The sequence below is a fragment of the Tasmannia lanceolata genome, unplaced genomic scaffold (assembly GCF_043159265.1).
Source record: "Tasmannia lanceolata isolate RefF3 unplaced genomic scaffold, GAP_Taslan_0.1 ptg000002l, whole genome shotgun sequence".
In the NCBI taxonomy this organism is placed as follows: Eukaryota; Viridiplantae; Streptophyta; class Magnoliopsida; order Canellales; family Winteraceae; genus Tasmannia; species Tasmannia lanceolata.
Window position 1 is genome coordinate 35181042 of NW_027518679.1, and position 64027 is coordinate 35245068.

The window sequence follows — 64027 nt, forward strand, 5'->3', positions numbered from 1 at the left end:
AGATGGTCCGATCATGTGTGAGGGATGCACCATAAATGTCAAATGGGTTGGGTTCATATATAGTTGAATTTAGAAAGATTTTATTGAATTTTTACGGAAAAATCTGAAACCCGTGTGAAATGGCCCATTGGGCTAAAGCCCGCAAAGATGGAACTCATGTGGGTTCACCCATATGGGTCGACCACTATGGTGGGCGCCCCACATGGCTGACCCACATGAGTTGAGCACCCAACCTTGATGATGTCACAATGGTGACATCATATTTGTTAAAAGAAAAAAAAAAGAATAAAAAAAAAAAGAAGGAAAGCAGGAAAAGATGAATGATTGCTTAAAAAAAGTTTTCTTCCAAAGAAGTAATGTGAAATGAAGAATAGCATGTCTTGATTGACAAGAAATTAAGATTGGAATCAAATCCAATTTGGAAACAAGAAAGAAAGAAAGCAAGAGGGGAAAATTGGAAACAAGCCAAAAAAGGGAGCTCTCACATTGGAAACTACTATTTCTCTTTTAACCCTAGCTTTTTTGGATAAAAATCAAAGTAAACAATCCTAGGAAGGATCCCAAAAAATTCAAATTCATCTTTTTTCTCTCTCCTCCCAAAAAAAAGAGAAAAAACCTCTTCTTTCTTGAAGTGTGTTAATCTCTCTCAAGAGTTCTTCACAAAAGGGATTCTTGAATTCCATTTTCTTCTTCACCAAATCACACATCAAGGATCTCTGGGGTGTTCTTTGGGTCTTCTTCATCATATAAAAGGATGCGACAAAGCGTATACCTCGGATCTACACACCCTAGAGACAAGGAGCGCAATCAACGGTAGGATCTTTATCTTTGTAATATCAAAAGTAGAAAAGCATGCTAGGGTTTTACTTTTAATAGATCAAATCAATGAATTTTTCCTTGAAATTCCAAAACTTATAATATAGATTATAAGTTTTCAAAATCCAAAATTTCACCAAAAAATTAATTTTTCTCCATTTAATAATGATTTTCTTTCGTTTTTTATTCAATACGGATTTAAATCGGATTATCGAAGCAAGTGTTTGAAAACGTGGGTTTCTTTAAAAACTGATATTTTTTGGGATTTCTATAAAATAAAATACTACTGGAAACTTAATTTCCAATCGCGGTTTGGCCGTTTTAATTTTCATTCTATTTTAAAAAAAAATAACCCCAAAAGGGGTTATTTCTTGATGAACGAAGGCAAAAGTATATCAAACCATGTCCAAAATTTGTGAAAAACTTGTTTCCAAACCAATGTTTTGATTTCCAGACCATCCAAAAAGTTTTGGATTTTTTAGAATTTTTTTAATCCTGTTTTAAATTATTTTAAATTTCAGCAATTTTTAATAAATATCAAAAGGTTTTAAAAATTGATGAAACTCTCCAGAATTAATGTTCAATAATAAATTGAATTTCTCATGAAATATTTTTTTCGAAAAAAGGTTTTTTTTATTTGTTTTCTAATCGCTTCTTCGTTTTAAGTGTCGTAATTCTTTTTTATATTAAATTAATGGAATTTTGAATCTTTTTTCTACAAATCAGTAGTTTGGGTCATTAGAAGGTTAGTGAAAAAATTTTAAAAGATTTTACAAAGGTTTAATATGAATTTCATAATTTTCTTTTTAAAAAAACGGGTTTTAATTCCTAGTTAACGAAACCCTTTTTTATTTAAAAATCAATTTTATGAAGGAGCATTAATTATTAGGGCCTGACATTTTGACAGTAAATCATATAACCTATTTTATATCTACTGGAATTTGTACATGATTTTAGGATACCATTTAATCTACTTGTTAATTGATTCAGTGATTTTATCAGAATTTTGTGTGAATTTTAATTGGCATCAAATCTTGATAAACACCTTTGAAATTTTGACCGTAGTCTAATAGCATGATTCTATCTATACTGTAATATTTTTACTTGATTTGAGATTCGTATGCTATGAGTTGATTTGTTAATTTGCAATCTGACCTAAATTTTGGAAATTCAAAAATTGATAGCAAAACTTATTCCAAATTCATTAAACTCTTCCAGTAGTCTAAACTCATTCATATCTTATTACTGAAAAAGTTGCAATAAATTTGGAGTTTGATTACTTAGGGTTACTGTGTAATCCTAGCAATCTGGTCTTAATGTTAATAAATCTCAACTTAATAGCAAATTAACACAAAAGTCAGTGAAAACTTCCAGAAAACCCTAATTTTTCATTATATATTTAACCTTAAAATTTTTTGAAACAGAAACCCTAGAGGTTATAGATTCCCTTTGTAAATTGACTATGCTGTGACGGTTTAACTACGAAGGTCGCATTCATAATCGTATACTAATTGTGATCGTTCTTGCATAATTTGAGCATGTAAATTATTGTATATTGTTGGCTCCGAGGTCCACTGTCCATGGAAATCCTGAGAATCGTGTCAGGCAATAATATACTATAATTTATGTGTTAAATTATACAAGGATTGAGAGCACGATGCCCTTCCATGGATGCAACTCAAGGCTGAAATTTGCCAACCATAGAGCCTTTAGTATTCCTTAGATGTTAGGAATCAAAATTCTTTGAAAAATTAAAAATTATTTACTTAATAAATTAAGATCATTTGATCAGTGCTTTTGGAACCGTTGGATAACGGTATCTCTTCGTAAAGACCTTTAGAACCAATTAGGAACACTTACCTCGCGTTGTGTCCTAGGTTTTAGGGTACCCTAGAGTTAGAGAGTTCAGCCTCATCACAACTGATTGCTATTATTAGCAATTAATTCATAGATCTAGTTACACTAGTAACCCAATTTTTCCATAAGACGGGCCTAGTTACCTAGGATATAGGTTAACCTGCACTAGTCAAAGGGACGTCTTGTACTTAGCTAGAACCATGTAGCATCTTAGATAAAGTCCTAGGATAATAAAATCTTCAACTTGAACTAAATAATTTCTCTTAAAACTGTTGAAACAGTCAATCCAGTTTAGATCGGTGTCCTAGATGAGTTAGGCATAAGTAGCTTAGTTTAGGTGCACCGAACTATGTCGACTCTGATCCCAGTGAGGCTTGGGTACGTAGGCAGCTTGGATGCTTGATGGCATACCAATCACGAGTCGGCTCCACACATAAGTGGTGGGGTTTTGCATATTAATCCTTAAATTAAAAGCAATTAAATCACTGAGGACTTTCCATGAAATTAGAATTTTATGAGAACTTTCAGTTAGATTGAATTCAAATAAATTAAGAAAATCAAGATACACATTTAGGAATTACATTAAAATTAGATTTTATGATGCATGTCACGTAATTCGCATATTAATATAGAGTTAAGTGAGCCATTTAAAAGAAATTCAAAAGAGTTAACTTTTAAAATTGAAGACCGATTATCGGGCAAGAATGGTGCATGTGGTGGTAACTCCCCATATCTTCCATTCTCGTAACCAGGTAACGAGTCTAGATTTCTGGTCAATTATGGGTCCTAGTGTGGTACCCGGATCCCGCGAGAGGGGTGTGGGGCGCGAGCCGCCGCTCTCTCTCTCTTGGTCTCTCGTACCCACGCGATTGGCGTGTGCATTTTAATGTTGATTTGAATTAATCTTTCCTGTGAACTTGGGATCACTAAGGCAATCCGAATTCCACACGAAAGAGACTGACAGAGTCGCCACCTAGATGTGGGATCTAGGACCCGTAATTAACCAGAAATCTAGACTCGCTACCTGGTTACGAGAATGGAAGGTATGGGGAGTTATCCGCCACATGCACCATTCCTGCCCGATAATCGGTCTTCGATTCCAAAAGCTAATTCTTTTAAATTTATTTTAAATGGCTCATTCAACTCTATGTTAATGTGCGAACTAAGTGACATGCATCCTATGATCTAATTTTAATGTGAATCCTAGATGTGTATCTTGATTTATTAATTTGTCTGGATTCATTCTAAGTGAAAGTTCTCCTAGAATTCTAATTCATGGAAAATCCTAAGTGATTTGATTAAGCATTTACAAGAAAATTAATATACAAAACACCACAATTTGTTTGTGGTGCCGACTCGCGGGTGGTATGCCATCAGACATCCAAGCTGCCTACGTACCCAAGCCTTACTGGGATCAGAGTCGACGTAGTTCGGTGCACCTAAGCTAAGCTACTTATGCCTAACTCAACTAGGACACCGACCTAGACGGGATTGACTGTTTCAACAGTTTTAGGAGAAGTTATTTAATTCAAGTTGAGGATTTTATTATCTTAGGATTTCATCTAAGATGCTATATGATTCTCATCTAAATGCAAATGGTCCCTTAGACTAATGCAGGTTTGCCTACATCCTAGTTTACTAGGCTTGTCCTAGGGAAAGATTGGGTGACTAGTGTAACTAGACCTATGGCACGGTTGCTATACATAGCAAACGTCCGTGATGAGGCTGGACTCCTAACTCTAGGACTCCGTAAAACCTAAGACTCCCTAAAACTTAGGACACGACACGACACCGGTGTTCCTAAATTGGGCTCTAAGGGTCCTTACGACGGAAACCATAATCCAATGGTTCCGAGAGACACGAGATGAATCGAGATGATGAATAGTGTGAGGGAATGGGAAAGATAGAGAAAGGTGCGACTGAACTTGGGAGTGCCAAATTGCCTACGTACCCCGTGATGGGGATCAAGCCACACGTAGTTCCACTGGCGAGGTTGCTTGGATTTTGGAAGACAGAATTGGTATTTGTATCTGGAATCGGGTTTGCATTTGAGCATTGGACTTGAGATTCAGAAACATTGATCTAGCAATGGGATTTTGGAATTGGGAATTTGCATCAAAGAATTGAGCATATAGGAATCATCAAGGGTTTGAATTTTCGGAATTCAAAGTGGGCGGGCTTATGAGATTCGGCCAAATGGATTCAGACATGCGACTCGGATTGTGTTGGGATATTACTTGGTTGGATTGGGTTAATGGTTAGGGTCAAGTGAGTCGGGTCTAAGTTAGGAGCAAACCCGAGACTAGCCATGGTCTAACTAGGAGGAAGCAGGGTACAAACCAGGGTGCGGACCAGGGTGCACCAGGGTGCGAACCAGCAGGGAACCAGGGTGCGAACCAGCAGGGGAACCAGGGTGCAACCAGCAGGGAACCTGGGTGCAACCAGCAGCGAACCTGGGTGCAACCAGGGTCTAACCAGAGTGCGAACCAGCAGGGAACCAGGGTGCGAACCAATATCGAACCAGGGTGCGAACCAGTAGGGAACCAGGGTGCAACCAGCAGGGAACCAGGGTGCAACCAGTAGGGAACCAGGGTGCAACCAGCAGGGGAACCAGGGTGCGAATCAGTAGGGAACCAGGGTGCAACCAGCATCGAACCTGGGTGCAACCAGCAGCGAACCTGGGTGCAACCAGGGTCTAACCAGAGGCTAACCAGGGGGAAAACGGACCCTACATGCTTCCTAACATGGTTTTTCTTTTAAAGTAAAAGATATGCATGAAAACAGACCCTACATAGAATTGAAATAAATGCCTACCTCTTTGGAAACCCACTTTGTGTTTGATTTTTCTTTGATGTTAATTCCTTGAAGATGATTCCTTGCTTGATAATGACTGCTTTTGATATATATCACCCAACGTATAAAATTACCCGATCCGGCAAGGATGGCCGAACCCTTGAAGAGATGAGGGAGAGGGATGAATTTTCTAAGAGAGGAGTTCTTTTTTCTTCTCTTCTTTGGATGGTGGGATGAGAGGGTATTTATAGGAGAATGGGATAGGAGGTTAGGTGAGGTTAGGTGAGGTTAGGTAAGGTTAGGTGAGGTTAGGTAAGGTTAGGTGAGGTTAGGTGAGGTTTGGGTGGTTAGGATGAGAGGAGAGGTTAGGTGAGGTTAGGTGAGGTTTGGATGGTTAGGATGAGAGGAGAGGTTAGGTGGTTTTGGATGGTGAGACCCAGGTCAAGATCTGTCATTGATCTAACGATTTACGGAAATCGGGTTCGGAATGGAATCAGGGTCCGGGCTATGAAGTGACCCTAGCTTATTTTGTCCCGATTGATGATCCGTAAAGTCAGATCAAGATATTAATGACCTAAAACATATAAATCAATGATAGAGGGGGTTCTCACATGGATTTAACACACTAATTTATTTGTTGATTAAAACAAAACAAAATGGGGTGTCTACAGATGCCCCTCTTTGGTAGAGATGACGTAGTCATTGAATACCAAAGTTAAAAATGACAGAACCATTTTGCGTAGCTTTAATCGACAAAGGACTCTCTAGACACAACGCACCTTAACATAATGCAAAACCTTAGATGAAACCCTAGAACTTGAATAATAAAAAAAAACTCGATGCGGCGCCGTTCACAAACGGGCAATTAGAGAATGAGATATCATTTTCGAATGGATTCTGAAGGGAAAGGACAAAGATCGCTCTCAAACAGTTTTTAGAAGGAGATGAGACGCCGCTCACAAGCGGGTTCAACGAGGATAAGAAGCATTCCCAAATGGACTTGGATAATGAGGCACCGTTCACAAACGGCCTCAAGGAGGATAGAAAACCATTCACAGATGGACTCGAGAAATGAGGCACCGTTCACAAACGGGCTCAAGGAGAAGACAAGACCATTCACAAATGGACTCGAGAAATGAGGCACCGTTCACAAACGGGCTCAAGGAGAAGACAAGACCATTCACAAATGGACTCGAGAAATGAGGCACCGTTCACAAACGGGCTCAAGGAGGACGATACCATTCACAAATGGATTCGAGAAAAGAGGCACCATTCACAAACGGACTCAAGGATAAGACAAGACCATTCACAAATGGACTCGAGAAATGGGGCACCATTCACAAACGGGCTCAAGGAGAAGACGAGACCATTCACAAATGGACTCGAGAAATGAGGCACCGTTCACAAACGGGCTCAAGGAGAAGACGAGACCATTCACAAATGGATTCGAGAAATGAGGCACCGTTCACAAACGGGTTCAAGGAGAAGACGAGACCATTCACAAATGGACTCGAGAAATGAGGCACCTTTCACAAGAGGGCTCAAAGAGGACATGAGATTTTTCATGAACTTGAATTTGACGTAAGATTGGATTTGTTTGAATCGGGGATTGGATTTGATGAATTTTTGATTTTTTTTGAGAAATGAGGCACCGTCCACAAACGGGCTCAAGGAGGACATGAGACCGTTCATAAATGAACTCAGAAAATGAGGCACCGTTCACAAATGGGCTCAAGGAGAAGACGAAACCATTCACAAATGGACTCGAGAAAAGAGGCACCGTTCACAAACGGGCTCAAAGAAACAAGAGAATTTTTATGAACTTGAATTTGTCGTAGGATTGGATTTTTTTGAATTAAGGATTTGGATTTGATAAATTTTTTATTTTTGGGAAATGAGGTACCGTCCGTAAACGGGCTCAAGGAGAAGACGAGACCATTCACAAATGGACTCGAGAAATGGGGCACCTTTCACAAAAGGGCTCAAAGAGGACATGAGATTTTTCGTAGGATTGGATTTTTTTTTTGAAGTAAGGATTTGGATTTGCTAAATTTTTTATTTTTGGGAAATGAGGTACCGTCCGTAAACGAGCTCAAGGAGAAGACGAGACCATTCTCAAATGGCCTCGAGAAAAGAGGCACCGTTCACAAACGGGCTCAAAGAGGACATGAGATTTTTCGTAGGATTGGATTTTTTTTTTTTAAGTAAGGATTTGGATTTGCTAAATTTTTTATTTTTGGGAAATGAGGTACCGTCCGTAAACAGGCTCAATGAGAAGACGAGACCATTCACAAATGGCCTCGAGAAAAGAGGCACCGTTCACAAACAGGCTCAAAGAGGACATGAGATTTTTCGTAGGATTGGATTTTTTTTTTTTGAATTAAGGATTTGGATTTGATAAATTTTTTATTTTTGGGAAATGAGGTACCGTCCGCAAACGGGCTCAAGGGGAAGACGAGACCATTCACAAATGGCCTCGAGAAAAGAGGCACCGTTCACAAACGGGCTCGAAGAATTTAGAGGTTTTCATGAATTTGAATTTGACGTAGAAATGGATTTGATGAATTTTGGATTTTTTTTTTTTTTTTTTTTTGTTTTTTTTTTTTTTTTTGAACTCAATGAAATCGGGGACATTATAGATCGTGCCCAGTAAAGATATTGGAAACCAAGACTTTGACGAATGATGAGACGACCAACCTTATGAACGAAGAACCATTAGTAACAAGAATGGATTAGGAACACTTTTATGAAACTTCAACAAGATTTTTCTCAATGAGACTGTTGGTCTTGTCTTCTGGGGATTTTGATAACTGAAACCTTGAACAAGACATTTGAGATTGGTAATTTAGAACAATGGCTCTCTTGGATATAATCATGGAAAAGTGGGATTTGCCTCTTGACAGGTGTTTAGATAAACATTTCTTGACCAGGATAGTGTTTAACAAACTGGAAGGAGATTCCGAATTTTAATGGTTCATCTTTCTGAGAAATTGGCTCAACCACCATTGCATCTGGGGCTCTTCCAAGCTTAAGGTGCCTTCCTGAGGTATGATCTTTTTACGGAAGCTGGGCTTTCTGATGTTTCTACTTCTGAACTCTTCTGAGTTGATCTTCTTTGAAATGTAGCTGTTTGACTAGATTCTTGAACCCTTTCAGGTATAATTGCAGGGAGCTGCCTAGGCCGGGCCTCCTTCACCAAGACAGTTACATCATTTGGACATAGGAACGACGATTGACTCTTTCTAAAGAGAAAACTTAGATGAAAGGCACTACTCAAAGGATTGAGCAGCCCTGAAGGAGTGAACTTAGAATGACAAAGATTGACTAACTACACTGACAGACACAGTAATGCTTCTGACTTAGTTAACGTTTTATTTGGTAAGTCTATCCTTTCGAGGAATGCTTTTTTTTTTTTTTGAAATAATAAACACTGGACTTCTTCCTTGAAACAGTAATGCCTCAAGAATTTAATTACGACCCCTAAGATTGCTTAGCTTCAATGCCCCCAGTTTTGAGGATATCACTTGAATTTGCTTGAACTTCAGTTGATCTTCAGTCTTGATACCGGCTGTAGCCTTCTTGTAATGATTCTCTTACCGTGACCAAGTCACCTCTTCGGGGTTTTTAACTTGGCGGACCGCGCTAACCTTAACTTTTGCCTGAACCACCTTTCTAGGTTTTCGATCCAGCAGGCTATCCCCTTAGCTTTTGCCTAAGCCTCCCTTTTGGGTTTTCAACTTAGCAGGGGAATGATCTTAAATTTTGCCTAGACCGCCCTTTCAGGTTTTCAGTCTAGCAGATCTTCAAACTCCGTTCTTTTTCTTATTCATCATTTTTTTTTATTGTGTCTCGGGATCTAGCTCATTAGTTCTGAACACCGGAAGGACTTTATAGGTAGGATAGGGTTTTTCAAAGAATGGCTTAAGGCTCAACAAAGATTTCGACCGAACCTGTGAACAGGTTGCCTACATATCCCAAGGTAGGAATCAGGTCGTGTGTAGGTCAAGGCGAATGCCCCTAGTTTGAAGATAAATTGTTTGAAGGTTAATTGATTTTTCTTTTTTCTTTTCTTTCTGGAATAATTAACTTCTCTTCTTTTGGAACTTGTCCCTCTTTTTTTTTTTTTGGAACGATTGATTTTTCTTTTTCTTTTCTTTTTTTTGAATCGACCGAATTCGGTTTAACCGAGCTGCCTACGTACCCCAGTGTAGGGATCAGGTCTCGCGTAGTTCGGGGGCGAATGCCCCGAGTTTGATGGGTTTTCAAGAAAATTTTACTCAGGCTCGAAGGGTTTGCAATCGGTATTCTTTTGACGTTGGGTTCTGATTTTGGGATTTATTCGGCCAAAGGAGGCCTTCTGATGTTCAAATTGGGAATCGATCCAGGTTACTAGAGTCCCTCTGGTACTGATTATTTATTTATTATTATTTTTCTCTTTTGTTTTTTTTTTTTCACGGAGTTTGACGGCATTTCCAGGTAAGAGATAATGGATCTTCTTCTTTCAAGATTCTAATACGTGCTTTTGACTTTCATAGAGCGAAACTTGTTCTTTGACATCCTCCATCTATGGATTCGTACTCTCGATATCTGATGATCACTTTTCATTGTTTGCTCTTGAACTTTTCATCTTGAATTTGTTGGCTTTATGTTATGAATTTGAGAACCAAGGTCATTGATTAGAAATATGAAAGTTGTTTCCACTCTATGCCCCTTGTATAGCATATATCTTCTCACTTTCTTCATTTTCTTTGAGCTTTCCATCTATGTCTTGCCCCTGGTATCGGTTGGAGCTTTTCTAGACAATCTTCTTATTCTTGAAATAATTTTATCAATTCTTCACACTCTTTAGAGGGTAATGTATTTTCAATCGGCATTCACTGAATCAAAGTTTCAGTGCCAGTGTTTATCATTTCAATTTCATCTTTGAAAGGTTGGGATTGGCGCTCCTCCTCTCGTTCAAGTAATTGCTGTGACTCAAGTGGAGTTTCGTCAATTTTGTCCTCATTTGAGGAGGGAGTCTTATTTTAAGATCAGAAGCACACTTAAGAAACAGACACAAGTGAACTTTTTGGAACTGACTGAAATTTTATTTAAAGAAAAGCTATTACATCAGACGACCTATCCTGAACATGCTCAGGATTCACAACTCTAAATAAGAAAGGGAAACAGAAGATAACTTGCCTGGACTAGGCATTGACCTTTAACTGTAAGACCGGACTCAACAATTATACTGACCATGATGACTGACTCAACATAAAATAGTAAGTGACTAAAACTTTAACTGCTGCAACTGTTTGGCGTTGAAGGCTCGGCGAAGGCTGGTTCGTTCTGAACATCATCATGGCTGATACTTTCAATTTTGGACAATGATGACTGATTCGCATAGGGGAATGCCCCTAGCTCAAGGATTCTGAGAGTGAACTCTGAAGGACTTAGCAAAATAATCTTGAAAAGGTAGCCCCTAGAGGAGGAAGAGACCAGGGGTACAAGCAAGATTGGATTATCTGGACCAGGCATGATCAGATCATGAGAATGCATAATAGAAAGATTGTGAGATTCTGCATCTGCCAGTTAGGGGATGGCATGAAGATACGATCGAATCGTATGACAGAAGAACGAAAGACGCACGATCAAAAGATTAGATGAGATAGCATAAGATTGCTTTCAACGGATAGATCATGAATGACTAATCCTATGAGATTTTTGGAAATGATGGGATTTATATCCTAACCCAAAGGGAAATTTTTTTTTTTTTTTTCACATTTTATCAGTGTTACCTGAAGGCATCAACCCTAATCCTAATCTATCGGAGTGGAGAGAGAATCTCGACTCATGCCTTTGTTCGTGTATCTAAGGACCGATCGTAGCCATTGGAAGATGGACTACGGCCTAATCTAGACACAAATAGGTAGAATATCCTAAACTAGGCTCACACACGTGATGCACATGTGTTCGTATATTACATGCATGTGTGGGTTAATCTAGGGGTAAGGCCAAGAGTTCCCTTAGCGCGAATCCATGTTCGATATACTATACCAGTGTCCGGCGTATCAGTACGTGAACAAGGGATCCGTTTACGTACCATAAAGGTACTAGGCTAAGGGTGGAATGCTTCTCTAGCACAGAGGCACCAGGTGATGAAATCCCAGTCAACCATGCTAGATAACACTCCGGGTTCCTAAAATAGGATGTGTGTGCACGTGAGATGCATGGTTTAGATGCAAGTGATGTAAGTGTGTGCAATATGTTTGCGCAATCTACGATGCCTTCAGGTTTTGTTAGATTAAGTTCAAGTAAAATGTGATGAGAAAATAAAACAAGACAAAGTAATCTATCAAGTATAGACATCTAGGATTCACATTGAAATTAGATTCTAGGATGCATGTCACTTAGTTCGCACATTAACATAGAGTTGAATGAGCCATTTAAAATAAATTTAAAAGAGTTAACTTTTGGAATCGAAGACCGATTATCGGGCAGGAATGGTGCATGTGGCGGATAACTCCCCATACCTTCCATTCTCGTAACCAGGTAGCGAGTCTAGATTTCTGGTTAATTATGGGTCCTAGATCCCACATCTAGGTGGCGACTCTGTCAGTCTCTTTCGTGTGGAATTCGGATTGCCTTAGTGATCCCAAGTCCACAGGAAAGATGAATTCAAATCAATATTAAAATGCACACGCCAATCGCGTGGGTACGAGAGACCACGGATTGCCTAGGCGCGGCGGCTCGCGCCCCACGCCCCTCTCGCGGGATCATGTCCCACAGTTTGGCGACTCTGCTGTGGTACCCTGATCCCGCGAGAGGGGCGTGGGGCGCGATTTATGATGCCTTCAGGTTTTGTTAGATTAAGTTTGAGTAAAATGTGATGAGAAAATAAAACAAGACAAACTAATCTGACAAGTATACAAGAGATAGAGTTCTTATGAGCCAGTTAAATTAAATTCAAATGAATTATCTTTTGAAATTTTAATGAAGTTAGGTGATCCCCAGCAGAGTCGCCAGACTGTGGTACCCTGATCCCGCGAGAGGGGTGTGGGGCGCGAGCCGCCGCTCTCTCTCTCTTGGTCTCTCGTATCCACGCGATTGGCGTGTGCATTTTATTATTGATTTGAATTAATCTTTCCTGTGAACTTGGGATCACTAAGGCAATCCGAATTCCACACGAAAGAGACTGACAGAGTCGCCACCTAGATGTGGGATCTAGGACCCGTAATTAACCAGAAATCTAGACTCGCTACCTGGTTACGAGAATGGAAGGTATGGGGAGTTATCCACCACATGCACCATTCTTGCCCGATAATCGGTCTTCGATTCCAAAAGCTAACTCTTTTAAATTTATTTTAAATGAATTATCTTTTGAAGTTTTAATGAAGTTAGGTGATCCCCAGCAGAGTCGCCAGACTGTGGTACCCTGATCCCGCGAGAGGGGCGTGGGGCGCGATTTATGATGCCTTCAGGTTTTGTTAGATTAAGTTTGAGTAAAATGTGATGAGAAAATAAAACAAGACAAACTAATCTGACAAGTATACAAGAGATAGAGTTCTTATGAGCCAGTTAAATTAAATTCAAATGAATTATCTTTTGAAATTTTAATGAAGTTAGGTGATCCCCAGCAGAGTCGCCAAACTGTGGTACCCGGATCCCGCGAGAGGGGTGTGGGGCGCGAGCCGCCGCTCTCTCTCTCTTGGTCTCTCGTACCCACGCGATTGGCGTGTGCATTTTAATGTTGATTTGAATTAATCTTTCCTGTGAACTTGGGATCACTAAGGCAATCCGAATTCCACACGAAAGAGACTGACAGAGTCGCCACCTAGATGTGGGATCTAGGACCCGTAATTAACCAGAAATCTAGACTCGCTACCTGGTTACGAGAATGGAAGGTATGGGGAGTTATCCGCCACATGCACCATTCCTGCCCGATAATCGGTCTTCGATTCCAAAAGCTAATTCTTTTAAATTTATTTTAAATGGCTCATTCAACTCTATGTTAATGTGCGAACTAAGTGACATGCATCCTATGATCTAATTTTAATGTGAATCCTAGATGTGTATCTTGATTTATTAATTTGTCTGGATTCTTTCTAAGTGAAAGTTCTCCTAGAATTCTAATTCATGGAAAATCCTAAGTGATTTGATTAAGCATTTACAAGAAAATTAATATACAAAACACCACAATTTGTTTGTGGTGCCGACTCGCGGGTGGTATGCCATCAGACATCCAAGCTGCCTACGTACCCAAGCCTTACTGGGATCAGAGTCGACGTAGTTCGGTGCACCTAAGCTAAGCTACTTATGCCTAACTCAACTAGGACACCGACCTAGACGGGATTGACTGTTTCAACAGTTTTAGGAGAAGTTATTTAATTCAAGTTGAGGATTTTATTATCTTAGGATTTCATCTAAGATGCTATATGATTCTCATCTAAATGCAAATGGTCCCTTAGACTAATGCAGGTTTGCCTACATCCTAGTTTACTAGGCTTGTCCTAGGGAAAGATTGGGTGACTAGTGTAACTAGACCTATGGCACGGTTGCTATACATAGCAAACGTCCGTGATGAGGCTGGACTCCTAACTCTAGGACTCCGTAAAACCTAAGACTCCCTAAAACTTAGGACACGACACGACACCGGTGTTCCTAAATTGGGCTCTAAGGGTCCTTACGACGGAAACCATAATCCAATGGTTCCGAGAGACACGAGATGAATCGAGATGATGAATAGTGTGAGGGAATGGGAAAGATAGAGAAAGGTGCGACTGAACTTGGGAGTGCCAAATTGCCTACGTACCCCGTGATGGGGATCAAGCCACACGTAGTTCCACTGGCGAGGTTGCTTGGATTTTGGAAGACAGAATTGGTATTTGTATCTGGAATCGGGTGGCGACTAGGTGGCGACTCTGTCACTCTCTTTTGCGTGGAATTCAGATTACCTCAGTGATCTCAAGTTCATGAAAAAGATGAATTAAATCACACCTTGCTAGGCTCGGCGGCTTACTCCTGGCCTTATGAGTACTAGGTTGCACGTTTGTTTGCACCCTATGGCTTGGTTGTTGTCTTCTTGGTTGGGTAATTAAATTCAATAATAAAAAGCCCATGCCAACTGCATGGCTACAAGAGAGCAAGAGAGAGTGTAGCGCCTCGTGCGCTCGCGACCCTCTCGTGGGATCGGATCCCACAACCATTTTCGTCCCCTTCCTGCCATAACCTTGCGTCATAGAATCAGGGCCTACAAGACCTCATATTCCATCACATATAACATGAGATCAACTACGGTTGGGTGGATCTTCATCGCGAACAATCGCCAAAATTCTGTAAGTTCATATTCTTACCTAGTTACCTTCTAGTTTCAGCTTTGCAAATTCCCTTCCTTGCCAAGAAGAAAAAGGAGGAAAAGAGTTATCTTAATTAATTAATTTGGTTGGGCAGATGGGATTGGAGTTTAGGTGCGATGTGTTAGAAATGAGTTTTTAGAGCTGTCTTGATTTATTTTTCTTTTATTAAGAGGCACAATCAGATATGAAATCTTATTTAATAGGGAATGTTACACATTAGGATAGTTAAATGACCTTGGTTTACTTACTAATATGAAGGGGAAAAAGAGGAGTTTTTGTCGGGTCAATGTCGTCCTAAAGAAAAAAAAATCAGAAATACGTGCAAGAGGTAGGTGATCCTACCCTATGTCAGTGTATTATGTATATTTCATATACTTAGATTTATTGCAAGCGTTTATTACAATTCATTACATGGAACTTGTTTTGAAAATGTTTCTCACTGTTCTCTTTTATTATGTCATTCCAAATGATTGAATTGTCATTATCTATGAAATGCTTCCGTCTTAACATGCTTCCTTATCTATACAAAAAAAAAAAAAAAAAAACAAGAGCTTTGTGACTAACGTGATTTTTGAAAACTCAAGTTCATGAAACACTATTGAAAAGCATTCTATATATGATATGGTTTCAATGGTTTGGAACGGGGGAGCCCCCAATAGTTTGAAACGTCTTCAAAATTTATGGCACGGTATTGAAAACATTAAATTGCTTTTCTCTATATTTGTATACAGTCTTGGTATGGAATGGATTCCGCCAGTAAGGTTGATCTCTGGTGGGGATCTAGTGCCCAACCTGCCAGTGGGTGAGTACACTGGACATGATCACGTAGACCGGTCGAGTTTATTTGCCCGTAAGTTTGATCTCGGGCGGCCAGTAGGGAGTCCTCTGGCTATTGATATTGTGATATTGCGCGCTTTAGGACCTATGAGTCCTGCGAACGAGTGTTTGCTTTGGGTTACGCTATGTGGACCCCGATCCGAGGACGGGTGCCGAGGGGACGCGAGATCCCTCCTACAATCCTCTAAGATCTCCACAATGTGAAGGAGAGCTCTACCAGGGAACTCTCGAAACGGATGCCACCCTCACAGCATAGCATGAGTGGCGACATAAAAAGAAAGATACATCCTGATCCGGAGCCAGAGCTCGAAACCAAGATATATCTGAAAATATAACTCAGAGTCGCCATCCATGGACACGCCATGGAACCAAAACAAATGCTCTGTTTGCAATGGATAACCAGAGATACAGAAGGTCCGTGCCTGATGACGAATGGAGAAGGTCCGAAGAGCGCCCCCAATTCGCCCGAGTGCGAACACTTGGTCTCTTATGCCATTTACTATTAACCTTGAAGAGTTTCAAGAGAAAATCATATGAAATGGGAACACGCATCTCCGAGAAAACGTCTATCTAATCATGCATGTCTCGGAGATGAAAATAAGCACACACAAAAGAATCAAAATAAATGGCACCTAATGATAACTAGGTTCTGAGTGACATACCTAACTGGTGTCTAAGTTCTGATGTGCAAACACATGCAAGCTATAACTAAAGGTATAAGATCAGTACAAGAAAGTAAGAAAACACAACAAAATATACAATATAACAACACCACAAATCCTAAGACTCTAAAACGATTTAGCCCGAGTCCTCAGATGGTCTGATATTCATCCAAAGAAGCCTACGTATCCCCGCCTCCACGAGAATCAAGGCAACGTAGTTCTTCGCACCTATTCTAGACTAGGATGCCTAAGACACCTAGACCTCTATCTTAGACTCGATCTAAAAGACCGGACTAGTTCTTAAAGCTTCTTGCGCGATTATTTAAATTCCAAATGGATTGTATATTTTAGGACACCCTATATGCCCTAACTAAATGCAAGTTAGCCCTAAGCTAATGCAGGTAGTTCCTACAACCTATGAGTAACTAGGCTGTGTGTCCTAAGGAAAACAATGGGATCGACTAACGCATCCTAGACCTAGTCATCAGTCGGCGATGTGAATCGCCAACTGACCAGACGGAGGCGCTCCTATAACTCTAGGACAAACCCCTAACTCTAAAACAAACACAAACAAGCACACAACAAATCCAAGACAAACTCCTAACTCTAAAACTCTCTATCTAGGACAAACTCCTAACTCTAGAGAAAGATCTTTGTTGAAAACAAGGTTTTGAAGAAAAAAGGGTTAAAGCATTTATTTACAAAGTTTGGCTGGACTTGGGATATAAATCCCAAGCTGCACTACGTACCTCGAAAGAGGATCAAGCCAACGTAGTTCGAATAATCGAACTCGCCTAATACGCTTCTAAAAGAAACACTCAACACTTTAGATTTTTAAAGGGTTTTTATGTTTTTCCAATGTTTTTGATATTTTTAAAGTTTTCAAATGTTTTTGAGTTTTAAATTTCTAATGTTTTTTGGATTTTTAAAGCTTTTTCAATGCTCTAAACCTTTAAATGTTTTCAATCTTAAAGGGGACACGCGAGTAATACCATAAACTAAGGCAAAGCCTTAAAGCAAAAAGGGGAAACCCCAAACAAGCAACAAAGGTCTCAAAGAGACGAACCACAACAAGAAACCGGCGTCTCAAAGAGACAAACCACAACAAGAAAGATAGTGCCCCAAGAACAGAGAAAACAATCTAAGATCCTAAGCAGGGAAGGCTCTATATGACTGAGTTAGTCTCTAATGGAAAAACTCCTAACTAATAACACTAGGGAGGAAGTACAAATGAGTCAGAGACTCTAATAACACTACAAAGGATGAATGAGTCAAAGACTCTCTAATCAGGGCTGACTCCTATGCGAATGGACTATCGAATAAGGAGAAGCTCACAAGTAAAAAGGAATAAAAGACCCTGTGCATAGTTGGCAAAGGTGAAACACCCAGCCGGGCCGGACAGCTACCTAGCCCTAGGGTGCAACAAATGTGCAACCCAATACCCATAAGGGTAGGGGTATGCTGCCAAGCCGAGTAGGGTGTTCTCCCAAAACCAAACGACGCACAAAGAGGAGGTTTAGCAAGAGAATGAGACTGGGCAAGTCTCCTATATACAAAGGAAGGGTAGAGAAAAATGCTAGCAAGACTGGGCAAGTCTCCTATATACAAAGGAGGGGTATGCTACTTGGACTGAGCAAGTCCCCTAAAGATGGGCTTGGGCTAGCGCCTTCATCGCCCTCGCAATGAGAGGGGATTCTAGTATCTAAAGAAATTTAACAGAAATCTATAAGACTGTGTTAGTCTATCAAAGAGAGAAGAAAAGGCTACCAGATAATCGTAAATTCCATTCTATTCCTATAAAAATAAATCAAGTGCTAAGCAAAGAAGAATTTTCAATTAAAAAATACACAACCTATAGCAATCATAAAATGATAAACAACATAAATTAGTCCAGACCAGCCGCTGGATAGCCTAATAAAGCAAAAACAATATTAAACACTTCTATGCCCAACCACAAACACCACCCCAATATGGGGATGAAATCAGATGATGCTAAAGTAATCATCTGATATCATAATACACATGATAATATTTCTAATCCCGCCTTGAAATCAGACAGTACTCATGTCGATAATATCGAATAGAGTAGTCATCTGATCTCCTTCTTTCCTAAAACAATTTATCTAAATAAAATTAAACAAATATGATAAGCTTCAAGATAATCTCACCTGAACAGTCCATTCATTATTGTCTTCAGAACCTAACTCAATGCTTAAGATAAGAAGAGTATTAGAAATATCAAAAGATTATGATAATTCCAATTAGTAAAAATTTCAGTGCATACAGGGGACATCAACTTGTGCAGATCCAAGTGCGAAGCGGTGAGCCACAAAACATAAAGACGGGCTCCAAGTAACCTTATCATTGCCCAGAGAAGGGTTCTAACTAGCTAAACACTCTAAGAGGAGAGAATCCCTTAACCTGCGAAAACTCTAAGGCAGGAAGGGAAGAGGCTGGCTCAAGAAACGTTCCATCGTTGCCAGACCCGACAAAGTGTTCTCAAGACATGATGGAACATCGAAACTCGAAGAGGATCCCAAGGAACGTATGAAGAACAATCCCAAAAAGAAAAGAAACCCCTCAAACCCTGCGAAGACCCTAAGATGGGAAAAATGATAAGAAGGGCAAGGGGTTTGATTTGCATTTTCTAAAGATTGAGTTGGTATCTCTGCAAATTCTAAGTAGAATGAGCCCTGATGTCATCAGCAGATCAAGCTATACAATGCTCTTTAATGACAAATTTTCTAAGGTAAGAAATCAGTTTTTACAATAACATCTACCATTAGATGCAATCAGATCATAAAAATGATATATATGATCAAATTCTCAAATTAACAGAAGCCCCAAAATCTTATCTATTAAAAGAAATGAAATCGACCTGTCAGTGCAAAATGATATAAAAACGATGAATCTGCTCTTTGTAGATAACATTTGAATTGGGAAAAATAAGCTAAGGAAATGCAAGATGATGGCAAATGGAGTGGTCCTAAACTGCTATCGTTCCAAAGATATTTACAAAAAAGCCTATCATAACATTTCTATATTAAAAATGAAATAAATGCATCACAATTCATCTGAAAACTGCTACAAACTTCAAGAAAATCATATCTAAGCACAGTCATCTGGGCATTACAAAGGAAAAGATTATGACAGAACCATGAAGAACACTGTAATTCTTGAATAGAATTATAGCCGTACATCATCCAGTAACAATTAGAGTGAGATCATCATGAACCCTGAAACTTGAGCAACTCTAAATAAAACTTCAACTGTAAATCATTTCATCTACTTATAATCTGAATGCCTCCAGGTGTGAAGAGATGAGAATTACCTTGTACAAGGTCAAAATACCCATGATTTGCATTGGTGTACTATGATGGGATTGAACCCATCAAGTAAATAAGAAAAACAAGTATATGAATGGTCATATACCTTTTGATTCATATCTGTGACAATGTGCCACCCTACTGTCATGAGTATTTTGGCCTTTTCATGGTAATTTCTACAAGGGTAACTGCGGTGATAGTTCCCCATGCACGTAGCAAGCAACAACAAGAGATCTTATAACTCATAAAGGATATCACAGTGAACGACTCGACGAAGTGTCATTCTCGAATTGTCAATCAATTCTTTACAATTCCACAATGAATAGAAGAGCTGGACTTGTATAATCATTAAGGTATAATAGTGTCAGCATCATTAACATGGAGTAATGATATAGACGCTACCTTGCCATTTTACACCTCAACTTGATTATCCGAAACAAATAAAACCTGATAATATGAATGTCATTTCACAAAAGGACTTTAAGCGAGCTTACTGTGACAGACCAAAAATAGCAGTGCCAAGTGCATTACCTTGTGCTGAAATTGGAAACCCATTTCACATCTCACAGATAGTTTCACTATCAATCAGTGTTATTTCTCATAACTCTGAAAAATCTAGGCAAAGAGCCTATTCCAGTGCAATTGCCAAATCATGAGAGAACACTAACAACAGGAACTATATTGGGTGAAGAACCACCCGGCATTAACAGAATAAGGGAGGCAATCAAGCAATCACAAAGAGGTAATAGGGAAAAAATGAGTTACCAGATTGAAGGAATTAGGAGCCAAGTGCAAACCGCCTCTTCTCTTTCTCTCTATTGGGAAACCTCAAAATGAAGCCTCCTTCCGAACATAAAATTGTCTTCTCTTCCTCCTTCTCAAACACTAGCTAACCCTCTTCAAAATGGTATTTGTAGACCCCATTTTCTTAACCCAACTGACCCTTTTGCAAGCTCTTTTCTCAGATGAACACTCCCTACCTCTATAACTCTTTAAGATGATTGAGATAGAAATGAAAGGGGGGGTGGGATCTGTTGAGACAAAAGCAAGGAAATGGGGGACATATAGATGAAATGGGGTTTTGATAAAATTAGGAAGGGGTTTGGATTTGGGTTTCAACAACCTTGGGTTTCAACGACCTGAAATTAAAAGGAGAGACGAAGAGGGTTTCAATGGAAGAAAAGTGGGGAGGTGCCTGAGGTGGTTGTAGAGGGGTGGCCGGTATTTGGAGGCAAGGGTGGATGCGGTGGTAGAAGAAGGGTGGCCGGTGGAAAATAGAGGTGATTCAAAGTGGGTTTCCGAGCTGGAAAACAGGGCAAATGGGTTTGGGTTTTAGAGGTGGCGGCTCTAATGGGTTTTGGGGTTTCGGATTTTCGATTGGGGGTGGAGGTAAAGGCTCGAACGGTCGGAGAAGATGGCGGATGTAGTTGCAGAGATGGGTTTGGATAAATGAGAAAAGGGCTTGGTGGGGATGGGTTGAATGGGGTTGATTGGCTTGGAGATGGGGAGATGATTGGCCGGAGTTGGGGTTTGCCGGATTCCAATGAGAGTTATCGGAAGAGATGGGTTTTGGCCGCAGATTTGGTGGGATGGTGGCTGATGTGGGTTTCGATGGGGAAGGAAAAATGAAAAATGAGATGGGTTTTAAGATGATGGTGGAGAGGCCGACCGGTGATGGGAGGTGGCTTGGTGGTTCGGTGGAGATTGGCTCCGGTAATGGAGGAGGCCTCGCCGGATTCCGGCTTGAAGTGGTGGTGGCTGAGGTGGTTGAGCGAAGGTGGAAGACGGACGATCGGAGAGGGGACTCGATCTCCTCTTGCTTTCTCTGCCTCTCTCTCTGCTTTGCTCTTTTTCTCTTCCTCCTCCTCCCTCTGCTACTTTTCTCCTTTCTCTCCTTTTCTTAGAGAAGAAAAAAAAAAAAAAAAAGAGGCGACTCCTCCCCCTTGCCCTAATTCGGTCTTGGCCTTTTATAACATGAGGTGTGCTAATGTTAGCACACCCATGATTTGGTAATTGCACCCCCTTGGGTTAGATGTACATGGGGATCGGTCAAAATGGGGTGTCTACACGCTACTTGCCAATAAGGTTGGAAATTAGCCACAGAGAAGACTGTTAAGTATTTGTTTTCTAAATGCAAAACTGCAAAACCAAGTGGTTGAAAATATATATTATTTGTCATTGATTTCAAAGCGGAAAACTGCATAACCGAGTGGTTGGAACCGTTTTAGTAAAAGAATCTATTTTTCTTATCTAGCTTATGTAGAAAAGATTTTCTTGCTTCCTATCAATTTCTGCATAGGCTAAATTTCTATGGCATGTTACTTGTTTTCCGCACCGAGAATGTTTTTCGTTTTCCTATTAGCTGGCTTGGATTTGGAAAACCGGCTGGGCTGTTAGCTCATTATGTGGTTTAACAATTTTCAGATACAGAGGAGCGGTAGTAGACTTAGTGAGATCAGGCACTTGGATTGGAGCTTAGGAGATTTCTTTCTTTCTTTCATTATTCTAGTTAGAGACTGTTAGGCCTAAAATCGGTAACAGATATGACAGTGACGTAAGAGCCGAGCTAGAGGACCCGAGAAACCGAGGTGAGGAACCTGAGTAGCTGAGCCCTGCGCAAGGAGCAAACGAGGTCAGAATGACCAACCCGGAATGTTACTCCGGACAGGCCCTTCGACACTCAAGTCAGTATGAGCAGGAGTGCAGAGCGAGTTTAAGAGTGGTGGGTCAGAAGTTATTGCCCTTTTTATGAGCTTTGGAAGCCTTTTTATAGAGAGAAAACTGGCGTAGTTGGGGAATTATTACTCCAAGACAGGTGTCGGCCAGCTATAAGTTCGAGCTCACCTACTCTGCTGTAATTACCAAACTACCCCCGCTGACGTGGGATCTGCGGTGGGCCACCCTTGGGCCACGTGTCGACAGCTAATAAGTTGCTGTTTTTATACCCCATCAGTTGCCCCCCAGTTCTCCGAGCCATTGTGATGACTTGGGGAAGTGCGGTGAGTTGCAAATCAGTCCGGAATTTGTCAGTCCGACTGGAGAATCAGTCCGGAATTTGTCAGTCCGGCTGGAGAATCAGTCCGGAATTTGTCAGTCCGGCTGGAGAATCAGTCCGGAATTTGTCAGTCCGGCTGGAGAATCAGTCCGGAATCTGTCAGTCCAGCTGGAGAATCAGTCCGGAATCTGTCAGTCCGGCTCGAGAATCAGTCCGGAATCTGTCAGTCCGGCTCGAGAATCAGTCCAAAATCTATCAGTCCGGCTGGAGAATCAGTCCGGAATCTGTCAGTCCGGCTGGAGAATCAGTCCGGAATCTGTCAGTCCGGCTGGAGAATTAGTCCGGAATTTGTCAATCCGGCTGGAGAATCAGTCCGGAATTTGTCAGTCCGGCTGGAGAATCAGTCCGGAATCTGTAAGTCCGGCTCGAGAATCAGTCCGGAATCTGTCAGTCCGGCTGGAGAATCAATCCGGTGGAACGCGTCGTATCCAGTCCGGCTTGGGCAGGACTGCTTTTTGTAGTTTTGCGGAACGCGTCGTATCCAGTCCGGCTTGGGCCGGACTGCTTTTTGCCGTTTTGCGAAACGCGTCATATCCAGTCCGGCTTGAGCCGGACTGCTTTTTGTCATCTTGCGGAACGCATCATATCCAGTCCGGCTTGAGCCGGACTGCTTTTTGTCGTCTTGCGGAACGCGTCATATCCAGTCCGGCATGGGCCGGACTGCTTTTTGTCGTCTAGCGAGACGCGTCATATCCAGTCCGGCTTATGCCGGACTGCTTTTTGTCGTTTAGCCCAACAAGTCATATCCAGTCCGGCTTGGGCCGGACTGCTTTTTGTCGTTTAGCCAAACGCGTCATATCTTGTCCGGCTTGGGCCGGACTGCTTTTTGTCGTGTAGGCCAACGCGTCATATCTAGTCCGGCTTGGGCCGGACTGCTTTTTGTCGTCTAGCGAGACGCGTCATATCCAGTCCGGCTTGGGCCAGACTGCTTTTTGTCGTTTAGCCAAAAGCGTCATATCCTGTCCGGCTTGGGCCGGACTGCTTTTTGTCGTGTAGCCCAACGCGTCATATCCAGTCCGGCTTGGGCCGGACTGTTTTTTGTCGCCGGACTCAATCGCTTTTAATAACTATCCTCCACACGAGCACTTTCACGGATGCCGTTAGTCTTTTGGAGATACGCCCGATACGCGCATATTTTCACTTACGCCCTTGCCTCGAAGTTTTGTGCCCGCCATTAATGAAAGACATGTTTCGCCGTACAGCTCCCTCGACGCGCGTGCCCTTCATTAAATGCAGGTTCCCATCACCAAGGCTTATAAAAGGAGGGTTTTTTCCTTTCATTTCTTACTTTTCACTTTTTACTCTCCTTCCGCTTTTTGTTCTGCCAGTTCGGGTTGCATAGTTCGTGGTTGTGAACGGCTGAGGATTTGCGAGCTTTCAATTCGAAACCGGGAGATTTCAGTTCTGTCCAGTAATCTTCTTGAGCGCGCCTTTCATTCGTTTCTTTTCCTGTTTTCATCTCAAGTAGTAGCTCTAGTTCTGAGTCTGGTTCGGGGGAGTCGTCTTCTAGTAGCTCAGGGTCTAGGTCGTCGATTAGGACCCAGGATAGGCCGACCTGGACACCAGCCCCCCAAATGGCAAGTCCTGATGTCAGTGTGGGGATCATAGATAGTGATGACGAGGTGGTTGAGGACGAAGTGATTTTGGACTTGAACACCACTCTGCTTCCAACGGATAGTTACCTTCAAGTAGATGGGAGTGTTGGTAGTGACGCCGGCGAGGCGTCCACTACGTTTCTCCCTGGCCTGGCCGTTGAGGTCATGGCGAGGGCCCGGATGGACGCCGATCCTAAGTACAACGTACAGGCTCTTCACGAGGAGAATTACCTTGATGAGTCCGTGATGGCGGACATTAGGGATAGGTACTGTGTTCCCTCTAGGTTTGGGCTGAGGGAGGCGACGGAGGGAGATAGGGCCTGTAATGAAAGCTCTGATGTTTGTATATACGATGAGTCGTTGAGGACTGGACTCAGGTTCCCTCTGCACTCATTCTTCGCCGCGGTGCTTCGCCACTACAGGCTGGCCCTGGCTCAGGTGGCGCCCAACTCATGGAGGATGCTGACGGGGTTCGTATACCTCGTCCATGGCAGGCTTCAGAGGGACTTGTCTGTGCCGCTGTTCCGCGCGTGTGCGCAATTGAAGAGGCACAAGGGCGGGGGTTGGATTTACATTAACCAGCGCCCGGAGGTGAAAATGATCACTGGCATTCCCTTCTCGATACACTTATGGAGAAACATGTTCCTCTATGTCGAGGACAGGGAGTCCAACGAGCCCTGGCCAGTTCCTTTGAAGTGGGGCACCCCGGATACAGTCGCAAACCATTCCTTGAGGGCGGGGATGCGAGGATGTTTGCCTTACTCCGGGAGGAGCTGGACCGTGAGGCACCCATTCATTGTTCAGATTTCCACGGGGAAGAGGTTCTGGTTGGGCTTGGCCTTAGTACTGCAACCCCGGCACGTACGTGGCTAGTCTTGTTCAAAACTTATTTCTCCTCTTTTCCTTGTTTCTGACTGGTTTTGTTTGTTTATGTCGACTTTCAGAGTTGCAGCAGCAGTCCTTGATAGACAAAATGAGGAAAGGGGCATTCGGGAAGGTCCAGCAGGGCCAAAAAAGAAAGGTTGTAGAGATAGCGAGTCCGGCCCAAACCCAGGATATGCCGCAGCCTCCCAAAGCCAAGAGCACAGTGAAGTTGGTGGGCGCCCATGGCCGTGGTGCAGGGTCCTCGAAGTCCGGGGGGACATCTGCTGGAGTCCGTCCTCCCCCGGCGAGGTCTGGAGACAATGTTTTTCGGCCCAATTGGGCCGTTCAGAAAAATGACACCGGCTTTGGTGAGAGCCGGGTAGCTAAGGAGCTCCTCAGCAAAGTTCTCCTTAGCAATGACAAACTTCAGGTTCTCAGCGAACCTCCGGCTGCGGCTGATGAGGCCATCTTTTCGTCCGCTTACCAGGTGAGACGTCCCTCGAGTGCTTGCTTATCTTTATTTCTTGCGTCGCTTCCCTATGTTAACACTCTGGGTGGTCTGCAGATTTTGTTGTACTATAATGACCTCCGAGAGAAGAGCCAGAAGTTTTCGGAGGCTATAACAAAGTCCGAGGAGGAGAACGGGAAATTGATACAGCAGGCAAAAGAGCTGCAGAAGTCCATCGAGAAGGCGGCCGAGGAAAACAAGCGGCTCAAGGAGGATTTTGCCGCTCAGCTGGCCGCACAGAAGAAGAAGGCAGCAGAAGCCCTTAACAATCAGAGAGAGAGAGAGCCCACGAGAGGCAGATGACAGCCGTTCAGGAAAAGGAGGACGAACTCCTTACTCTGTCCAGTGAGGCCTACAAGATCGGATTCTTTGACTGCCTTGGGCAGGTTAAGGAAGCCAATCCGGCCGTGGTTTTGACCGGAATGGTTCTCCCTGACCCACCGACGATTGAAGGTGACGGGCTGGCCACAATGGCCGCACCCGTGGCCCCGGAGACGGATCCAGCACGGGATTGTAGCCAGGGGGTGCCTTGAGTTCCCTCATTTCCTTCTCTTTTGGCGATTTCTTTCTGTAATGGCCCCTTTGGAGGCCCAACTTTTGTAACAGCCTTTTGAGGCATTATTTTTGTAATGGTCCTTCGAGGCCCTACTTCATGAATGGAAAGTAAACTTTTATTGTCCACCTCTTCTCCACTTGTCTACTTCAGGTTAATACTGTTTTGTTCTATGCTGGGTAGATAACATCCCAAACATGTGTTTCGAGCTTAGGTTGAAACAGTCTTGGCGAGGGCAAACCGTGGTGTTCCAACCGTCTGGAACCCTTGCTCTGGCGACTGGGCTTCCTGGGAGCTTTGGTCTTTTGCATCCGGACTGGTCCCGGACCAGGAGTGCGCTCCCGGTCTTTGCGGAGACGAGCCGTGGCGAACCAAGCGTCGAGTACCCTAGTTTTAGTGAACTGGGTTTCCAATTTGATGAGTACCCAAGTTTTAGCGAACTGGGTTTCTGAGGAGCTTTGGTTTTTGAATCCAGACTGGTCCCGGACCAGGAGTGCGCTCACGGTCTTTGCGGAGACGAGCCGTGGCGAACCAAGCGTCGAGTACCCTAGTTTTAGTGAACTGGGTTTCCAATTTGATGAGTACCCAAGTTTTAGCGAACTGGGTTTCTGAGGAGCTTTGGTTTTTGCATCCGGACTGGTCCCGGACCAGGAGTGCGCTCCCGGTCTTTGCGGAGACGAGCCGTAGCGAACCAAGCGTTGAGTACTCTAGTTTTAGTGAACTGGGTTTCCAAAAGTACGCGGAGATCTGCAAAAGAGTCTTTATCATTTATTTTCAACAATATTTACATTTACAAAGTCACCTTTTACGACTGGCAATTTGCTATCGATAGTATTTCCGGAGATTCTTGGAGTTTCATGCATGGGGTAATAGGTGCTCCTCCAGCGTTTCCAGCCTGTAACTGCCCGGGCGAATCACCTCTTTCACTCGATACGGTCCCTCCCAGGTCGGAGAAAGTTTCCCGACCTTTTTTGGCTGGGAGATAGCGGCTTCCCTCAGGACCAGATCCCTTGCTCGGAATTCTCTGGGGCGTATCCTCGAATTGTGATAGTTGGACACTTTCTGCTTGTAAGCCGCGACCCTGATTCGAGACTCCTCCCGGGCTTCTTCCAGCAAGTCGAGGTTCGCTCCGGGTCCTGCGAGGCAGCACGGCTCGAGTAGTCCGTGCAGTTGGTAGCCGAGCATTCCTCCGTCCTACCATTTTGTAAGGGGATCTGAACAGCTTTTTGTTCGTGGTCCCACGGATGGCGCCAATCTGTTAGGCCTAAAATCGGTAACAGATATGACAGTGACGTAAGAGTCGAGCTGGAGGACCTGAGAAACCGAGGTGAGGGAGCTCAGTAGCTGAGCCCTGCGCAAGGAGCAAACGAGGTCAGAATGACCAACCCGGAGTGTTACTCCGGACAGGCCCTTCGACACTCAAGTCAGTATGAGTAGGAGTGCAGAGCGAGTTTAAGAGTGGTGGGTCAGAAGTTATTGCCCTTTTTATGAGCTTTGGAAGCCTTTTTATAGAGAGAAAAATGAGGTAGTTGGGGAGTTATTACTCCAAGACAGGTATCGGCCAGCTATAAGTTCGAGCTCACCTACTCTGCTATAATTACCAAACTACCCCTGCCAATTACCAAACTACCCCCGCTAATGTGGAATCTGCGGTGGGCCACCCTTGGGCCACGTGTCGACAGCTAATAAGTTTTTGTTTTTATACCCCATCAGAGACTTTTGTTACTATATTAAGGGGATTGTCGTCGAATAAGAATTGTTTGGATTTAGACTTATGGATTTAGACTTATGGACTTATATTTGTATTTCATTTGAGCTTTAATTGAGACTAAAATTTCCGCATTTATTCGTCGCTCTGAATTTTGAGAAGAGTTGAGTGTAAAGGAGCCTTGCATGCTTGTGGGGGCGACCCTATGGGCGTGCGGCGGCTGTCACATGCGCCATACCTAAAATTCTGGGTTCGGGGCGTGACAGAAGTAATATTGATTGTAAGTACAACTTGAAATTTCTCTTGCCTCCATTGAATTCCGTATTTGACATACATTGGCTTTCAAACCAAAGATGAAATCCAACTTTGCCTTGTTGGATAGCATGTATTCATGCATATTCCATCTAGACTTTGTTTTGGACATTTGATCTACTTTCTTTTTAAAGAAAACCAGAGGTGTCTTGAATCCTATATTCTTTTCTTGAGAGTTGAAGATTTTCTAGCTTGCATTTCTAACCTTCCAAAGTCCATATCCAACCGATAGGTTCACTCTCGTCTTACCAAATGTAGAAACAATAGCACTTTGTATGTCTTAATCCCATCAATGCGGTTAGCTTTTAAACGCGTATGTGAGCTATCAATTTATCTTTCACAGATTATGAATAAGAACAATCCGACCGGTGAAAATAAAGGAGTGTAGATATCATCTTCTTTTGCAAAAATAATGTTGATATTTGCAAGAATTATTTATTGTCGGTATATGATCTTGGTTTGGAGTCTAATGGCTATTGTTCTATGGTTTTGCTGGCCCACGATATTGATCCTAAAAAAGGGAAATGATATATTCATCCCTTTTTCTTCCCCGGGCCACCCCCTTCTCACCTGATAAATTATGAAGATTTTCACAAATCTTAGATTAATTTTCAATTAATGAGTGTTTATATAGAACCTCAAATGAATAAACATAAAAATTTAAAGATAAAGATAGAAAGAATTCATCCTAATTTAATTCGGTTACGTAATATAACTTACCCAATAATAATCCAAAGAATCGAATAATCAGATCTGATATATTCTAACATTACCTAAACCCAATGAAAGGTAGTGATTATGAGGGTGTATTGGGCATTGGTGCACCTTAGACATGGGATATTACGCACCCACAAAATACAGATGATTAGTATAGGTATGAATGATTGCCACCCTCTCTCGCCCATGCCATTCTCTCTCTCTTTCCCATAATTTTGCATTCTAAAATGAGTTCAAACCCAACCCATGCGTTCTTTCAAAACCCTGCATCAAAAAGACAAAATGACCCCCTCTTGAAGTTAGAGGGAAAATGAAATTAATAAAATGAGTATCAAAGAAGTAAAAAACATAGAAACCAAAAACTTCTTTCATGAATTTCGGATAGAAGAATGCAGACTAAGAAATATGTATTCTAAGTATTCCTACCATCAAAAATAATTTTTTTGTGCGAAAATTTAGTTGCCACACATTCAGTCATTTGTCAGAATTCACTATTTTTTTATTTTTGGAAAGCATACAGTCTATCTTTTAAAAAAATTCTCTTTTCATTTTGATGAGTATTTTTTTCTTCGTTGAGATTAGAATGTATTTATTATTGAAGCACCTTTTTTAATAGGATGCCCATATTTCCTTCCATGTAATTTTAGCTCTATGTATATACTTTCAACACTGATCACTTTCAATATCACAGCAAAGTACACTTCACATCCTGATGGGGTATAAAAAAGCAACTTATTAGCTGTCGACACGTGGCCCAAGGGTGGCCCACCGCAGATCCCACGTCAGCGGGGGTAGTTTGGTAATTGGCAGGGATAGTTTGGTAATTACAGCAGAGTAGGTGAGCTCGAACTTATAGGTGGCCGACACCTGTCTTGGAGTAATAACTCCCCAACTACCCCAGTTTTCCCTCTATAAAAAGGCTTCCAAAGCTCATAAAAAGGGGAATAACTTCTGACCCACCACTCTTAAACTCGCTCTGCACTCCTGCTCATACTGACTTGAGTGTCGAAGGGCCTGTCCGAAGTAACACTCCGAGTTGGTCATTCTGACCTCGTTTGCTCCTTGCGCAGGGCTCAGCTACTCAGCTCCCTCACCTCGGTTTCTCGGGTCCTCCAGCTCGGCTCTTACTTCACTGTCATATCTGTTACCGATTTTAGGCCTAACATATTGGCGCCATCCGTGGGACCACGAACTAAAAGCTGTTCAGATCCCCTTACAAAATGGCAGGACGGAGGAATGCTCGGGTACCAACTGCACGGACTACTCGAGCCGTGCTGCCTCGCAGGACCCGGAGTGAATGAATCGCCTCACAGGTGGTTGTTCCCTCTGCCAGAGCCGAGCAGAGCCCCGCTCGCTCGGACCACCTCAATCCAACTCCTACTCCGGATCAAGTTCAAGCTCTTTTTCAGCAGATGACCGCTCTCGTCGGTCAGTACCAGCAGCTGATCCAAGCGCCTCCCCAACCCCCTCCAGAAGCTTCACGACCTACCCAGGAAAGGTCAAATATCCACAGGGGAGAGTCAGCGCGCCATGGTGAGGACCGAACTCACCACTCCACGAGACAAGTCCAGCACTCCAAAGCCCAGCTTGCCCACACAGAACCTCACCGCCGCCGGAGATCACGGTCCCGCTCTGCACGAAAGCATCGTGCCCAAGAAGACCGCGTGCCACAGGAAAAACTCCGACCTCATCGTAGGAGTCCGGAAAGCCAGTCCGGCTCCGCAGCGAGCAAATCCGTGGAGAGAAACAGGTCACTGGACCGACCAGACCGTAGAGCTGATCCGATCCTACGGAGGATGGAAGAGATGGACCACCGAATTGAAGAGCTGGCAAAGGATTAGAGCCGGCCCGCTTCCAGGGCGTTTTCAAGCAGAACGCCATTCACCGACGACGTCATGGGTGCCCCAGCACCCAGAGGATTTAAATGCCAACAATCCCGCAGTATGACGGGACCTCTGACCCTGTGGACCACTTGGAGATGTTCAGGACAATGATGCTCCTCCACGGCGCGTCAGACGGCTTCCTCTGCAGAGCATTCCCGACCACACTGACTGGTGCGGCCAGGGACTGGTACTCAAGGATCAGACCTAACTCCATCAGCAACTTCGATGACTTCGGGGAAGATCTGGTCCGCCACTTCATGAGCAGCCGTAGGCCAAGAAAAACAACAGCATCCTTGATGACCTTACGGCAGGAGGATAATGAACCTCTGAAAGCCTTCGTCAGCCGCTTCAACAGGGAGGCACTCCAAGTGCCGAATTTAGATCCCTCAGCCGCTACAAACGCACTTCTCGCGAGTGCTAGATCTAATGATTTTCGCCGAGCAGTGGCCCGCCGGAATCCGCACTCTCTAGCAGATCTAATGGCCGGGGCAGAGGAATATATAACAGTGGAAGAAACACTGGCTGCCCTGGACTCAAATCGGAGGAGAACCTCTGAGGACAAGAACCCGACTAAACAGCGTAGGGATGACAAGGCCGTCAGAAGAAAAAAGTCTCCCCAGAGGAGGGAGGAGAACTTCACCCCTCTCAACACCTCCTGGAGACACATACTGGCCACTATCAGAGAAGAGTTCGTGAGGTGGCCGACTAAAATGCTCTCCAAGGGAAACAGGAAAGACAGGTCGAAGTACTATCGGTTCCACAGGGACCACGGTCACTACACGGACGAATGCTGGCAGCTCAAGGAAGAAATCGAGCAGTTGATTGGCCGGGGCTATCTGAAAAAATACATCCGGAGTGACGGCCGCAGAAGTGAGCGCAAGGAGAAAAGTTTCGAAGGCCGGAGCCCTCGGCAGTCGCAGCCACCCCCTGCCCGGGGTCAGTCTCCTCCGCCATCCAGTCCACAACCAGATACACACCGCCCCCAGCTAAGGGGGGTTATTGGCACAATTATGGGCGGACTCGCCGCGGGGGGCACATCATCAGCTGCCAGAAAAGCATATGCACGCCAAGTCAATGTCGTGCACACATGCAGCAAGAAGGCAAGGACGGAGAATGAGATCTCCTTTTCATATGCGGATCTCGACAATCTGATACTGCCACTCGACGACGCACTGGTCTTAACCGTGCTCATCGCAAACTGGGAATTGAAGAAAATCATGGTCGACAATGGGAGCTCGGCAGACATTTTGTACTATCACGCTTTCGAGAGAATGATGATAGGCGACGACCGTTTAAGGCCGGCGAATTCAGATCTGTTCGGTTTCTCAGGAGAGGTCGTCAAGGTGGAGGGACAGATCGAACTCCCCGTCCTCGTCGGAGAGCCGCCCTGCCAAGCTTTCGCCATGGTCAACTTCCTGGTAGTGAGGGCCACTTCGGTCTATAACGCTATCTTGGGACGGCCTGGCCAGAACCTGATCCGCGTCGTCGCGTCAGCTTATCACCAGAAGATGAAGTTTATTACGCCAAACGGCGTGGGAGAAGTTCGGGGGGACCAGCCGCAATCCAGGGAGTGCTATACAATGGCACTCAGGGGCAAGAACGCAGTAGAGTCGCTGCCGATTGAGTTACTCGATCTGACGGATGAAGCTCAGGGAACTCAGCCCGCTGAGGACCTCATCTCCATCCCCTTGTGCAAGAATGATGATGAGAAGGTCGTTCAGATCGGCTCCTCACTAGACAGTGGCACCCGGCATAGCCTCACCCAGTTTCTTCAGGACAATGCAGACGTCTTTGCATGGGCTCCTATTGACATGCCCGGCATCGACCCAGAGGTCAGCACGCACAGACTCGGGTTGACCCAACCTGCAGGCCGGTGAAGCAGAAAAGGAGACACTTGGCCCTTGAAAGGCGGCAAGCGATTAAAGAAGAAGTGGAGAGGCTCTTGAGAGCTGACTTCATTCGAGAAATCCAATACCCGGACTGGTTGGCAAACGTAGTCCTGGTAGAAAAGACAAATGGGAAGTGGAAGACCTGCGTTGATTTCACTGATCTGAACAAAGCCTGCCCCAAGGAGAGCTATCCGCTCCCAAAGATCGATCAGCTCATTGATGCCACTGCAGGTCACGAGCTACTGAGCTTCATGGATGCCTTCTCCGGATACAATCAGATCAGAATGTATGAGTCAGACATACCGAAGACTTCCTTTGTAACAAACCAAGGAACCTACTGCTACCGTGTCATGCCCTTCGGCCTGAAAAATGCCGGGGCCACGTATCAGAGGCTCGTTAACAAGCTCTTCCGGAACCAGATCGGCCGCAACACAGAAGTCTATGTCGACGACATGCTGGTCAAAAGCCGCAGTGCGCAAGATCACGTCTCTGACTTGAAAGAAACATTTCAAGTCCTGAGAGAGCATAAGATGAAGCTCAATCCCACCAAGTGCACCTTCGGCATCAGCTCTGAAAAATTCTTAGGGTTTATGGTAAGCCAAAGAGGGATAGAGGCCAATCCGGAGAAGATCAAGGCCGTGGTGGAGCTCACTCCACCAAAAACCATCAGAGAAGTGCAGCGGCTAATAGGAATGGTGGCCGCCCTGGGGCGTTTCATCTCAAAGTCTACAGAGAGGTGCCTGCCCTTCTTCAACGCCGTCAAAGGACTCAAAACCGCACCCTGGACAGAGGAGTGCCAGGCCGCGTTCGAAAAGCTAAAGCAGTATCTGTCCTCTGCACCACTGTTAACAAAGCCAGAACCGGGTGAGAAGCTACTCCTGTATCTGTCTGTGAGCCCCATGCCCCTAGCAGCTGTCCTAGTTCGTGAAGAACTTGACCAGCAAAAATCGGTCTACTATGTTAGCAAGGTCTTGCATGATGCCGAAATCAGATACCCGCGGGTCGAGAAATTGGCATACACCCTGATCATGGCAGCCCGAAAGTTGAGGCCATATTTTCAAGCTCACACAATAAAGGTCCTGACCGACCAACCGCTCAGGCAAGTTCTACATAAGGCGGACACCTCAGGACGGCTAGTGAAATGGGCCGTAGAGCTGAGTGAATTCGATATCTAGTACGTGCCGAGGCCAGCAATCAAGGCTCAAGTACTGGCAAACTTTGTGGCTGAGTGCACCATCCCCCAGCAGATCACCGAATCTGAAATTGCCGAAACCCCGGCTGCGGAAAAGGTAATCACAAATGAAGAGCAACCAGAAGATGCAGCTGAAGAAGAAATCATCCCCATACCGGCGGGACATGATCCATCCCCTGGCGGACCGCTTGGGGAAGTATACGTAGACGGATCTTCAAATAAGGGCGGCTGTGGAGCCGGTCTGGTCTTAACTGGGCCGGACAACTTCAGTATTGACTACGCCCTGAGGTTCGGATTCCGGCAATCCAACAATGAAGCTGAATATGAAGCCCTCCTCGCCGGAATGAATCTGGCAGTCCAGACCGGCGCCCAAATACTGAAAGCCTACTGTGATTCTCAGCTGGTTGCAAACTAGATCCAAGGGGCCTATGAGGCCCGCGACGAGCGCATGATCAAATACCTCTCCAAGGTCTGCCATTTATCCACCAAGTTCAAAAGTTTTGAAATCATCAGAATCCCCAGAACAGAAAATGCAAAAGCAGATGTGCTGTCTAAGCTTGCCGCATCCAGATACACAACTCTCAGGAATATATGTATGGAATTTCTCCAGAAATCCAGTATCGAGAATAAGGCGGCTAAAGTGATGCCGGTGGAGCACGAGTCCTCCTGGATGGACGAGATCATCGATTACCTACGTAGTGGGAAACTACCCGAAGCCAAGAAAGAAGCCCGCAAAGTGACACAAAGAGCAGCCCGGTTTCCCCTGGATGGTGAGAACCTCTTCAAAAGGTCCTACACCCTCCCGTACCTAAAGTGCCTCCGGCCCAGCGATGCCACGTACGCCCTGCAAGAGACACACGAAGGTATTTGCGGCGAGCATCTAGGGGGCAAGGCCCTGGCGATCAAAGTGTTGCTGAGAGGTCTGTACTGGCCCACATTAAGACAAGATGCACTAACCCTGGTCAAGAAGTGCGAGAGATGCCAGAAGTTCTCTCCCACCATTCACCAACCTGCCGTGTCTATGGCCCTGATCATCAGCCCACTCCCCTTCTCAATTTGGGGGGTGGACATCTTGGGCCCCTTTTCACCGGCCTCCGGAAGGCGCACGTTCGTAGTAGTGGCCATCGATTATTTTACCAAGTGGGTGGAGGCTGAACCTCTAGGCCAGATCACAGAGCAGAACGTGCAAAACTTCTTTTGGAAGTCAGTGGTTTGCATATTCGGGATCCCACGCGTCTTGATAACGGATAACGGAAAACAGTTCGACAGCCAGAACTTTCGGAAGTTTTGCTCCAACTTGAAAATCGAACAGAGGTTTACTTCAGTAGCGCACCCGCAGACTAATGGGCAGACGGAAGTGACGAACAGAATCCTGCTTCAGGGAATTAAAAAGAGGCTAGATGATAAGGCTGGCAGATGGGCTGATGAGCTTTATCATGTCCTGTGGGCGTATCACACCACCCGCGCACACCAACGGGTGAATCGCCATTCAACCTGTCCTTTGGAACCGAGGTAGTAATACCAGTCGATGTAGGCACCCCGTCTCCCAGAGTCACCAACTACAGCGAGCAGCTCAATGATGATGGGCTCCGGGTGAACCTCGACTTGCTGGAAGAAGCCCGGGAGGAGTCTCGAATCAGGGTCGCGGCTTACAAGCAGAAAGTGTCCAACTATCACAATTCGAGGATACGCCCCAGAGAATTCCGAGCAAGGGATCTAGTCCTGAGGAAAGCTGCTATCTCCCAGCCAAAAAAGGTCGGGAAACTTTCTCCGACCTGGGAGGGACCGTATCGAGTGAAAGAGGTGATTCGCCCGGGCAGTTACAGGCTGGAAACGCTGGAGGAGCACTTATTACCCCATGCATGGAACTCCAAGAATCGCCGGAAATACTATCGATAGCAAATCGCTAGTCGTAAAAGGTGACTTTGTAAATGTAAATATTGTTGAAAATAAATGATAAAGACTCTTTTGCAGATCTCCGCGTACTATTGGAAACCCAGTTCACTAAAACTAGGGTACTCGATGCTTGGTTCGCCACGGCCCGTCTCCGCAAAGACCGGGAGCGCACTCCTGGTCCGGGACCAGTCCGGATGCAAAAACCAAAGCTCCTCAGAAACCCAGTTTGCTAAAACTTGGGTACTCATCAAATTGGAAACCCAGTTCACTAAAATTAGGGGTACTCGACGCTTGGTTCGCCACGGCTCGTCTCCGCAAAGACCGGGAGCGCACTCCTGGTCCGGGACCAGTCCGGATGCAAAAACCAAAGCTCCTCAGAAACCCAGTTCGCTAAAACTTGGGTACTCATCAAATTGGAAACCCAGTTCACTAAAACTAGGTTACTCGACGCTTGGTTCGCCACGACTCGTCTTCGCAAAGACCTGGAGCGTACTCCTGGTCCGGGACCAGTCCGGATGCAAAAACCAAAGCTCCTCAGAAACCCAGTTCGCTAAAACTTGGGTACTCATCAAATTGGAAACCCAGTTCACTAAAACTAGGGTACTCGACGCTTGGTTCGCCACGGCTCGTCTCCGCAAAGACTGGGAGTGCAATCCTGGTCCGGGACCAGTCCGGATGCAAAAACCAAAGCTCCTCAGAAACCCAGTTCGCTAAAACTTGGGTGCTCATCAAATTGGAAACCCAGTTCACTAAAACTAGGGTACTCGACGCTTGGTTCGCCACGGCTCGTCTCCGCAAAGACCGGGAGCGCACTCCTGGTCCGGGACCAGTCCGGATGCAAAAGACCAAAGCTCCCAGGAAGCCCAGTCGCCAGAGCAAGGGTTCCGGACGGTTGGAACACCACGGTTTGCCCCCGCCAAGACTGTTTCAACCTAAGCTCGAAACACATGTTTGGGATGTTATCTACCCAGCATAGAACAAAACAGTATTAACCTGAAGTAGACAAGTGGAGAAGAGGTGGACAATAAAAGTATACTTTCCATTCATGAAGTAGGGCCTCGAAGGACCATTACAAAAATAATACCTCAAAAGGCTGTTACAAAAGTTGGGCCTCCAAAGGGGCCATTACAGAAAGAAATCGCCAAAAGAGAAGGAAATGAGGGAACTCAAGGCACCCCCTGGCTACAATCCCGTGCAGGATCCGTCTCCGGGGCCACGGGTGCGGCCATTGTGGCCAGCCCGTCACCTCCAATCGTCGGTGGGTTAGGGAGAACCATTCCGGTCAAAACCATGGCCTGATTGGTTTCCTTAACCTGCCCAAGGCAGTCAAAGAATCCGATCTTGTAGGCCTCACTGGACAGATTAAGGAGTTCGTCCTCCTTTTCCTGAACGGCTGTCATCTGCCTCTCGCGGGCTCTCTCTCTCTAATTGTTAAGGGCTTCTGCTGCCTTCTCCTTCTGTGCGGCCAGCTGAGCGGCAAAATCCTCCTTGAGCCACTTGTTTTCCTCGGCCGCCTTCTCGATGGACTTCTGCAGCTCTTTTGCCTGCTGTATCAATTTCCTGTTCTCCTCCTCGGACTTTGTTATAGCCTCCGAAAACTTCTGGCTCTTCTCTCGGAGGTCATTATAGTACAACAAAATCTGCAGACCACCCGGAGTGTTAACATAGGGAAGCGACGCAAGAAATAAAGATAAGCAAGCACTCGAGGGACATCTCACCTGGTAAGCGGACGAAAAGATGGCCTCATCAGCCGCAGCCGGAGGTTCGCTGAGAACCTGAAGTTTGTCATTGCTAAGGAGAACTTTGCTGAGGAGCTCCTTAGCTACCCGGCTCTCACCAAGGCCGGTGTCATTTTTCTGAACGGACCAATTGGGCCGAAAAACATTGTCTCTAGACCTCGCCGGGGGAGGACGGACTCCAGCAGATGTCCCCCCGGACTTCGAGGACCCTGCACCACGGCCATGGGCGCCCACCAACTTCACTATGCTCTTGGCTTTGGGAGGCGGCGGCATATCCTGGGTTTGGGTCGGACTCGCTATCTCTACAACCTTTCTTTTTTGGCCCTGCTGGACCTTCCCGAATGCCCCCTTCCTCATTTTGTCTATCAAGGACTGCTGCTGCATCTCTGAAAGTCGACATACACAAACAAAACCAGTCAGAAACAAGGAAAAGAGGAGAAATAAGTTTTGAACAAGACTAGCCACGTACGTGCCAGGGTCGCAGTACTAAGGCCAAGCCCAACCAGAACCTCTTCCCCGTGGAAATCTGAACAATGAATGGGTCCCCCACGGTCCAGCTCCTCCCGGAGTAAGGCAAACGTCCTCGCATCCCCGCCCTCAAGGAACGGTTTGCGACTCATGGCGACTGTATCCGGGGTGCCCCACTTCAGAGGAACCGGCCAGGGCTCGTTGGACTCCCTCTCCTCGACATAGAGGAACCTGTTTCTCCATAAGTGTATCGAGGAGGGAATGCCAGTGATCATTTTCACCTCCGGGTGCTGGCTAATGTAAATCCAACCCCCGCCCTTGTGCCTCTTCAATTCCGCACACGCGCGGAACACCGGCACAGACAAGTTCCTCTGAAGCCTGCCATGGACGAGGTATACGAACCCCGTCAGCATCCTCCATGAGTTGGGCGCCACCTGAGCCGGGGCCAGCCCTTAGTGGCGAAGCACCGTGGCGAAGAATGAGTGCAGAGGGAACCTGAGTCCAGCCCTCAATGACTCATCGTATATACAAACATCAGAGCTTTCATTACAGGCCCTATCTCCCTCCGTCGCCTCCCTCGGCCCAAACCTGGAGGGAACACAGTACCTATCCCTAATGTCCGCCATCATGGACTCATCAAGGTAATTCTCCTCGTGAAGAGCCTGTACGTTGTACTTAGGATCGGTGTCCATCCGGGCCTTCGCCACGACCTCAACGGCCCGGCCAGGGAGAAACATTGTGGACGCCTCGTCGGCATCACTACCAACACTCCCCTCTACTTGGAGGTAACTATCCGTTGGAAGCGGAGTGGTGTTCAAGTCCAAAATCACTTCGTCCCCAACCACCTTGTCATCACCATCTACGATCCCCACACTGACATCAGGACTTGCCATTTGGGGGGCTGGTGTCCAGGTCGGCCTATCCTGGGTCCTAATCGACGACCTAGACCCTGAGCTACTAGAAGACGACTCCCCCGAACCGGACTCAGAACTAGAGCTACTACTTGACATGAAAACAGGAAAAGAAACGAATGAAAAGCGCGCTCAAGAAGATTACCGGACAGAACTGAACTCTCCCGGTTTCGAACTGAAAGCTCACAAATCCTCAGCCGTTCACAACCACGAACTATGCAACCCGAACTGGCAGAACAAAAAGCGGAAGGAGAGTAAAAAGTGAAAAGTAAGAAATGAAAGGAAAAAACCCTCCTTTTATAAGCCTTGGCGATGGGAACCTGCATTTAATGAAGGGCACGCGCGTCGAGGGAGCTGTACGGCGAAACATGTCTTTCATTAATGGCGGGCACAAACTTCGAGGCAAGGGCGTAAGTGAAAATACCCGCATATCGCGCGTATCTCCAAAAGACTAAGGGCATCCGTGAAAGTGCTCGTGTGGAGGATAGCTCTTAAAAGCGATTGAGTCCGGCGACAAAAAATAGTTCGGCCCAAGCCGGACTGGATATGACGCGTTGGGCTACACGACAAAAAGCAGTCCGGCCCAAGCCGGACAGGATATGACCCGTTTGGCTAAACGACAAAAAGCAGTCCGGCTTGGCCGGACTGGATATGACACGTCTCACTAGACGACAAAAAGCAGTCCGGCCCAACCTGGACGGGATATGACGCGTTTGGCTAAACGACCAAAAGCAGTCCGGCCCAAGCCGGACTGGATGTGACGCGTTGAGCTACACGACAAAAAGCAGTCCGGCCCAAGCCGAACAGGATATGACGCGTTTGGCTAAACGACAAAAAGCAGTCCGGCCCAAGCCGGACTGGATATGACGCGTTGGGCTAAATGACAAAAAGCAGTCCGGGATAAGCCGGACTGGATATGACGCGTCTCTCTAGACAACAAAAAGCAGTCCGGCCCAAGCCGGACTGGATATGACGCGTTCCACAAGACGACAAAAAGCAGTCCGGCTCAAGCCGGACTGGATACGACGCGTTCCGCAAAACGGCAAAAAGCAGTCCGGCCCAAGCCGGACTGGATACGACGCGTTCTACAAAACTACAAAAAGCAGTCCGGCCCAAGCCGGACTGGATACGACGCATTCCACCGGACTGATTCTCCAGCCGGACTGATTCTCTAGCCGGACTGACAGATTTCGGACTGATTCTCCAGCCGGACTGACAGATTCCGGACTGATTCTCCAGCCGGACTGACAGATTCCGGACTGATTCTCCAGCCGGGCTGACAGATTCCGGACTGATTCTCCAGCCGGACTGACAAATTCCGGACTGATTCTCCAGCCGGACTGACAAATTCCGGACTGATTTGCAACTCACCGCACTTCCCCAAGTCATCACAATGGCTCGGAGAACTGGGGGGCAACTGATGGGGTATAAAACAAGCAACTTATTAGCTGTCGACACGTGGGCCAAGGGTGGCCCACCGCAGATCCCACGTCAGCGGGGGTAGTTTGGTAATTGGCAGGGGTAGTTTGGTAATTACAGCAGAGTAGGTGAGCTCGAACTTATAAGTGCCCGACACCTGTCTTGGAGTAATAACTCCCCAACTACCCCAGTTTTCCCTCTATAAAAAGGCTTCCAAAGCTCATAAAAAGGGCAATAACTTCTGACCCACCACTCTTAAACTCGCTCTGCACTCCTGCTCATACTGACTTGAGTGTCGAAGGGCCTGTCCGGAGTAACACTCCGGGTTGATCATTCTGACCTCGTTTGCTCCTTGCGCAGGGCTCAGCTACTCAGCTCCCTCACCTCGGTTTCTCGGGTCCTCCAGCTCGGCTCTTACGTCACTGTCATATCTGTTACCGATTTTAGGCCTAACACATCCTTTTAGTATATCTCAATGTAGATAAAGTAATCAGAGGAACCTATGATCTGTTATTTACATCAAGATGTTGTATTTAAAATCAGCTTTCCAAATTCTAATTAATTCATTTGTTCATCGTTTTGGGTTATTAAAACTTCGATCTCACCTATAAATTTGTCTATGACATCAATCAGACTCTCTTTACACCTGATCAAAGGATGCTGAACCGCTTCCTTCTCCTGTGGCTATGATTCCAGGTTTAGGTACCAGAAGATTTACGTGCTATTACGAGTTCAAATAGCCAACAAAGCACCTATAGCTACTGTATAAAGTTCTATAAACAGAAATGATCACTGTAATACTTAAGGGCATGCTGTCTTGATGTCAGAGCTAGTAGGAAAGGATTCAAAGAGCTCCCATTGGATTTTGGAGGACAAGCTAGCATTTATTTATCCATGGAAAATAGGCTTGATATCCAAGGATTCACGTTGAGAACAGCCCCCTTGGGTAGGGTATACTATACATAACATAGTGTAAATCCTAGGGATTTATTCAAACGGGAACAAATGTTAATTTTGTCCCATTAATAGTTGTTTTATTACAGTGCCCTTATATGGATTTATTTTCTTAGTGGGGTCTCAAAGCTGCGTTAATTTTGGGGTATCAAAGTTTCCAAATAGAAAGACTCCTAATTTATCTCTTCCCAATCCTATCATCATTCTGCTTTTAATATATTGCTTAATAAAAGTTTCCAAATAGAAAGACTCCTAATTTACCTCTTCCCAATCCTATCATTATACTGTTTTTAATATATATATATATATATATATATATATATATATATATATATATATATATATATTATATACAATGAAAAAACCCAAACCCTCACCTGTTACGTTGATTCTTGCTGCTCTGGAGGGAAAGAAACCCTAGAGGAGAAAAACCGACTCCCTCTCTCCCAACACTCGGTCGATTTCAACCCTCCTCACGCCGCGCATCTCTCCCTCTCTCCCAAACGAAGAAACAGATGTCGACGGTTCTCTCTCTCCCTCCCAACACTCAGGTCTTTTCAGGTGCGTCTCTCTCTCTCTCCCTCTCTCCCTCTCTCACTCTCACTCTCCCGCGCGTCTGCGCTTTTTTTCATTTTTAGTTTGGATTCTTCATTTTTCAAACCCTTTTACTCTCTCTTCTCTATTTTTCAAACCCTTCTTTAAATTGATTTCCCATTTTTTTGGGGATTTTTGTTCAAGATTTTACAGATTTAGGGGAAATGATTTTACTGAGAGTGGTAAAAAATCGAGGGTTTCAATCCAATTGATTTTTCAAACCCTTTTTCTCTCTCTTCTCTATTTTTCAAACCCTTCTTTAAATTGATTTCCCATTTTTCAAACCCTTTGTAAATTTATGAATTATCTTCCAATCTATAGTTTTTGGGAAGATTTGGCCGTTATCTTGAAATGGGTTCGTTTTTTTTACCTCGAATTGAAAAACCCATCAACGAATTTTAATTCTTCTTGATATTGACAATGGAAGAGAAGTGATTGTATTGAAAATCTAGAGCTCTTATGGGGAATTTCCTTGGTGGATTTGTATTGCCTCTGCTACTTTTAATAGGTAATAATCTCTCCTTCTCTTTTATTTCTTTTTATGTTTATGGGAATTGTTTTGTTACTCTTTTTTACCTTGATTTTTGTGTTGATTCTTTAACCTTTTTTATTTTTTTTTATTTTTTAACCTATTGGGTAGTTATTTTGGTGGATGATCACCACCAGAACATAGAATTGGTTGTTTAATTGTAAAATTATTTTGGTGTAGGTTTTGCTAGAAATCAGAATTGATTATGTATAAATGAATTGCTATGATTTGGGTAGCTTTTCTTTTATTTCACTCTCTCTCTCTATAGTGTGTGATCTTTTAATAATTCAGAATTTCGGATTCTAGTAATTTGGTGCATATGTTGGAATTCATATGATGGAGAATCAGGGTATGTTGTTTCTATAGCAGATGAATAGATTCCATGTTGCAACTGATGCTCTATGTAAAATAAGTTGTTAGCATAAGGAACCGATGAAAGAGACAGTTGATCACTAATTTTAATGTCTCATTTTCCTATGATAGTGGATAAGGAACCTCAGCAATACCCTAATTTTCTTGTCTAGAAAACAAATTATACTAAGTGAAGAGATTGGACATACCGTCATGTGGTCTGTTGCTTTATAATTTCTAATTCATAAAGGACTAGATGAGGTTAGACGCACATGATTCGGACTTGGTCACGACCTTCTTTGTGTTTGATCTTGGATTTTCTTTGTGACATCATGATTAGGCTAGGAATACAAGTTGCCTCTTTGAAGGTGAATGTGCTTAACTACCTTTATGGGATAAATCTTTGAAGGTAGCTATAGATGCTAGAGGGTATCCCTTTCCATTTTTTCTCAACTCATTTTTTAGGCTTCCAAAATGGTTTAACAAAAATCCCAAATTTTTTGGTAAGTTATCTGCACCCACTCAAAACCCCTCTACGCTCTCATTTTTAGGGTTCAAAAATGAGTTTAAAATATTTTTAAGGGTTTCGAAATAGCACAGCAGACCCTCTCTTTCCAGCGTTAAAAAATTGCAGAAACTTTAGGGTTTTTAACCTCTTCATCTCGAAGTGTAATATTAACCAGGTTTGAGGATTGGATTAAATTATGTTCATATCATTGTGGTAATGCGGTAATGCGATTCTTTTTGTTCAATATTGTGCAGATAGTGAAGATTTATGGCCTCCTGTAACCGTACCGATTCCGGTTCAGTTGGAGAATTACCATGTAAATGTGGAATAAAAACGGAAATTAAAATAACTCAGTCAGATGTGAATGGCAACCGAGGGCGGCCCTACTACACTTGTGGATTTAGTGTGAGTAACCATTTAATAGTGTTTTTTTACTTTTCAGCAAAAGTTCAAATTAGTAAAGATTATATACAACACACAGGAAGGAGGTGGAAAGAAGAAGTGCGATTTTTTCAAATGGTGCGACAATGCTGAATACAATAGGGAATTTGGTTCGAGGAGGGACAGCATAAGTGGTAGTCAATGTCCGCACAGGTTGGAGGCCGAGGTTGGCGAATTGAAGTTGTTGGTGCAACATGCGCGTCAAAACATTAAAGACATTGAAAGGTTGGAGCACGAGGTTGCTGAATTGAAGTTGTTGGGGCAACAGGCACGTCAAGACATTAATGACACTGAAAGGCTGAGGCAAGAGGTTGCCGAATTGAAGTTGGTCGTGCAACAAGGGCGTGAAGCCGTTAAATTAGTGGAGAATGAAAATGGCTGGATTAAAGCGATTGGGGTTGTTTTTTTTTTCATAATTGTATTTTTTTTGTTCTTGACAGTTCTGTAATCAGTACATGGCATCCATGTTTTATGTAACTTTTTGGTTTGTTTATGTTTATATGAAAACTTTATGTTTACATGGCATCCCAAAACCGAAATGAATGTGGGAATGGTAACTGTGCACTTTATTTTGTAGCTGCCTCTTATAGAAAAGGACCACGCTGGTCGCACTAGTGAAATCACCCTTGGTCTAAGAAACTGGCAGTAACGCTTTGGTTTCCTATCTCTCAACATATTTTCCATTATTTTGTTATCTTTGGTTCTTACAATTTCCATACATTACATTTTATACGTTTGCATGCAACTACATTGCATCTGTTGCCAAGTAACATGGATTTCATATAGCATCTTTGCTAAAACCAAATAAATATTTTTTAAAGGGGTATGCTTTTGAAAAATAACATCTATATTTTCCAAAACCAATAGCCAAAGGGAACTTGCTATGTTAAAAAACTAGGACGAGTAATTTCTGGTTATGAATATTTGGTAAGAAAAATCAATAGCCCAGCGAACTTCTTAGTTCATGAAACATAGGAAGAGTAATTTCTAGTTTTTATTAACTACGAGGTAAGAAAAATGGAAAACAAATCAAGGTAATTTTTGCATTTCCCTTGTGTTATACTACTGGAGTACAAAGCTAAAGGCCAGGATACTTGTCCGCTCCATGGCTAGAAGACGAATAGCTTCATTGACAAGTTGTATTGATTCCTCAAGGGCTGTGATAATGTAACTCCAAGCTATTGTATCCAATTGGAATTGAGAAATATGCCAACCTGGAGAACTTATGGATAGAGGATTGCAGCCTACGGACCATACCCAGTCCTGTTAAATAAATAACAAATATAGGCCATAACATAAAAAAAACAGATGTTGTTACAAAGTTTAAGCTATGACCCCTGCTCCTCCTCTTCTTTGGAAGAAACACATGGGGCCTCATACCTGCTGAAAACCCTATAAGCTGAAATCAGAGATAAAACAAGGAAACTAGAAGACATTTTCACTTAGAATCGGAGCACCTGTAACCTTTCTGATGTGCACACACCTAAAAGATTTTTACAGAGACTCTCATGACATGGAAGAAAATAAAACATCACGTGCATCCAAAAACATCACCATTCAATACATCAATTGGTAAATCAAGCAGTAATCAAGCAGTAAGATTTAGAACTAGTAAATCTCATCTGTAAGATTTAGAACTACAAAAATCAATCCTTCATCTTCTCTCTAAAACAAGGCCTAGTAATTCGATCATTACAATCTTCCCTTCCCAAGATAATGGTTGCCCCCAGCATCTGGATGGTTCGCAACCATCACCTTCCAGTGTGCTTCCTTTACCTTGTCAGCTGTTGCATTTTCCCTGTCAAACCAAATATAACATACATGATTAAAGAATGGAAAAGGGTGTGCACAATCAGGAAACTGAAGAACAACTACTAAAATCATCCTCAAGTACATTGTGGCCCTTTTTGTTTTGGATTTGAGAACCGACTGTGAGACCAAAACAGATTATTGGACTCAAAATTAAAAGTAAATTTGAGTCCGATAATCAGTTTTAGACTCACAATCGGTTCTCAAATTCCAAAAAAAGAGTGGCAAAAGACAGTGAAACCAAAAGAAAAAACATACATAATGTTAATACAATCCCATCCCATACAGAAACCAAAAGAAAAAACACATGGTGGTCAACATGTAGCTCTACAATTCAACCCAATGCAAGAATACAATATGAAGAGCAAGAAGAATAAAAGATGATAAGAAACTACCAAGTACCTATTCAAATACATTGATTTCTTCACTCTCTTCCTCTTCCTCTTCATCTTCATCCCTTAATGTCATCTATTGGCACATAGAAAATGTTGCTTCACATGAATAATAAGTACAACATAGAAAATGAGAAATTCTACAAATACAAAGTGAGAAAAACCCGAACCTCGAGTTCTTTTTTACACGTTCTTGTATTATGGCCTAATTCTCCACATCTTTTACACTTTCGTTTCTTTGTTTTCACTTGAGAGGTCTCTATCGGCGATTTAAAACGTGTAGCAACCTTTGGGCAGCCCTTGGTTTTCACGACTTGTGGGTCATGAATATATATCCCTGCAGATTCACGCACAAAATTGGATTGTACTTGGCTAGAAGTAGTGTTTGCAAGGATAACTTGTGTCTCTCTCTTTGCTTGTTCACATTCTGCCAACCATACATCAAGTGTTTCATACACCTTCTTAAAAAGACTCCTATTACCCTTAAATTCATGTACTAGCCTTTGACACCTTGCTATTACACACCATGTTTCATAAGGAGTAACTTCATTACTATCTTCTTCGCCTAAAGACACCCCAGCACCAAGTACAAATCTAGCCCCGGTTGTCCATCTAGTTAAAATATATGGCTCTGGAATTCTACTCAATTGCTTCTTCGTCATAATACGAAGTATATGCTTTCACAAAATCCCTTCAATCTCGAATTTTGCACACTCACATGTAGCCTTCACACCTTCTTCAGACTCATCATACAAGACCTTGCACCATTTCCACTTCTCGTCTACACTCAGTCCCACAACGTATTCAGTTGTGTTGCAATTCTTATCCGTTTTCTCATGCCAACAGTCAAGGCTATCCTTAAACTCTACTTGGAATCTATCAAACATTGTCCTAGTATAACATTTGCTTGCTTCTTCTTCTAATTTGAACCTTGAAATCAACACGGCCTTTGTAGTTTTAGATCTGAAATCTTCTTCGGACTCTGCTTTACGACGAAACTCAAGTGCCCTATCATATTGATCTACGAATTCTTTTAAAGTGGTGTTCATATTAACATACCTAGCAAAGAACATACACATCAAAGAAAGCATTGATGCTCTCACTGCGGCCACTAGAAGTCATTCCAGCTGTGAATGTATCTCTAAAATAGGCTGGTACCCAGTGACTACGTAGCTCCCACATTTTCGCTAGCCATCCATTTTCATTAATCTTATATTTCTCTACTAATTCTTTCCATTTGAACTCGCTATCATGTATTTGTCTTGAATAAAACCATTTCTTGTAATTCTTGCAAAACTCACTATCAGTTTCTCTCATCGCAGGAACATGCTCAACTAAATGCTTGTGTATGTGCCAGGAGCAAAACCTATGGCGGGTGTCTGGGAAAACAGTTTGAATCGCATTTCTCATCGCCCCGTCCATATCTGTTATTATACAACCTGGCGCCTTCCCAAACATGCACTGCAACCACTGCTGAAATAGCCATGTAAATGTCTCCTCTTTCTCATCGGCTAACAATGCGCATCCAAATAGTGTAGACTGACGATGGTGATTAACTCCGGTAAATGGAGCAAATGGCATCTTAAACATATTTGTCCTGTACGTGACATCAAAAATAATGACATCACTAAACTTTAGGTATGCCTCTCGCGCCCATGAATCGGCCCAAAACATCGATCGCAAGTTCCCATTAATGTCCAACTCCATAGCAAATTGAAAGTTAGGGTCTTCTAATCGTTTCTTTTGGAAATATTCTGCTACCAAGACACCTTCCTTACCCATATTGTTACCCCGCTGTTTCCTCAAATGGGACACCACCTGATTTGTTGTCAAAGCAGCATTTGTTCCTTTACATGTGACGTTAATAGCCCTTTTAACACCAGCAGGCTTCATCCCTATCTTACTTAGGTCATCTATCAAAAGCTTACATGCTTCATTCTTAAAAAATCTATTGTGAGAACAATGCATTAGCCTTCTAGGTGGAGAGGTAAGCTCGTGGCAATGATCATCTTCAAAAGCTCTCACGTGCCACTTCTCATCTATCAAAGAGATATCCATCTTGGCTTGGCAGCCCTCTCTTACACTACGACGACGCTTCACTACTTTATCACTCTCTTTGTTATCTTTCATTTTTTTGAACCCCGCTTTATACATACAAATCTCCTAAAAATCACTTCCCCATTTTTCTTTGACTTATAAGTTGTGTCTTTTCGAATTCCAAATCCCATACCCAACGCATATAAATTATAAAACTCATATGCAGCGATATCGGTATCAAACATCTGGTCCTTAAACGGTTTAGAAACTAAATCTCCCTCATTAACATCCTTAGTAGGCGTGCTAAATGTACCGCTACAACCCTCACCGTTATCTTTAGAATGTAAACAACCCTCATTCAGATTTTCCTCCTCCTCAACCATAACAAATTCATTCACATATTGTCCATCATTTTGTAAGCCACCGGCTTCGGACGCCATGTCATCAACCACAATCAATCTATTAGCATCTATATCATCAATTGCTAACCCAAAACCTTCGGACATTGTGCCATCCATTAGCTCAATAAAACTTAACCAATCCCTTTCAAATAGAGCTTAAACCCACTCAGAAGTTCTACCTGCGATTCAAACCAATCATTCCAAACACAACAGTAAAGAGTTTATTCAGCAAATAAACCATCATTTGCAAATCTGTAGTGTTAAAAATCTTAAACAATTGCAAATCTGTAGTGTTAAAAATCTTAAACAATTGCAAATCTGTTGGTGTTAAAAATCTGTAGTTTTAAAAAAACTGTAACAAATCTGTAGTGTTAAATGATTTTACGCAAAATCTGTAACAAAAACAGTAACAAAACTTTAACAAATCTGTAGAGAAAAAGGGTTTAACAAATGGGGTAGTGTTAAATGATTTTACCCAAAATCTGTAACAAATGGGGTAGAGAAATATACCCTGCCACAGATCAAATAAACCCATATTGGTATTGAAAGTGCAATATTAGTATTGAAAGTGCTCAAGTGTGTGTGTGATCTAATTGGATTTTTCCATTTTGGGTGCAAATTGTGAATGAAATTGCAATCTAAATAAAAATTTAGATTGCAAGTTTACAATCAAATTCCACCCACAATCCAATTAGATTGGATTGGAGTTTATTACTACAAATTTAAACAATTTAAAGTGGGAAAAAAATATGAAGTAATAGCTTCAGATAATCAAACTACAGATGCAAACAAAGCTAAAAAAAACAAAGTATCCACTAAAAAAAAAACATATCCCCAAAACCATGGCAGAATCAGTAAAATCATTTCCCCTAAATCTGTAAAATCTTGAACAAAAATCCCCAAAAAAATGGGAAATCAATTTAAAGAAGGGTTTGAAAAATAGAGAAGAGAGAGAAAAAGGGTTTGAAAAATCAATTGGATTGAAACCCTCGTTTTTTTACCACTCTCAGTAAAATCATTTCCCCTAAATCTGTAAAATCTTGAACAAAAATCACCAAAAAAATGGGAAATCAATTTAAAGAAAGGTTTGAAAAATAGAGAAGAGAGAGAAAAAGGGTTTGAAAAATCAATTGGATTGAAACCCTCGATTTTTTACCACTCTCAGTAAAATCATTTCCCCTAAATCTGTAAAATCTTGAACAAAAATCCCCAAAAAAATGGGAAATCAATTTAAAGAAGGGTTTGAAAAATAGAGAAGAGAGAGTAAAAGGGTTTGAAAAATGAAGAATCCAAACTAAAAATGAAAAAAAGCTCAGACGCGCGGGAGAGTGAGAGTGAGAGAGGGAGAGAGGGAGAGAGAGAGAGAGACGCACCTGAAAAAACCTAAGTGTTGGAGGGAGAGAGAGAACCGTCGACCTCTGTTTCTTCGTTTGGGAGAGAGGGAGAGATGCGCGGCGTGAGGAGGGTTGAAATCGACCGAGTGTTGGGAGAGAGGGAGTCGGTTTTTCTCCTCTAGGGTTTCTTTCCCTCCGGAGCAGCAAGAATCAACGTAACAGGTGAGGGTTTGGGTTTTTTCATTGTATATAATTGGACGGCTGCGATTAGAACAATCCACGGTTCTCTTTCTTCCTGCGTTAAATAAGAGAGACTGCATTAATAAGCTTAGGTACTCGACCGAGTACCAACACTTTTCCCTATATATATATATATATATATATATATATATATATATATAAGAAAGAGGACCCACTTTGTAAAACAACGCCTCTTCGTATTTTTATTTTTATTTTTTGATAGGTAAGCTGGGGTTAGGCAGACCCCTACCAGATATATTAAAGAAAAGCAAACCCCTAACACATATGAAAGGGGGGGCTAACAAATGCCCAGTAAGAGGAGGCCGAAGAGCCAACCAACAACACCAAAAAATAGATAAACAAAACAAATTACAACCAAGCTACAGCAACAAAGACTGCAAAAACAACACCACAGCCAACACAGGGCAGCATGCTCCAAACAAACAGCAACGAAGGATCAATAATAAACCCCACAACATGAAGGGCAACTCCCTAATTCCTAAACCAATCATAAAGCAGCTGCTACTAGCCCCCAAAGGAAACACACCCGCCCAGGACTAGCCTAAATTTGGGGATGGTTTAGAGAGTGTGGGTAGAACACAAGAAGAGTAGGGTCTAATAAGAATAGCCGGAGACTTATCTTTCTTCTTCCTAACCGTTTGCCAAACTTCATTTTCAGGATCTGATTTTTGCCTAACAGGAAATTCCAAGGGTGTGGGGTTCCTCCTGGAAAAAGAATCCAAATCGACAAGAGCCGAAAATTTATTTCCATTAGTGAAAGGAGAAGAGCATTCTGGGGTTATGGGATTGGGGGGATTAACTTCAGGCTGATTATGGACATCCAAAATCGCTGATCTTTGAATGGGCCTTCATACTTTCTTCTCGGTTACAGGACGAAAACTAGATTGCTGATGGCACTCATCGGAGCCATGGCCGAAGTCAGAACAGAATTTGCAGGCTTTTGGTTTCCATTCGTAAACAACTTGTTGGGTTATCTTCCCCGAGGAGGTTCTGAGAGTGATCGAATCAGGAAGGGTTTGGGTAGCACTTATCTGAATAGACATTCTTTCATAGTTGAGGCGAGTGGCTTCCGCTGTATAAGTATCCATGTAAAGTGGTTTTCCAATCAAGCTCGCAGTCCTACTCGAGCAATGGTGAGTCTAGAATTTTAGATGGAGCCCCGAAAGCCTGATCCAAACTAGAATTTCGAAAGAAAATTTCATTTCAAGTGAGGAATCAGGATCCCATCTTTGCAGAATCAGAGGCCTACCTCCATAATTTTGCCCAGAATCTTCAAGGACTCTGGTACAATCATTTGAAAACTTAAAGAGAAAAAACCCCTGCTCCAAAGTGTGCATCTGTAGAGAACCGGAGAGCTTCCATTTACGAGAAAGAGAGTCACGAAGGGAGACAAAATAGGGTCTTTTGCCAAGGAAGTAACCCACGAGGCAGTTGGCCCACATGTTTTCCGATTCAAGCATTTCGTCATTACCAAACCATAGTTCCATCTTCTAACTTTCCAAAGTGTGCCTCTTCGTATTTTGTAACGCCTCCTCTTCCTTCACACCTCCTCACAGAGAAACCTTGCCTTTTGCTTTCTCTATGTTCTTGCAGAGAAACCCTTCATCGGTGTTCTTACGTAAAACCAAGGTATGATATTCAGTCTTTGAGTCAAACCCTGATTCTAATGGGTACTGGCTCAAACCTTGTGAATTTAAGCACCATAACAAGGATCACTTCTACCTTTTGTTTGTAGCCCATTTTGGAATAGGAAACGATCAAGTGCTTCATATAATTCCTTACCATATACATCATACCGGTCCCTCCTAGAAACGGCTGTGATATGCCTTTAGTGCGTCTATTATAGTTAAGCGAATTCATTTGATCATTTTTAATCCTTTCCTGATTAAAACCAACCTTAAAATTCGAAACAATTATTATTCCTTTAGTGCGTCTATTATAGTTCATCTTTACCTCCCACACCACCAGTGCATTAGCCGCCTCGGCTACTCCATACCCATATGATCTCATCACCCGTGCATTAGCAATTTTTTACGTAATTTCCATCATATTTTTCTTATGTGAAGTTGTTAGAGATGGAAAGTAAGCGAGTGGTGAGATCCTTGGGCATCCGTTGCTGAGATGAGGCCCGATGTTTCCATCTATTTCCGTCCATAGCAACACCCTACAATGCTAACAGAATGGTGGAAATCTGGTTCTATTTCAAAACCAGTTTTATTTATGGTCATTTTCATATTTGCATTTTATCATCGTTTAAGTTCTCTTCTTTTTTGTTTAATGTTTTGGCATTTTCATTCCTGTTATTGTACCAATGATGTGGATTTTGTTGCAAATTCTTGAAGACTTATATTAGAAAGAAGTCATTTCTCAATGACATTAGTTTCCATTCTTATATAAGTTTATTTAATTTTAACCTTATGGTCAAAGTTGTAGTGAAAATTCTTTCATATGTGATTCTAGGTCTTCACTTTTCTCTTGCTATTGGCTATATTATGAATTGAAGGGTTACTTTATTTAACTCTATTTTGATCTTCAGTACAGATTTATCATATATTAAATATTTTAAATATTTTCCTTCATTGCCCACTACTATTTTTTGGTATACCATATGTATAGATTTGGGGCAAATGAAACTGAGTTGCCCACTACAAACTAAAGGCCCGGACTCTTCAACTGCCTCAGGTTTGCCCTTAAAAACCTAATGATCTCTCTCTCCCTCTCTATCTAATTTTTAGTGCAACTATTTGATTTAAGATGAGGCTTTACTCTCTTTTTTTCACAGACAGAGCATCGAAGATGATGCAGCATTTCAGTATCCATGAGTTTTGTAGCCATTCGTCTCTTCTATGTGGCGGTATGGTATGGCAGATAAGAACGTGTCATCTGATTTCCAATGTTTCATCAAAAATCTGGGTAAGACTAGTTTCTTTTGTTTACGCTCTTTCATTTTACAATTTGAATAGCATGGCTATCTTTGCCTTTGGTGTTTAGTCCTCAATTCAGTTTTTCTTTCATTCTTTCTTACCCCTTTTTCTTTTTACTTCTTAAAATATTTGTTTACTTATTTTTGGTAGATATGTGTATATCTTCAGGTTTGTTATCAATTTTGACTTTCAAACTTTAGAGGTTCTACATGATGGAAGACTCGCAAAGTGGGTCCTAGGGCCGGTTGATCTTAACTGTTCATTTGATAGCCTTGCTTTGGTCTCCTTTCAAGCTACATTTGATAGCATGCCCTCTCCTTTCTCAGTGACCCAAAAGTGTAGAAAAGCTAAGTGGAGAAAAGCTTCTTAGATTTATGCCAATTTCTGCAAGTGACGTAATCTATTAGCAGTGTGTGGATGGACATTTAAAGATGTTGATGCATGGAAGAGTTGGAGAGAACAAGCAGCTCTATGGAATTATGAAAGGATTTTTTGTTGTACATCTTCTAGGCAGACCAATCAGTTGCTTGATGTATTGCTTGGCAATATAACGAAAATTGGATCTTTGATTTGGAATGAGTGGTTTCTTTGGATGGAAGAATTGGGATGAATAACAACCATTTTATTAATTATTTTTCTTTGAAATTTTCACCTCAAAAACAATAGAATGACATTATCTGTAGTGCACATGTACTTCCCTATAAATAGAAAAAGATTCAATTGGTTTCTTTTTTTCTTTTTTTTTTGTCGGGGAAGCCCCACAATTTAATTTTGATTGTATTCAGTTTGTTCGTATGTTCCTTTTATTGTGCCATTATAAATATGATTGCTTTCTCATTTTCTATTTTCCTCGCCTCTCATTTTTCGTATGATTCTTCTTTCATTGTTTACAAACTGCAGCATAACTATTCTTAGTTGAAACTCTTTTTAATTTCTAAGATGAAGCGGCAAATAGAAAGCTTTGATATATTACTATCATTTAATTTCTATTTATGTGTTGTTGTTAGGTACCATCTTTTAGATCAAACAACTATCACTTTCTATGTATTTTTAACTCATCTAAATTAACTTAAACCATGCATTGCACGGTTGGGACTTTGTTCTGTTTGGGAGAGAGAGAGAGAGAGAGAGAGAGAGAGAGAGAGAGAGACTCAAAATCAATACTAAAATACAAAACCAAACCAAACTGAACTTGGAATAGAGGCTCAATCTACTTGGTCCAAGTTGACACAAGAAAGTGACATTCCATCTATTACAGTTTCTCTCTACTACTTATTTCTTTCTCATTAGGTATTGGGTTTTTTCTATTGTAGGTGACAATGCTGGAATAGATGTCTATGCTATTCCTCATATCAAATAAAGGTAGCTATTGTCTTCTTTAGTGATTTTCTCTATTTCATTTGCTTTATGTTGATCATCATTTACTTTTTGAATGGTTATTATGTCGATCCAATGGATTTTGTAAAACTTCTTTTATGCAGACATTTTTATGCAGCGTGGTTTTTTATTTGCCCAGTCTCTGTCCTGTGGCCCCCTTTTATTTCCTCGTCTTTTTCTCATTTTTAAGGGGAGGATTTATTCCAAGAGTTGAATCAACACCCATACAGCAATTTTGATTTCACATCGTAACTAGATACATTCCACCACTAAATGAGCACCACTTCTCAATTCATATGCCTGAATTTTTTCTTTCTCAAATCGTATGCCAAGCTACTTTTTTCTTTCTATTCCCTTAGTAGTTAATAAGAACAGGACCTCTTCCAAGCTACCTTTTTCTTTCTCTACCTCTACCCTAACTAAAGCTGAAAATAACAAAAATGTCCCTACCTAAATAAGAATAAAAACAACTCTATGGGTCTCTCAGAGGGCGGGCCCGTCTCGAATAGACGTGCAAAGGTTCCGATCTCCATCATCATCACCTTCAGATGATGATGAATCATCGTCACTGTCTTCAGGAACATCTTCACCGCTGTCTTCAGGAACATCTTCGCCTTCAGAATCATCCCCGTCTTCATGATCAACGCCGTTAAAATTATCACCATCAGGATGATGGCCGCCTCCATTACCATGGCCGCCTCCTTTCGGCCAATAATGCCTCAAAATACTGGTGGAGCGCAAAGGGTATTGGTTACAAATTGTCCAATACCAACCTCACCCGCCTCCTCTTGCATCATCTGTTGTACCCATTCAAACGATTTTCTATGCGGAGACATTTTTTATTGCAATTATTCCTTACTTACTATAAGTGGCTGAAAACTGCTTCCATGTCAGCCCTTGGAATAGCTCGCTCCGGGGCATATTTGTCTTAAGTTGGAGGCCATCGAAGCAATCTGAATCGCTTCATCAGTTGGCATTATGCAGTAAACAAGAAACAAAAAGTACTTGATAAGAGAAAAGCAATAAAAAGATGAAGAAACATAGTTGCTAGATAGAAGTGGATGCAAAAGGAAAAGTGGCATCCCAAGTAGAAATACTCGGAGACTTTGATCCGAAGGACCAAGTCCACCTTGACAAAGAATTCTTTGTAACGACACAAAAATCAGTGGATTCCGCCTGCAGAATCTAGAATCATAATAGAAGAAGTTGTTGCATTTTTATTTTATTTTTTTTAGTTTTTTCAATAAAGAAGTAGCAGTAGGAAGGACCCTTTTTCACATAGTATCTATTAGCACACTTCTCCTTTGTTTTGATATTGACAAATCTTTTCTCTTTTATAAACTTCTCAGATTGAATGTTGCTAGCTTTAGGCACTGCAACGGACAATGAGAAAAGTGTAAAATAACACCACCCAAAAACAAGCATCAATAGAACTATATCCATCAGCTTAATTAACTTGATTATCGAAATAAATCATTTTGTTTAATCAACTAAATATCCCTTCAAAATGATTTTCATCCTAACGTTCAGGCATCAAAAGATGCTACACTGATACCCTAGCTGTACTTTTGGATGTAACATAACATGCATTTTGGGCAAAGTTGCCCTTAATTTTTCATGGGGTAATTGATTTTTTGAGGTATCCTCTCCTGCCTAACCAATATGCCATAAGTCCCAGGAGCAATGGAACACATTAGGCTATGCCCATTGAATCACAAATTGTTTTGGGACAATGCTTAGGTGCTTTCTAATGAGGAGTTGAAAGAGCAGATTTCTCTTTCCGCCAGCACTAACTGGTATAATTTCAACACCATCACTTGAAGAATATTTATTTTCCTTTTACTCCTCTTAATGTTAGAGGGATTTATTTACAGCGAAAAAAACATAAACTTAGTTAACATTTATCAAAGAAGAGCAAAAAAACATACAAGACATAGGGAGAATTTGTGGAAAAGAACGTCGCCAAAAATATAACATTCTCACTTTTATAATAGTAAAGATTTTGTTTATTGAATTTAAATCAAACACAAACTTGTTGGGTATATAATATAACCCTATTATGTTCTAATATAAGCCCAATAAGATAATGGAGAGGTGTAGTGGGCCTACTTGGGCCAGAGCCCATTGACCTATTAAAACCCTAGTGTGTGTGTGTGTGTGTGTATATATATATATATGAGGAAACTGTTGGTGAGCTTAAGCTCACCAAACTTATGGTGAGCTAGCTTGCCCAATCACATGGGGGCCCACTTTGTTAGGATGATCCAAACCATTCATTTGAAAGTCCCTTACATAGATGGGGGGTGTACCAAAAATCAGCTCCATAGGATCATCCTAACCCCTCCATTTGTGGAGGACAAAAATGGACAAACACAAGTCTGTCCATTTTTGTCCTCCACAAATGGAGGGGTTAGAATGGTCCTATGGAGCTGATTTTTGGTACACACCCTATCTATGATAAGGCCTTGCAAATGAATGGTTTGGATCACTCCCCAAAATGTGGGACCCATGTGATTGGGCAAGCTAGCTCACCAACAGTTTCCTCTATATATATATATATATATATATATATATATATATATATATGGGCTGGAGGCAACAAACTTGATATTCCAAACTAGATACCTTGGGTGTAATGCTTCAAGCAACCTCTTGCTTGACCTAATTCCTCTAACAATCTTGGAGCATTACAGCTAAGGTATCTAGAAGCACACAACTTCTTGAGTTGATACATTCTGACCTCTGTGACTTTAAAAGTTTCACTACTAAAGGTGGTCGGAAGTATTTGATCACATTTATAGATGATATGTCAAGATATTGACATATTTATTTGTTAAAATCAAAAGATGAAGCTTTTGATAAGTTAAAGTTTTCAAGAAATTGAGTTGAATTGCAACTGAACTTGAAAATTAAGAGATTTATGAGTGATAGAGGAGGAGACTACAAATTACATCCTAAATAGAGTGTTAAACTCAAAATGCTCCTCCACTCCGTATGAGTTATGGCATAAGCATCCTTGTAGATATGACACTCTTAAGACTTGGGGTTGTATTGCTTATGTAAGGATACCAGACCCTAGGAGACCTAAAGTGGGAACTAGAACAAACACTTGTGTTTATCTAGGAGGTGTAGAAGATAGTGCCGGTGATCGATTTTTGGATCTATCAACCAATATGGTTATAGAATCTCGAGATGCAATTTTTCTTCGAGAATAAATTTCTCAAAGATCAAGGTTTGACCATACCAAGCGATACAGAGATGGTTACAGAATTGCCGGTTGAGTCTGAACCAGTTACTTCTGGCACTTATCCCAATCTGATTTTCGAATCAGTTCCTGTAAGAGTTTCTACAAGAGATAGAGTACCCAAAAATTTTGGTGAGGACTTTGTGACCTACTATTTAGAGAATGATCCATGATCCTATAAGGAAGCGATGAGATCTAGGGACTCTTTATTGTGGGCAGAAGCCATTGATGATGAAATGAGCTCTCTGTTGTAAAATCTAATTTGGCAGCTAGTCGATTTGTCAAAAGGGGCTAAGACTGTGGGCTGTAGGTGGATATTGAAGAAGAAACTTAATCCTGATGGATCCATAGCTCGGTATAAAGCACGTGTCGTAGCTAAGGGCTATACTCAAGTGAGTGGGATAGACTACTTTGATGTCTACTCACCGGTCTGTTATTTGACTACGATAAGAATTCTTCTTGCTTTGGCATCTATTGAGCATTTTGTTGTGAATCAAATAGATATAAAGACAGCTTTTCTCAATGGAGAACTGTCAGAGGAAATCAACCTGAAGGGTTTGTCATGAAAGGTTTTGAGAATAAAGTTTGTAAATTAAATAAATCTTTATATGGTCTTAAACAAGCACCTAAATTGTGGCATCAGAAATTTGACAAAGTAGTAAAGAGCTTTGGGTTTCTGACGAGTTACTCAGATAAATGTCTTTATTATCGTTCTGTGTCGAATAAGGTCATAATTATTTGCTTGTATGTAGATGACATGTTGATTCTTGGTTCTGATCTCTTTGTAGTGAGTGACGTGAAACTAACCTTGGGTAAAGAATTCGACATGAAAGACCTGGGTATTGTTGACACCATTCTTGGTATGAAAGTAAGTTTTGACAGGCAATGGATTTTCCTTAGCCAAGCCCATTATATTGAGAAACTACTTTCTATATGTGGATATAGTGAGTACAAACCGATTGAGACACCATTTGATTATACCAAGAAGCTGATTTCTAATGAAGGGGACAGTGTGAATCAGTTAGATTATTCTAAATTGATTGGTAGTCTCATGTACGCTATGAGTGGCACTAGGCCAGACATAGCCTTTACAGTTGGCATGTTGAGTCGTTTCACTAGTAATCCTGGCCATGAGCACTGGGATGCTCTTATGAGGCTGATGAAATACCTTAAGGGTACTCAAAATTATTCTCTTTGTTACGGTGGCCATCCTCCTGTATTGGACAGATATTCTGATGCATCATGGGGCTCAGAATCAGAGGACATTAAATTTATTGCTGTTATGTGGAAGTCGAATTGGAACTTTATGCTCTAACTTCAGCTATAGATGAAAGCTAAGGGATAGAGAATCTGATTATGGTTATGGCATTCCACTGACCCGGTTAAAGATTAGTTCTTTAGTGGGTTAAGGATTAGTTCCTTATGTGTGTTCTGTGATAATCAAGCTACAATAATGGTTGTGAAGAAATCACTCTTTAATGGTAAGAGAAGACATCTTAGGCTGAAACGGGCCATATGATGAATTATCTCAAGAACACAATTACAAGTTTTCATTCCACTTCATTCAAATTTCAAGTTTACATACACTTCATTCAAATCACAAGTTTGCATTAATCCACTTCATTCAAATTACAAATTTGCATTCCTTTTCATTCAAATTACAAGTTCGCATTTCAAAAAACCAAATTACAAGTGCTGCACATCCATGGCTATCTTTCAACCTTGACTTAAACACTGCCAAGTGAATGGTGTGCAAGAGCATGGACCAAACAACTAGATAAGCCACTGGGGTGTACGATTTGTGTCACTGGGCATAGAAAGTTGGCGTGCCTCAATTGTTGGCTTATTTGAACAACTTCAATTAGGCTGTGTTTGGCCTGCGAAGTGAAATTTGGACAAAGAAAGATAAGGAAACATTGGCCAGCAAGAAACCTCATCCTTGTTCAAACTACAACAGAATAATAATATGGAATCAAAAGAAACAAAAACAAACTTTATGAAGAGATTGATGTATATTTTAAACTAAGAGTACCTCTTTAAACTCAGGGGGCAGGATCCATTAGTGTTTAAATAAGAAGGCACATGCATATTTCCCATCCGAAAGCCTTTCCTTTATATATTGATGTACTTTACTGAGGAATAATCTCCTAGTTTCAGGGTAGATATCCTGTAAGGCAAGATAAAACAAGTAATCATTACCAAAAATTATTCTAAAGTCTCTTGAAACAAAAGTCTATAGAAGAATATACATTAAGTCATTAACTACTTTTGCATTAACACCAATAGAACTCTGCAGCACATTAAGCGCAATGCCAAATGAGAAATCATTCTGAAATAACCATTGTAGAAGAAAAATATTCAACCTGTGATGTTCTTAAGGTCAAATGGAAGACAACAACAATTATTTTATGATCAAAGTACTTAGACAAGCGTAGGATTGATTTCCCTGAAGCAAGCCTTAGATGGGCCTTATCCACAGGACTACATAATTAAACAAAAAACTTCTGATTATGCAATCAACTTAAACCCCAAGGATCCAATTGATGAGCTAACACCTTTGGGATACTGAAACTTAAACTAGTATTTCTGGCATAGGACTGCCCGGAAACAAAGTTATACTTATTTTAATAGCAACACCATCTTCATTATAGAATAAAGAGTAGCACATAACATCCAAACGAGATTATCAGACGAGACAAAAAAAAAACAGCAGCAAACATAATATAGCCAGCTACAAGATTTCATCCATACTCTCATTTGCTAGTCGAACAGCCTCACATTGCTTCTATTATAACATATAACCTAATTATGATGCTATCAAAAAAAAAATTGACAGATTATGAGTGAACTCTTCAAATGCTTGTACCCCCCTTTGAAAGAAAGTCCTCAAGGCCCTATGAAACTGATGGTTTACAAGATAGTCAGTTACACAAAACCCCAGTCAATTTCCTAATCCTGTAGTCCAAAACATCAGGGCATTGTTTGAAACACAAAGCAGTGTACAGTGCTAAGCTGAAAAAGAAAAACAACATTGCATGTTCAGATTCTCTATTACCCAGAAAAGATGGTGTTCTGCTTCCTTCAAAAAAATTCAGAATTTGTTCTTTATTCTATAAACATCAACCACCTGCAGGAGGCACAAATAAACTGACATTAAACCCCATGCCCGAATCATACGCAATTGTTCAGGTTTGATAATCAAGAGCACGACCAATAGAATCTTATACATACCACAAAGCATGACAAGGAGTATTGCATCCAATGTCCAAATCATAGACATGATAGCCCCCTCTACGAGTTTACCACATATTTCTCTCCATTGTACCTTAAGTCCATCACGAGGCATCACAAGCTGCACAGATTCCTGATAAAACTATATTCCAATACTAGTTCTATTTGCTCTGATATGAAACTGCAATGCCTAACTTATAGAAGAAAGCTACTTAATATAAAAAAAGGACCATATATTTGATCAAAATATATTCAAGTTTCGCATATAATCAGCAAGCTATTTAGTGCCAAAGAAACCCAACTGTCAACATGGTATTTAGCATCATTTCAAGTAACAAAGAAGCGAGATAACAAAAACTTGTGAAGTCACTGCTTTTACACAAAAAGATGGAAAGAGAACAAAAGAGCACAACTCAAGTGGTCGGAGCAAATTTAACCTGCAAAAAAAAAAACAATAAACAATAAAGACAGAAATTAGAAAAGTTCAATTAATGTAAAATTGTGCACCAATAAGAGGAAAAGTTCAATTACTTTACCAAGAACAATGGCCATGCAAAGGTAGCTCCGATGGCATCCATGATAGTTCTGACATGTCTAGATTGTTGTACCAGTGGTTCACTTAGGACTATTGGAACATCGATCCTAACCTCGGCGAATCCCTGCCCCAATCGTAAACCATCAACTACTGTCGTTGGATCCTGACTCACAATGACACCCCGTGCCACTTCAACATCAGGTTCTCTAATGCTCATAAGGCCAACCTTACAAACATAGATTCTTAATAAAGATAATGAGTTATAAAGTCAAATACTGACATTATTTAGATGAAAAAGTAAACAATGTTTTTACCTCATGGGAGGATGGAATCGCACGACTCGCAGAGGAGGACGGGGCATGTGGTTGCGAGAGAGTCGCACCGGACTGAGCCTAACATAAAATAACATATGCACACTATCTAACATGAAATTTCAGAAATATAACTTAATCGATATGTATGTAATTAAGATATTACCTGGCTAGCCACGTAATCATCGAACCGCCGAATAATATCATCCAACTTTGTCTCGAGCGTCGCATTTTTTCTTATTTGCTTCTATAACTTGTCTCCGGTTCTCCATGCGATCCGATGGTGTGCCACAAAGATCAGTTGGGATGGCTCCTAACCCATATGTACGCACTCACCCACGTCTCTCCGGTTCAACAATCTTAGAGAAGGTGTCATCTTTAATACCTGTGTTGCCCATGGTGCACTCAGGATGCTGAGTTTCATACTCTTCAAATTGAGCCTGAAAAGAAGAAGAAGAAAAAAACACATCAAGTTAGTCCCCTAATGACAACATATGAAATTTAAAGGAAAAAACGGTAACGTACAATTAGAGCCCCTGCGGCATCACCTAGGGGCAGGGGCTGCCCATTCTTTTTTCCATGAGTAAGCTTGAACATCTCCGTGCGACTGATCTCCACCCCATTCCTTTCAGTTTTCTGTCCCAACAATGTCTAGACAATGACTACCAGTATATAATGACTAAATGAAATCAAAAGGTGACAAGTTACCTTTGCCTTGCGTATTCTAGCATAGCTTTTTGTCCCGGCCCTATGCATGAACTTCTGCTTGGCACGATTAGCCTTGTTTCTTTTACTGCGTTCCTACAGTGCGCAATCAATACAGTCAGAATCAGAGTTATGTGTTCAAATCAATTAAAACATCAAGAAGCAAAACTAATAAGCCACATGTATCTTACCTGTCCCTCATCTGAGTCCCAAAATTCGCATAGCTTTTTATATTGTGACTACACAACCCTGTCATCCGTGCATGGAAGTTGTTTGTCGTAGAACTTACGCTTCAATATACATTTCCAATCTTTCCATTTCTTTCCAAGGGACGTAAACACCCAACCCTTAATCGAGATGTCAAATTCAAATCTCGCCTGCATTACATGTTAAACAAGAGATGAACATGACATAATAATGAGGAAGTACAAAAGGTAAACATATATACGAATTGTATTATTATACCTGGACAATGTTCCACATGTCATCTTTATTGGTTTGACTCATCTCCCCCCAATTAGGCACGTCTATTGGCAATTCCTCCCCTCGTCTAGCTATCGTGCCCAGAAAATTCGTAAGACTTTTTCCATTATCATCTTCAGGTTGCCCCAACTCATTACATTCAACCTTCTGCCTCTTTCCGTCATGGTTGGCCCAAAGTTCTTTCATGTAAGTGGGGGCCTCTAGTCCTTTTAGGGCCTCTAGATGAGGATGATACACTGTGGCGATGGGACTGGGCCTCATGTGATAGGGCCTGGTCATCTATAACATCGAGCAACGCACGGCCTTGGGACTCGACCTGGCCATGGGAATTAGTGGATGGGGGTCGGGGCTCCTGGGACTGTGATGGAACTCTAGTCCTTCTCATTATATTTTCTTACGTCGAAGTTAACTTGAAAATGATTAACAGTTGAATTTATCAAATTAATCCAATAGGCATGCATTAATAAACAGACTAGAGAATTAAATAAAAAATTATATCAGATTAATCACATGATAAACTAGTAATAACATGGAAAATATATTTATCAGAAATGAACTTTAAATTGAAAGACAAACTAGAAGTATTAATGCATTTACAGGGTATGCATTTCAGAAGGTATACATTTCACATTTAATTTATAGGGTATGCATTTCACATTTTACTGGGTAAGCATTTCACATTTTTTTGTAAGATAACAGCTTTACCTAAAGATAATAGCTTTATCAAAAGAGCAAGCACCATACAACAATCCAAAGAGATGATATAATCAAAGTAATCGACATCCATACATAAAGCACGTACAGAGATTTGGTAGTTTCAAGATGTTAAGTTGTATCCTGAAGTAGGCAGTTGGAACGAGTTTCAAGTCGCATTCAAAAATGCATTTCACATTTATAATTAATCAGTATCATCTGTATCAACATCAACTAAGCGATTGCCATCTTCATCATCTTCGTCTGACTCAGTATCAGAGTCTTCTGTATCAACATCATCTGTATTAACATCAACTAAGTGATTTTCATCTTCATCATCGCTGTCTGACTCTGTATCACATTCTTCTTCTTGCATTTGCTGGGTAAACATTTCCAACGGTTCATCAATTTCCATACCAACTATATCTGACCGTTCCCAGCTATCAATGTCTTCCAAATTTTGTATTTCTGCTACCTCAGCCTCGACATATTCCTCCTCATTGTCCCCACACACGTCAAACAAGTCCCTAAGTTTCGACTTCAAAACCACATGCCAGTCTTTGTTGCCAATCCGATAT

The 64027-nt window shown here is 42.1% G+C and overlaps 1 protein-coding gene and 2 long non-coding RNA genes across 3 annotated transcripts; 2 read left to right on the top strand and 1 right to left on the bottom strand.

Annotated features, from left to right (window-relative positions):
* The first annotated feature begins 33402 nt into the window (after positions 1-33402).
* Positions 33403-34317, top strand: LOC143891107 (uncharacterized). The gene is made up of 2 exons (XM_077395754.1): positions 33403-33786; positions 33886-34317. Exons 1-2 carry the CDS (start codon positions 33403-33405, stop codon positions 34315-34317), a joined length of 816 nt encoding a protein of 271 aa, XP_077251869.1.
* Positions 34318-41640: 7323 nt separating this feature from the next.
* LOC143884349 (uncharacterized) lies at positions 41641-44237 on the top strand. Its single transcript, XR_013252823.1, has 2 exons — positions 41641-43676; positions 43753-44237. It is a non-coding gene; the product is annotated as an uncharacterized LOC143884349 (long non-coding RNA).
* A 989-nt stretch (positions 44238-45226) lies between these two features.
* Positions 45227-47669, bottom strand: LOC143884355 (uncharacterized). Its single transcript, XR_013252825.1, has 3 exons — positions 46084-47669; positions 45924-45989; positions 45227-45510 (listed from the first exon to the last, which is right to left on the bottom strand). It is a non-coding gene; the product is annotated as an uncharacterized LOC143884355 (long non-coding RNA).
* Between the last annotated feature and the right edge of the window lie 16358 nt (positions 47670-64027).

Bases quoted from the DNA above. Each gene is read 5' to 3' on its own strand.
- LOC143891107 (XM_077395754.1), top strand. From the start codon at position 33,403: ATGGTGGCCGCCCTGGGGCGTTTCATCTCAAAGTCTACAGAGAGGTGC. The intron at 33,787-33,885 runs GTCCTGACCGAC...TTCGATATCTAG, and splicing joins TTCAAGCTCACACAATAAAG to TACGTGCCGAGGCCAGCAAT.